The sequence below is a fragment of the Streptopelia decaocto genome, assembly GCF_964273445.1.
Source record: "Streptopelia decaocto genome assembly, chromosome: Z".
NCBI lineage: Eukaryota > Metazoa > Chordata > Aves > Columbiformes > Columbidae > Streptopelia > Streptopelia decaocto.
Window position 1 is genome coordinate 51,672,091 of NC_138657.1, and position 72,089 is coordinate 51,744,179.

Below are 72,089 nucleotides of genomic sequence, written 5' to 3' on the forward strand. Positions count from 1 at the left end.
AAAAAGCAGAAATTCAGTCACATGACCCTGCCATGTTACCGTACCAATCAACTGATGCTAAAAATCCTCTGCAAAAGTAAAAGTTAAACTTGCTGGGATTCTTTTAAAGCCATGGGAGACTTCAGCAGGCTACTACATCACTTGCACACTTCGCAGATGTGTGAGACTTACATCTACCTCCAGGACTACCTACCAGAAATATTGCAAATAGCAGAGACAGAAGGACTAACAAGACTAAAAAAAAAAAGAAAGGGATGGAGAGAGAGGGAGATACTTGACCAGAACTACAATCCAGATACCTTAACACGCTTAACAAACTATTTCTTTCTGAACACATCTGTATGCTCAGAAGACAATGTTGTGTGCTGAGCAGATCCCTCCTGGTTGGACATATGTATTTCAGCAAACCCACACCTCCTTTTATCCAGTTGTCATGGTTTCAGCTGGGATAGGGTAATTTTCTTCCCAGCATCTGGTATAGTGCAGTGTTTTTGATTTAGTATGAGAATAGCATTGAGAACACATTTATATTTTTAGTTGTTGCTAAGCAGTTAAAGACTTTTCAGCTTCCTATGCTCTGCCAACAAGGAAGAGCACAAGAAGCTGGGAGAGGGCATAGGCAGGACAATTGACCCAAAAGGGCCAAAGGGATATTCCATACCATGCTCAGTGTATCAACTGGGGCACTGATCTCAGGTGATGAGCAATTGCATTGTGCATCACTTGCTTTGTGTATTCTTTTTAGCATTGTTATTATTATTATTTTCTTTCCTTTACTATCCTATTAAACTATCTTTATCTCAACCCATGAGTTGGTTGGTTTTCTTATTTTTTTTATGATTCTTTCCCTTGTCACACCAGGGCAGAGGAAGTATGAATGAGTTGCTGTGTGGGCTTTGTTGCTGGCTGGTGTTTAACCACAACACCAGTACAAACACATGTCATGAACTATTGCTATAGTAGACTCTGAGTTCTCAATTTGCAGAGAATTATTCACAACCTTAGGGACGAAAAAGGAAAATAAAAACCAGAGGTATAAGAACAGGCCCCTGAAACATCACTACCTCTGCCAAACTAGAGGCAAAGCAATCTCCTGTGATGGCGGGAGTTATACTTGCCCCACCTGCAGTGTCCATTGAGTGCTTTACTCAATATATCAATGTGTACTACAATAGCCTCCTAAAATCCCAAAGAAAATCTCTTCTTTATCAGAAAGGGTTACTTAGCAACACACTTTTTATAAAAGGCAGGCTAAAATACACATGGATATCTTTCATCACACGTATGTGCGTATGTTGGATAAGATTCAACACATGTTCAACAGACACCCACAGATGCCTTCACCCAAACTGTAAAGACTGGGAGTTGTCCCCTGCTCACCAGCCATCACTGAGAGGAGAACATCACAGCCTTCACACCAAATCTGTGCCTTGTGCAAGTACTGTTTAGAGGAGAAGTCTTCCAAGTTTGTCAAGGCCATAACACCAGCTATGTAAAACTCAGCGTGTTTTCAAGAATTTTATCTTGTAGAGGTATGAGAGTCACTGTACAGCAATAAACAGTCATTCAAATTTATCATTGTAGACCAACACTAGGCAAGCATGAACATCTAATTTTAAAGCAATTGCTGTTTCCCTTTGTTAGGCAGTTTCAAGTGCTTTTCTTTTTTCCATAGTCTCTTGAGACGAGACTTTATCACAGGCATTTTTTAAATTTCTTTTTCCTTCACAGATAGAATCATGCCAAAGGAGTGCAACATTACTTCTGCCACAATAGAGAGGATTTATTGATGATTTATTTTAGACAGATATTTCTTGGTCATCTACACTAACTTAAAAACCTGAGAATTGTGCAGTTTAACACAGTTATTTGGGTTAGAACAAGACAGTGATACGCAGCATCTATTTAAAGTGTATGATAAAAAAAGTATGAACATCAGAATTTGGTGCATCTCGGCTTCAGCTATTAAAATGTTCATAACATGAACACTGTGTCAGCCACTGCTTTATTTTTTTTAATTTTTTTTTTTTTTTCCAAGCTTGGGGAAAAAGCAAAACAATTCTAGTTGTTTACCATCATTGTGTTTTCTCATACTGATCACACAGTGATACAACATGTTTTTAAAGTACTAGTATATGCTTCAAGGTTAGGCACCATCACTGTCTTGCCCTCATTGCCCACCCACTTCTACATCTGGTAGACATGACCATTCCAATCCACTGAATTGTATGGTTCTTACACTCTTAGTTTCTAATATAACTTACTCACCTGAATAAAAAAACAAAGTTCTTGGGTTCCTGGGTGGGAGCCTAAAATCCTACCTTAAGTTACAACTAGAAAATGTAAGCCTCTGTTTCTTTTCTGCATTCTCCTTATGCCATGACATTTTTTTCCCTGCTGTATTTCAGAGACTGTAAGGATGAGACATCCAAGCACAAGTGGAAAAAAAAATCCCTTCTGTATTTAAACTGATGATACACAAAAAACAGCCTAGGAAATGATGTAATTAACGTACTCAATCCTCTTACACCTTTTAATTATGCTTATTTAAAATGCAATAATACACTTACCCTTTTTTGTTTATAGGTGGACTTAAAAATATGTCAAAATATATTTTTTAATGATTTGTTTTAGAAGAACTTCACTAAACCACAATGATTTTTATTTTCATTTTGTCCCTGAATTTTAACATGCTTGTTGGGGGACCTAGAAAAAAAAATCTAAGTAAAACACTGTGAAAACCCAAGAAGGGTGAATAAATTGATATGTTTGTTCTGAATAACTAATGTGAGAAGAAACATTAGATACCATAGGCAGCAAAAAATACGGTAGACAGAGTTGGTGTGTAAGATAACAATGGTTAAAATGAAGAAGTTAGTGGAGCAGAACCTTGTTACAGGTCGATCAAGTGGCACGGCATTAAGAAGCCATTGATCAAAGGAGCATGAAGGTGTTGCATGTCAATATACTCATTCTAGATATGGACTGATGTGAGAACATCTGGTGCTTCATATTCTCGGTTGAGTTACATTGTGCCTCATTAATGTTGTATCTATTCTGTTTTATTTTCCTCAACAAAACACTAAAAATGCAAAATGAGAGCATGATAAAAATTTACAGAGGGAAAAAAAAAAAAAAAAGAAACAGAACATGCCAAATGATACTCTTGAAAGAAATTTTAATTAGACCATCTGTATGATAAATGTACTGGAAAGGGTATGGCCCTCTGGAAAGAATTGGTGTTTACGACAAATAAAAATCTGATCACTTCTACATTAAGCATCTGAAGAACTTACCACTGTAAACAAATGTCACAGTGATGTCTGTTAACAAATTGAACTGATGGTAAACCAGATATCCCTTGTATACACACATACCAAGATCATGAGGTCTTCTGCAGTAAAGGTGCACTAAATGCCATCTATCTTACATAAAGTTTCACAGAATCTGTTTAAGCAGGAAAGTAACAAAATGTTGTTGAGAGCAGATATTTGCATTTGATGACAATCAGTCAAGATTGTGGTCAGTGGCTTTCATTGCTATTATAAAGAAGAGTCTCAATATCAGAATGAATGAAATTTCTGGAGACTGAAGAATACAGAGAGTTGGCAACATACTGTGGTTTTTTTTCTGCTGTGGAACTTCAGCTAGCAGTGGTGAAGAAACCATGCCATGTTTTGATATTTTTTATTCCTGTATAAATTTGGAAAGATGCTTGGTCTAAGCTTTCGATACCATAGGTGACTCATCAAGGATACAATACATTTAAGCTCAAATTAATTTGCCTAAGATGAACATATAAGAGTGATGAACAGGATGAAACATTTTGATGCTCATAGACTAATTCACTAAATCGTTAAAATTATTCCAGGGCTAAACATGTGTTTTCAAGAACTATTATTATTTCACTTCTAATGAAAACCATGCAAGGTTTTTGGATGCCTTTTCCCTTTGTTTTGCATTACCTTGCAGTACAAGAAAGTGAACTCAATTCAGCCAAAATAGTAATGGGGAAAAAAAAAAACGTTTTCTTTCCTTAAAAAAACCCTAAAAACTCCAAACAAAGGTTTCCTGCAGCTTTCCAGCAAATAGGACCTCACGGTGGGACCCCTTTGGATTTTTGTATGAGTGTGGCCTCCTTCTTTTTCAACAGACAGTAAGATAACGAGTTCACTGTTACAGAAATAAGCTCATTGCTGGTAATATCCTTCAACTCCTGTTCACTTTACAGAATACATCTTAATTTTTGTAAAAGTTTTCAGCTATAGGAAGGAAAAAAATAGATGACAAATTAGTAACTCTTTCATCAGATTTTTGATCTAGTCACCTCATATGAAATTGGAGTTACAAAGCATGCCTAAGATGTGGAAATCAAACAGATTGCTAAAAGTCTTTTGTATTAAGTAAATGGATTCAGACATCTTGTGCCACTGTATGGGATTTGTTAATTCCTGTTTTACACTACCATTTTCAGATCATTTGAGGCAGTTAGTGCCATGATCTAGTAAATGGACTGAAGCTGGACCAAGAGTTGAACTTAATGATCTCTGAGGTCTTTTCCAACCCAGTCGATTCTGTGATTCTGTGATTTCCATACAACTTTTCTTCCTTTATAGGGAGGCCGAGTTGATTTCTGGATTTCATCTACACTAAATTCAAAGGTGTTAACAAGACCCACTCCTTGCAAGCAAGTCCTTTCTCTTTGTTCTGAACAGCCCATGACAAGCTATCCTCACAGAATGTGAAAGTAGCTGGAGAAGTCCTTTCCTGCTGAATCTTTCTGATTAGTTTCACCTGATATGGGAGTGTGATGGACATGAATGTCAGTGCAAGTGCTATGGAATCCCATGCTGACAGATTACAGAGAACATAGAATCACAGAATCACAGAATGTTAGGGATTGGAAGGGACCTCAGAAAATCATCTAATCCAATCCCCCTGCCAGAGCAGGAACGCCTAGATGACGGTACACAGGAATGTGTCCAGGCAGGTTTTGAATGTCTCCAGAGAAGGGGACTCCACAAGGTCCCTGGGCAGCCTGTTCCAGTGTTCTGTCACCCTCACCATGAAGGAGTTTCTTCTCATATTTAAGTGGAACCTCCTGTGTTCCAGTTTGTACCCATTGCCCCTTGTCTTATCATTGGCTCTCACTGAGAAGAGCCTGGCTTTATCCTCGTGCCACTCACCCTTTATATATTTATAAACATTAATGAAGTCACCCCTCAGTCTCCTCTTCTCCAAGCTAAAGAGACCCAGCTCCCTCAGCCTTTCCTCATAAGGGAGATGCTCCACTCCCTTCAGCATCTTTGTGGCTCTGCGCTGGACACTCTCCAGCAGTTCCCTGTCCTTCTTGAACTAAGCGGCCCAGAACCGGACACAATATTCCAGATGCGGTCTCACCAGGGCAGAGTAGAGGGGGAGGAGAACCTCCCTCAACCTACTAACCACCCCGCTTCTAATACACCCAGGATGCCATTGGCCTTCCTGGCCACAGGGACACAGTGCTGGCTCATGGTCATCCTGCTGTCCACCAGTCCCTTTCCCCTACCCTGCTCTCTAACAGGTCATTCCTCAACTTATACTGGTACCTGGGGTTGTTCTTGCCCAGATGCAAGACTCTACACTTGCCCTTGTTACATTTCATTGACTTTTTCCCCACCCAACTCTCCAGCCTGTCCAGGTCTCGCTGGATGGCAAGCACAGCCTTCTGGCGTGTCAGCCGCTCCTCCCAGCTTGGTGTCATCAGCAAACTTGCTGACAGTGCACTCTATTCCCTCATCCAAGTGATTGATTAATATATTGAACTGTACTGGTCCCAGTACTGGCGCTTGAGGCACTCCACTACATACAGGCCTCCAACTAGACTCTGCCCCATTGACCACAACTCTCTGGATTCTTTCCTTCAGCCAGCTCACAGTCCACCTCACTACCCAATCACCCAGACCACACTTGCTCAGTTTAGCTGCGAGGATGCTGTGGGAGACTGTGTCAGATGCTTTACTGAAAACAAGATAGACCACATCCAATGCTTTACCACCATGTATCCACCTGGTTATGCCCTCATAAGAGGCTATGAGGCCAGTTAAGCATGACTTCCCCTTGCTGAAGCCATGTTGACTGCCCCTGATGACCCTCTTCTCCTTGATATTTCTGGAGATGGCACCAAGGATAAGTTGTCCCACCACCTGTCCAGGGATGGAGGTGAGGCTGACCGGTCTATAGTTACCCAGGTCCTCCTTGTTGCTCTTTTTGAAGACTGGAGCGACAGGCACCTCTCCCGTTTCCCACGACTCAGCAAAGATGATGGAGAGTGGCCTAGCAATGACTTCAGCCAGCTCCTTCAGCACCCACGGGTGCATCCCATCAGGACCCATGGATTTATGGGTGTCCAGATTGGTTAATTGCTCCCTAACCCAGTCCTCATCAACTGAGGCAAACTCCTCCGTTGTCCTGACTTCCTCTGGGGCCTCAGGGGTACGGGCCTCCTCACAACAGCCTCGGCAGTGTAAGCAGAGACAAAGAAAGCATTCAGTAGCTCTGACTTCTCTGTATCTTCTGTCACCAGGGCACCCACCTCAGTCATCAGTGGGCCTACGTTGCCTCTAGTGTTAGTTTTATCTGCCATGTGCTTGAAGAAGCTCCTTCTGTTGTCCTCGATTCCTCTCACGAGGTTTATAATTCCAAGGACACCTTAGCTTTCCTAGTTGCCTCCCTACATCCTCTGACAACAGCCTTTTATTTTTCCCAAGTGGCCAGCCCCTCCTTCCATGATCTGTAAACTCTCCTCTTCCACTTGAGTTTGCCCAGCAGTTCCCAGTTTAACCAAGCCGGTCTCCTGGCTCCCTTCCTTGACTTCCTACGTGTCAGGATGCTCTGAGCTTGAGCTTGGAAGAAGCAGTCCCTGAACGCTAACCAACTATCTTGGGCCCCTTTACCTTCAAGTACCCTTGCCCATGGGATTTCCCCTAGCAATTGCTTGAAAATGCCAAAGTTGACCCTACTGATGTCCAGAGTTGCGATTCCGCTTGCTATTCTGTTCCTGCCACATGGTTGCTGCAGCCAAGGCAGCCCTCAACCTTTACCGCTTCAACCAGAGCTCCTTGTTAGTAAGGATGAGATCCAGCAGCACTCCTCTCCTAGTCGGCTCCTCCACCATTGGCATCAGAAAGTTATCATCAAGGCACTGGAGGAGCCTCCTGGACTGTGGCTGACTGGCTGAGTAGTCCTTCCAGCAAAAATCAGGGTAGTTAAAATCCCCCACGACAACCAGGGCCTGTAATTCAGAGGCTGCTCTCAGCTGCCTGTAGGATGCCTCATCAACTTCCTCATCCTGATCTGGTGGCCTGTAATAGAGACCCACAACAGTATCACCCCTGCCAGCCTGCCCCTTAATTCTCACCCACAGACTCTCAGCTTGCTCCTCGTCTGCCCCTGGACACTACTCAATACATTGTAGTTGCTCTCTCACTTAAAGAGAAACTCCACCACCTTGCTTTGCTGGCGTGCCTTTCCTGACAAAGACATAGCCACCCATGACCACATTGCAGTCGTGTGAGCTGTCCCACCCTGTGTCTGTAAATGCCACCGGATCATAATCTCCTGCCTGAGCACAGGTTTCTAACTCCTCCTGTTATTCCCCACACTGCGTGCGTTGGTGCACCCTTGGACGAACCCCATCAGGCCCCATCGACTTGTAGACCTCTAGCTGGAGCAGCGAATCCTGTGCAAGTTCCGGATTGATTGCGAGTCAATCGTTCTCGCAGCCGTGGTTCTCTAACGCAGGGCTATGGGGTCCCCAAGTCCATCTTTGGTGTTGAAGACCGAGGCATAGAAAGCATTAAACATTTTGGCTTTGTTTATGTCCCTGTTAATAAGGTGACCATGCTAACTGAGTAATGGGCAAAGGTTATTTCTAGTTTGCCTTTTGCCGTTAACATGTTTTCAAAAGCCCTTGTTGTTGTCCCGGACACTACTGGCCAGCTGCAATTCCAATTGAGCTGTGGCTGCACGAATTTCCTCCCTGCAGAGGTGAGCAGCACCTCTGTACTCCTCCCACGACGCCTGACCTGTCGTCCACGGACCATACCGTGGGGCACTACAGTGGGTGCGTGGACTCCCTGACGGAGGGCATGGGAACAGAAATTAGCCTTGGAGATATTAAGGCCTACCCGTGAGAAAGATGGGAGTAAAGGAGTGTCCGGAGATATTAAGGTGTATCCGTGAGAGAGAAGGGAGTAGAAGAGTAACATTGACGATAGCAAAATCAGCCAGTGAGATGTTACTGCTGTAACTCATCACCAATAGTGAAGAGACACACGAATCGGTCAAACTGTATAAAAACGCACTTGTGGCAATAAATGGCACCTACTACTTTCATCCTGGAAGAACTTGGTCTATACCGTTTGTCCGTCTCAGCCACGACACCATACCGTTTATTACCATATACCATATACCATTTATTGCCACATTTCAAGAAGGACATCGACACTTGACCAAGCTGGCTTTTTGCCACCCCTGCTAGAATGTTAGCATTTTGGAATTGCCCAGTCCTGTGCTTTCAGTAGGTGGCAATTAAAAAGCATCCCAACGCCTTCAAAAGCTTCTTCCCAGGGAATCTTACTAAGTAGTTCTCTGAGCAACGTGAAGTCTGCTCTGTTCTTATGCAGAGTTGAGGTCTTGATGCCTCTTTTCCTCCCCTTAGCACTGGCTGCCAAGGAGGAAGGCCCTGTTGGCTGGAGGCCGGAGCGACGCGGCCTGTACCTGCCGAATGCAGCGCTGCTGCACGCAGCCGCTGGCAGGGCCGCAGCTGAAGCACGGGGTTCCCTGCCTGCCTGCCGGGTGCCCCCGCCTTCCTCCTGCCGTCCCCCCACGGGCAGCAGCTGCGGCTCTCCAAGCAAGAGAGAAACCCCCAGAGCACAGGCTCCGTGCACGTGGGAGAAGAGGCCCCCACTCTTGATTTTTCCCCTTCCTGAGCCCCCTCCTGGGGCTGGATGCTTGAGCCCTGCGCTGGAGCCCACACGGTGTGCTCTTCCACGCACTTGTGCACGCACGTGTGTGTGAGCGTCTGCAGGTGCCGGCTGGGAGCACATGCGCAGCCTGGCTCCTGCTTGAGCCCCGGCTGGGGAGCTGAGGCGGCCGGCTGGTCAAGGAACAGGCAAAGCCCACACGTGGCGTCCGCACTCGCTCCCGCCGGTGTGCTGAGAGTGGGTGCTGGGAGGGAAGCCCTGCTCCTCCTGCGGCCGCAGCTGGAGCCCAAATCTGCTCCTGGCACCAGCCCCGCAGAGGGGAGGGCCATGTCACAATGGGCAGCGCTGGCCGTGTCACGGCGATGACACTGTGGCTTTGTGACATGGGCACCCTGGCGGCAATAAAAGGGGCTGCTCCCCGAGGTGGGGAAGCATCCGGAGGAGAACTTCGGTGCTGCGGGGCAGGAGATTGGAGAGTAGTCGCCAACGACCTGTCCTGTGTTCGCTGTGCAGTGGAAGGCCCTGGGCTTCCCTGACTGTGCAACGTGTGTGGCCGTGTCCTGTGCACGAGAGAGCGCGGCTGCGGGGCAGGAGTTTGGAGAGTAGTCGCCAACGACCTGTCCTGTGTTGCTGTGCAGTGGAAGGCCCTGGTCTTCCCTGACTGTGCACGTGTGTGGCCGTGTCCTGTGAGCGAGAGAGCGGCGGCTGCGGGTGCTCTTGGGAAGCGTCCCCGACTGCGTCTGTGCCCAACAGTGCCCACAGCCGTGTCCCTCAGACCTTGCAGTCTCAGGACACACAAGTGAGGAAGTGGAGATGAACATGTTGGAGGAAGACCTTTACATGTTCGAGGAGTGCCTGGTTCAGGATTCTCCCATGACTCAAAGGCAAAGGGGGACACTGGTACGTGTGGAGTTGTTCTCTTGTCGCCGCGGGCTGGGGCTGTGAGATTTCAGCCCCTGACCCCTCCCTTCCCCATGCAGGCAAAGCAGGAGGAGCTGAAAGAAAGCACAGGGCTGCTGAGCAAGGAGGTCAGTGTCCCCTCCTCTGCCCATGTTCCCCCAGCTGCAGCAACTCAGGCTGTGTCAGGGGCTCAATGACTCCATGCGGCTCCTCTTTGCAGAACTCTGCTGTGGCGGCATCTTACGAGAACTGCCAGCAGGTGCTCCAGCAGCTGGAGGTTCTGCTGGCCCAGTGTGAGGTGAGTTCGCAGAATCACAGGCTGGTTGAGCTTGGAAGGGAGCTCTGGAGGTGGTGGTGTCTCATCTCGTGCCTCTGCTCAAGCGGGCTCACCTAGAGCCAGTTGCTCAGGACCATGTCCAGACGTGGACTGCGTCCCGAGTTGGGCATGGGGGTCCCTCTGTCTGCCCACAGTGGCTGCAGGGCTGGGAAGGAGAGGGGACACGAGGGGGACAAAGGTGGTGCCCGAAGGGAGCTGGGAGGGGGGATAATGGCGAGGGGAGTGCACTCGTGGGGGTGTTCCCGTGCCCTGATTGATGGCTGCTCCTCACGCCCTCCTCTCCCGCAGGAGCAGTGTGAGGCAGCGTGTCTGGAGGGAGGCGCGAGAGCAGAAGAGTCGCAGCAGGTAGAGGGGAGAAGGAGGCCTGAGTGGGCACGGCCGTGGGCAGGAGAGGGCCAGGGGTGTCCATGTCCCAGCCCAGCTGCCCGCATGAAGTACCCGTTGTTTAGCAGGAGGAAAGGCGCTATGCAAAGACTGTGGACTTGCTGCACCAGGCTATTAAGGAGACTGAGGTAAAGCCGAAAGGGCTGGGGGAAAACGGGTGGGTGCCCACAGGCCCTGGGGTGGGGGATCTGGCGGGGGGCCACAGCGGGCTCAGGCACTCGCAACTCTTCTGACTCCCAGGTGCTCCGTCGGGAAATACATAATTTTGAAGAGGAGGTGGAGGAGGAAGAGGCCTGGTGAGTTGGGCCCCTCACCCTATACGGGTCTCCAGGGTGTCTCTGCAGCACCCGCAGGGATGGGGCTGCCAATGCTGGTGCCAGGCAATGGAGTGGGGCTGTGACAGGGGAGCCCAATCCCTGCCTGGGGTGGCATATGTTTGGAATGGGAACCCCTGCGTGGCCGTGGAGGTCTCTGTAAGTCATCCAACCAAGCCCCGTTGCCCCCAGCTATCTGCAGAAGACGAAGGAGGCCGAGACGCCAGAGACTGCGCTGCCAGAGGTGGTGGAAGAGCAGATGGTAAGCAGGAGAGCGTGTGCCAGCCCCTGCCCCCCAGCCAGCGTGGGTCTCTCTGGGGAGAGGGGTCCATGGAGGTCACAGCCACCACGGGCTACGCTCCTGCTCAAGGCAGAGGTCGGGGGCACCGTGTAACTCTGTCTGTCCCGACTGTGCGGCAGTGCTTGACAAGTGTCCTTGCTCTGTGTTCCCTGCAGGAGAGGGACTTGCTGGCGAGGAGACGCGGTTTCCTTTACTGGCTGCAGTGAGTGTCCCCACTGGGTCCCCTGTGTCCTGGGGCCCGCTCCTGGGCAGAGGCTGGCATGATGGGCTAGACGCCTGCTCCAACCGGTGGGGCCCGCAAGCCAGGCTGCTGGCAAGCTGCTGGCCGGCTGTTGCCTTTGCAGCTGAGAAGTGCTCAGCGTCACTTTTCCCTGGGCCGGGATGTTTTCCCAGGCTTGCGGAGTCTCGTGTCCCAGCTTGCCCAAGGGCGCAAGGAGAAATGGCCAGGGAGGTGGCCTGTGGAGCTCCTAGAAGGGTTCCCTCTATCCCATATCTAGAAGGGCTTGCGAGATGTCCACCCTGCCTGGTCTCCCATGTCTCTTCTGCCCCACAGGATGCTCTGCGTGCTCTTCGTCATCCCGGAGCTGGTTGTCCTCTTCTTTCTGGCGGCTGCAGTGCTCTACGCCTCCTGCTGCGACACCGAGCTCCTCTACCGCCTCCTGTTGCACATGCTGCGTGAGGAGACCTACTACAACGTGGCATATGCAGTGGGAAGGATCCTCACTGTGGTCAGTGAGGGGCCGCTGCCCTTTTGACCGCTCCCCCCAATAAAGCCTTTTTGATCTACACCTCCATGTGCTCGGGCAGGTTTGTTGAGGTGTAGGGAGAGCGTCTTGCCCTGCGTGCCGGTCCCTGCAGCCCCCTGCGGCCAGGCCCAGTCTCATCTGCTGGGCGCTGGGCACGGCCACCCTGCCTGCTGCAAGCCAGGTCTCTGCCTGCCTGCCTCACCTGCTCAGCTGCTAGCACAGCTAAGGAAACAGAGACACAAGAAAGAGAGGTTAACAGATTGCCTTAATTCAACCATCAGACATATGGCACTGCAAGAAATACAGGCCTTGGTCATGGAAATATTGAGCATTTACTTACGTTTATTTCACTGAAGGGGTAATGCTGTGCACAAAAGCACAGAATTACAGAATCACAGAATCACAGAATGTTAGGGATTGGAAGGGACCTCAAAAGATCATCTAATCCAATCCCCCTGCCAGAACAGGAACACCTAGATGAGGTTACACAGGAATGTGTCCAGGCAGGTCTTGAATGCCTCCAGAGTAGGAGACTCCACAACCTCATGACACTCACCCTTTATATAGTTATAAACATTAATGAGGTCACCCTTCAGTCTCTTCTTCTCCAAACTAAAGAGATCCAGCTCCCTCAGCCTTTCCTCATAAGGGAGATGCTCCACTCCCTTAATCACCTTTGTTGCCCTGTGCTGGACATTCTCAGTTCCCTGTCCTTCTTGAACTGAGGGGCCTAGAACCGGACACAACCGAATCACAGAATGTTAGGAATAACAGGGATAACATAGGGAACGAGTTGAGAATAAAAGATTTAGTACCACGTTGATGTCACGCCTGATCAGTAATCCATGAAAAGACATCCTGACATCATATTTTATCTGGTTACATACTGAATTTTCAACCAACAGTTAGTACTTGGCATTTTTTTATCTAACACTATTCTGGATCTCTTCTGTTGGCTTTTTTCCTAGTAATCTAGCAAATGTATTGGCAATAATATTAATTAAAGATGTAGTCAATGAATTAGATGAATTCATTTTCAGAGGGCCAAGAATAAACCTATTAGACACCCAAATAGGCTTCCAACTAAAGAACCTATGAACTTTGCACAAAATATAACTTCTGTTTCCCAGTCTGGGAAGTAGATCCGCATATCACAACTAGGTCATTTTAGTATGATGACAAAACCAAACCTCACTCTGTGGAGATAACAGAAAAATTTGTGAGAGCTAGAAAACAAAGGCCTGTTTAATTTGTAAATATACATATAACAAGTTCAGAATATCTATTAGAAGTATTTTGAGTTAAAACTATGGAATTCTGCCTGAAGATGTCAGACTACTGGGCCCACTATAATTCCTTGAAAAGGAATTGCACAGAATTGGTTTTACACATTCGTTTTCACTTGAACTGTGAGAGACTTTACTATACACACATTTTTTTCTTTCCTTAAATTAACCCTTTTTTTTTTTCCTTGTCATAGCTACCTTAGTCTTGTTGCAACAGTTGTCTGCAAACAGTCAAGTCTGCAGTAGCAGGGTACATCAGCAAGACATAAAATGCCTTGGCCTTGTTCCACCAGCATTGCAGACTAGGCTGTGACAGCTGCAAAGGAATGGTTGGTGGGGTGCTTCATCCCTCAGAAATACTGGGATTTTCATCCTGATGTGTGTCATCTATTTGGTTGGTTGGTTCTGCTGTTCTCTCAAGTAGTGGTGGATAGTGAACGGGAAAAATGTGAGAAGAGCAGAGGGAAATCCCAGCACTATACTACCAGACTCTGTAAAATGCCCACCTAGGAAAGTACAAGACTTCAGACTCTGTCAAGTGTTTAGGGAATAAAAAGTAATTTGATTACAGGTGCTCAAGTAGCATTCATTTTATTCTTGTTAGCTGAGAAATGTCTCTAGAGATTGCATGCTAATCTTCTCAAAAGCAGATAAATGGCTCTATTAAAACTGGTGTACTTTGTTCACAGCTCTGTAGCATCAGACTATTTTATGAACCCAAGGAAACTAAATAGAAAACAAGAGAGAGGAAACATCTTCCTCAAACCTTGTATAGATGACTATATTTGTCTTTGGTGATTTGTAATCGTGAAAGGAAGAATAGAAAGTATATTGAGGAATTGTGACAATATGTTTCCCTTATTTGTTTTAAAGGGCAGACATACTGAAAAATCTAATATGAAGCATCTTTTCTTTAAGATTAAAGGGAATGAAAAACTGAAACCTATACTTTATTATTTGATTTATGCTCTCTAAAACCAAAAAAAAAAAAAAGAAGCCTACAATGTTAACTTAAAGATCAAAAAGTCTATACAAGAAAAAAGTTCTTTTTTTGTAGCTATGCATGGTGAATTGTATAATTTAGATTTTTCTCTAGTCAACCAAAATAATATTTTTAAAAGAAACTTAGGAAAAATAGATACACAATTTTGTAACAGTGTACAGTATACAAATGACATATGCTGCATAGTGATGGAAAAAGTAAACCCTATTTTGAATACAGAGCACTGACTTCAATATATTCGCACTTACGGATTGTATTGAACTTAGATAACAGGCCATAAGACTCTGGTCAGTGCAATGCCTTTAGACGTGTGCACAACTTCCATGAAAATTAATGAAAACAAAGTATAGGCATCTAAAGTTAAAACTATGTTTTAAAGGCCAGATATAAACCTTGCTGAAGCCAGTGGAAGCCTTGACTTAAATGAGCTTTGGATCAATGCCAAGAGTTTACTTTGTAAACATTTCTCCAAGCAGTATTCAGGGTACAAAATAAGCATTTCCACACTATTTTTTTGTAATAAACAATTACAAAGTTAAACTGAGAAGATATCACTATTATTCAGATGGAAACAGCTTTGTATGGAATTTCCTTTCCTTTAAGGAAAATACAGGTTTGGTTCTGTAGAAAATGTCATTTCATTAGTTTCGAATACCAGTTATACACAAAACACTATCTGATGGCTGAAGAAACTAAGCCAAGAACATAGATCAAGGAGAGATCTGTTGAAGCTGTTATTTCACAGACTCACAAAATGGTAAGTGGAGAAATGCCAAAACCACAAAGCTGCAATCAGGCTATGAACTTCTCTGAAGTTCAAGGTCACTTCAGCTGGAAGGTTCAACTAAGCCCAGCTCTACAAGTAGCTCATTTGTTTCTCACACAACATTTGGAGGCCTCATCCCAGTCATTGGCCATTTTAGGGACCTAACAGTAAGCAGAATGAGCATTGGTCCTTGTGTGCCAGCATGGCTCAAGCACAGTGATCAAAAGTCTGTGGCTGCCCCTCCCCACCCCCATTTCGTGTGTCTGTGGATGGTTGTGATTACATGTCAGCACAGCTGCATATTATTTTTTTTTAAATACTTCCCTATCTGCTGCCAGTGACTGTAAATTTAATGAGAGCACCTGCTGCCCTCTTGCCTAGTTAATTCATAGCGATCTGCCTGAACTAAAGGAAATTTTTTAAAAGTCTCTGTTCTTCAGTAATAAATTACCAGTCTATATCATGGCCTAAAGGGCCTTTGATTCATGTAATATTACACTTACACTAAGCTCTGCTGGCAGCAGGGACATTTAGTTTCCCTAAGTAGACTGGGGGAAGGGGAAAGAGGCAGGGAGGGAAGGGAGAGGAAAGGAAGGGAAGTGGCTGGTGAGATTAAATAAAACTAAAAGATCAATTGCCTGAATATTGACAGCTGAGGGAGGTCTTTGTCCTTGAGGCATTTATTCACTACTGGTAAAAGCCCTGGATACTAAAAATCCAGTCTCCACTGACAAGCTACAGTGTGGACTTAAAAAAATCTTTTCCTCAAACAAAAATGTAATGACTTCTTTATTCTGAATTTTAGATTTAGCTCAAATTTATCAGTGAAGTCTTTCTAGTTAGATAGCACAATTGTAAACGGAAAGCAGTAATGCCTGAACCAATTATCATTTTATGCATTTCCCTAAAACAGAAACAATAAATCAGGAAGCTTCTGAGAAAATAATTCTGTAATAAAGAATTTATTGGGGTGGAGGAACAAAGGCAGGCAGCTGAAATGAATACAAAATAAAGAACATTACAAAAGGGAATAGATCAATTATATTCCCCTGGAAAACCATGTGCTGCAAATGAAAAATTACAACCACATTAAAAAAACCTGAAAACTAAAACATAAGCAATATCCAAAGAAGATTTATGTGAAAGTAGAAACTGTGGAAGTGCAAAGCATTTCAAATAGAATAATGTGTATGGTACAGTTTCTGACTCCCTCAAAAATTGTCTTTGAGGGATTGTGGGGTTCCATATTCCACAATTTGCATGACTAGTTTATTTCACATGCATAAGGTATTTTGTTACATAACTGGTAGGTAAAATACAGCTCCTGCGCTCTTTACTCACACCAAGCGGTATCTACACACCTAGTAACCTAGTAACATGTGCATATGCCTTAACTTTAAACATATGCAGAAGGATTTTCAGGACTGACTGGAGCCCAGCTGGGTGATCTCAAACAAACGCTGAGTATGGAACTAAGCCAGGTACAGAAAGCTGGTAGAAACAGAGACAAGTTAAAGCAAAAATGTGTAAAATGAAACAATGGGAATTTCATTCAATAACTTGCTTTTAATTGCTTCAGGCTCATATTTTATGCATTACAAGTATCCATAATAAAGAATAAATCCAAAGGAGAATTTTATCCTTTGAATAAATTGTTAATGTTAAATTAATCATATAGTTAGATGATGTTGGATTGTGTGCAGCCTGAAAGAGATCTGAATATAAACTTCATGCCTGTTTCTAGTACCTGCTTTCAAGCATGTTTCTATAATAATAGGTTTTTTAAAGTTTTCCTGAATAAAAGCCAAGTTTTTCACTTCATTATAAGAACCAAAAAATAGTGTGAACACTACAACATTTTACTTTCTGATGTTCAGTGAGTACATTGTTACAATGCAGGAATAAAATATTACCAGTCCGGACTGATAACACACTAAATCTACTTCATACTCAGAACACAGAGGTGCAAGTGGCCACAGCAGAACTTAGTCTCATTTTTCATAGCACGCAAATATCTCATGCTCTTGACATAGAATGGCATGTGTTGTGTGCATACGCAGAATAAAATGCAAATAAATACTGCAAAATTTTCAAGCTGCTCTAAACCATGCCCTGCACTACTCCCAGACTTGTTTTTTGAGGTCTGGGATTTTTCTTTTTAATGAGGCTTGCTAGAATATTAGGTCTCTTTTCAAACAAGAATGAAGAGGTCATTTGCAAATAGCCATGTGAGGGCGAGAGGGTTCAGACAATTCCTGCAGTAACTGCAGTAACTGTAATCCAGTGCACACAGTTACTGTCATGTACGTCATCATCAGTAGATTAGGGTCTAGATGTTAAAACCCTTCGTTTTAATTAAAGTAAAAGACTGAAAACCCCCTCTTACTTGTTTTAGGTAGCAGTAGCAGCCTTGAGTGCCCTTGGCCCCTTTTTCTTGTTGGACACACTTCTCAACTGATAAGACACCAGCTTCCTTTCCCTGTATGGCATTAGTATGCTCACTGATTTTAATGGGGTCATTTCTGAAGTAAACTGGGAACTCAAGTATTGATACTGACCTCACAGACCACACAATGTGGCTATGAATGCAAATAAAGAAGTTACCCACCTTGAACTTATACTCATTCATCCATCTATAACTACCTTTTGTGGAGAACAAACACCTGGACATGCAGAGATGAAATGTTATGTAGATCAGATCTTGGTGTAGACACCAACCTCCACAGAACATGTGGCACAGCTTGATAAAACATGCTCCACTCCCTTCTTTTTACACTGACTTCTACTATCATATCTGTTCAGCATCTTGTTTTATAATCATTCTTATACTATGGATGCAGCATAACAGTGGCTGTGGTTTTTTATTTGTTTCAGTGATACTACCTGGGTGAAGCTTACCTGTGCAGGAAATGATTATTTTATTGAAGCCATCTCAAGACTTTCTCAATTTTTTGTCCAAACTGCCATGTTGCCCTCTACGCAACTGACTCCCTGGCTGGAAGGTAGCCCATGTGCACCACAGTGACAAACACCTCTCTAGAGCGAATGTCCTACTGCAAGACTCCAGCAAAGTTTGTAAGGATGATATAACACAGGGACTGTTATGGAAAGAGTCAATATTTAAAGAAATTTAGATCTCTGAGGTGACTGCTGTTCCCCTATTGTGTTCATCATACAGCATAGGCTTTATATAGCAGTATTTTCCAAGTGCTAAACCTCTGGCATTTTTCCTTTTGAAATAAAATATATCCAAATAGCTGTCATAAAGCCACCAACTCCAGCCTAATCTGCTTTCTGTACACAAGCAGTCCTCTCTCATTGTTACTAGGTGACTAGGTTTTATGTATACAGTTTTTCTTCTTAAATGAATAAATCCCCAAAGGACTAGGTTGCTACATACTCTGTAATTCCACCAAGATGATATATTGTAGAATTCATGGCTTGGTTCCTGCATTGTGCAAAGTCATATGGTGCATATAGAATTGGGCTGAAAATTGGAGAGATTCTCAAGAGACCTCCAGTCTTGTTGACTCTATTAGAGTAACTCCCTTTAAATATGTAATAAATTCATTCAGATCACATAAAAGGTACCTGAACTCATTAAAATCTTGCCTTGACTGCTGGATGATGTCTAACTTCTGTGCTTCCCAGGTGTAGGTTTCCATGATTGTATCCCCACTCTCTAAAAATGTTTCACTAGGAGCTTGACTAGCTCCTTTCCTTTCCTTTCATGCTAAAAACCAGTGGCGATTGTGCTGTATTTACAGAACTACCATCATTCTCTCAGACTCTGGAAACCATTAATTAAATAATCAGATTAGAAACTAGAAACCAAGAATTAGTCACAGTACCTAAACAGAAAGCCAATAAATAGGAACTTAATACAAAGAAACAAAAGAATACTAAGACAAATGATAGACAAAAGCAAAACACTCATTAGGAAAACAGGTTATATCAACATCAGCATGTACTTACTGAGTATGAAAACACACAAAGGACATCCTTGTTGCAATACATTGGAAAGGTTACTTTCCTTTCAGAGGAAAATGAAAAGATCAGCTGCCCTTCCACAATATTCCTCTTCTATTATGCTAAGACATTAAACACAAACCTCACTTCCCAGTGGTTTCAAGAAACAGAAGCCATTCCTCTCTAAATGAGTGAGAAGAGCCAGCTCTTCAGGTCATTCAATTATAGTGAAAAAATATCTCAAAACAGAGAAATTATGTGAAAGAGTTCAACCTCAAACTTTCAGCATGAGAACTCAGTCTTTAGGGGACTGAAACTGACTTAATATTTTTTGCCACACTGGGTTTCACCTGAAGCTAGCAATCACGTGCACATGCATATGCACACACAGATATAAACAAATTCCATTTCTCTTTCTGATGGAAGCTGGTGTGTTAGGATACAAGTTCTGTTTACATCACAAGGACTGATGTCAGTTGTGCTCTGTAGTACTAACAGGCTCCAACTTAATTTTTCAAGGTACTTCACAGACACACAGGGATGTAACCCCCAGTCTGAAAAAAACCCTATAGTTAAAACAAAACTGGTCATACCTCATTCCTCCTTGAACCACTACTGACATCTTTGCAAAGCATACAAACCCTTGAAAATTTAAGCTGTAAATTGCTACATAAACCAATCCTGTCATGTAAATTGTTGCAGTGTGTACTTCCTGTGTTTGTGAATTGTTTGTTCTTAGAGATGTAAGCATCTACTCAGCATGCTGAAGAAGTTAATAGCTGAAGGGCTCCTCAGCAGACCAAAGAAAAGACATATGGCATAGCTCTCTCCAAAGAAAATATTGCATCTGCTGAAGAACAAAGAATCTGCACTGACCTTTCTGGTTCATAGTACAAGTCTTTATTCCAAGTCTTTCCATCTTTTCCTAATTTTTTCTGACACGATCAGAATATGCATATACTGCATTTTATTTAATTTAAAAGACAATTTATAAATCTAAACTTAAAAAAATAAATATTTATAAGTTGTCTTTGAAATTTTTCACCTTTTAATTTTTTAAGCAATTTCCACAGACCAGAGTTTAGACCTAAAGTAAAGGTTGCCTATTTAATGGGTCAAAATAGTTAACTAATGTGGGTGGACTTTTTGCTGTTACTTTTTCATCCCTTGTATTAATCACCAAATAATTTGGAACAGAATCTGCCAGCTACATGATCTCATCTAACACAATTGCTTGGGAAAAAATGATAGATGGCTGCTTGCAGCAGCAATCAAAGAGCTTTGACTTTTTCTAGTTGCCAAAGAATACCATTCCAGAAGGTGTCTAATTTTTTTTGTGGACTTTGATTAATGGTTTGAGGTGAAATAGAGACACTTTTGTGGGACTTAGCTTACAAAGAGTATTGAGCACTGCAGCTTTAAAAATAAAACCCCTTTTCAGATGATTAAAATTGCTTCCTCAAAAGCCTGTGTTAGCATCTGAAAAATGTATCTGCTGCTGCTAAGATATTTTGACATCAAACAAAGAATTGCTACAAATTTTTCCTCCTGCAGTGTATGAGAGAACATTAGTATTGCTAACGTTGGACTGTAATTACAGCTCCCACTCATGTCTCTTTGGCATTCCAAAAATGTACATCTACAACAGAAAATCCCACACCACCACTCTTCCAAGAGCATACCATCCTGACTAAAAGCTTTTTAAATAGACCCAGTGATAGCGCATAGAACAAATGGAATCCAAAGCATGTTTTCACAATGCTATAGAAAACATTTAGCTCGTGTAATGAACAACAATTGAAGCAGCAATCAAAGAAAACCATGATTGTCAACAATGAGAAATAATGTCTCTTAGCAACCAAGTTTCAATTACTCTTTGTTTGCTAACATGCACCAAGATATTTAAGGCTGGTAGCTGTATTACAGTAAGTAATGTATTATCAAAGACTATGACAAAGAGCTCCTATTTTAACCAGCTCTAGTTTCCAATCAAACATCTTGCAATTAATTTTATTAGTGTTTTAGAACTAATTTACTTTGAATAAGCCATAACTATGATTTGTTATTGTCATACAGTAAATGGAATTGTAATGTGTAATAATTATTTGTTTAAATAATAGAATCATTGGCATACAGATAATAATTCAAGTAAGAAAAAATTATTACCATTAATAATAAGATTAAACAAAATTGTATCCAAGAATAGATCTCAGGAGAACCCTTCAGCTATTTTAGGTGAAGTAGAAATAATACTACTAATTAAGACAGAACACCGGCTGTCATAAAGACAGTTGCAAACACGGCTTCCTAGCGAAACAATGAGACTTCATCTGATTGATAAAAATGACCTGACTTCAATCCCCTGTGCCAGTGGGTGTTATCAAGTCTCTGGAAACAGTTACCGTAATCAGATGGCCTGATCACTTTCTTACACCCCCCATCGTGACAACCAAAACATCGAAATGGTGTCATTTTTGAATTAAATATATAATTTTGTGTTTCTTTCTTCCTTCTCCCAAATGACCTTTTAACCAAACATTCACCAGGCTGGAGTGAGACACAGGTATCTCAGAGCTGGAGCCAGCTGGTCTTTTTACTCCATCTGCTATGCCTGTGCCTGTCATGGCAAGGAAGGGGTTGTCACTCTCCCATTTTTTCCTGAGCAGCACAATTTTTTTATTCAGAAGTCAAATATTTGAGCAGTACTGTGTAAAGAATTTTAAGAACATCAGAAGCCAGAGTAGAAAGAAGTACCGGTATTGGATGGAGTGTGCAGGTTAAACATTCACCATCCTCAGCTTGTGGCATAGGGGTGCAGCTCCCACTTTGGAGGAGGCTCAGGCTCTAAACAGCTCAATGCTTCCCAAACACAGCCATGTCAGCAGCGGAACTGCATGGCACATGTGTGAGTGTGTGAGTGATGTTGAGGGAAGAGTACAGGACCCAACATTCCATGTGACAGAGGCCATTTTACCATGGACACCTCAAGGCAGCCATTCCCAGTGGGTGCTGTAATGCCCCTGTCCCTGCTGCGGGCCAACTATTCTTTCTTCCCTGTCCCCAGACCCTAAAATGGACTATTCCTTTTTTCAGTTCTTCAAATATATTCATTTTTAAAGCTTCTCTTCTGTAACCTGAAGACATAATAATTTGTTTTGCTAGTGTTTTCACACAGCATTAAGGCCCAGGACTTCACTGGAATCACAAGGCATTATAAAGACCATCCTAACAAGCTGCAAGAATTGGCAACATTTAAATTCAACTTCTGCAGCTCACATTTTCATACTATAGGAGTGGATTAGACCTTATTCTACCCTGAGAAAAACATAACTTTAGATAGTCTGAGGAAAAAATTATTTTAATTGCAAACTCTGCCCCTAAGAGGTGGCTGTTTCAGGCTCTTTTCTTCAATAAGAACAAAATAAGCAAAGCAGTTATACTTTGTGTATTGATTGATTTTTTCTGAAACTTTATCAAGCATCCCCTTCAAAATTAAAGTACATTCAATGAATTTACATACCTGTATGCCTGCCAAGTATACAGCACAAGATGCCTTTATGCTTCTTCCAACATAAGACAGAGGAAGTCCATTATACAATCAGTGATAGTATATATCTATTTTAATTACTCTGTTTACATGTTTCAGTCAATCTAGAGTTAATAATTCTAACATGTTCAATTAATTCTTTGTTTGAGAGGAAGAAGGTTCTTTAATAGCACCAATAAAAGAGGTGGTTTGACCCTCAGGACTGCAGAGGGGCTGAAATGCTGTCAGTACGGGACATCTAACAGCAGACAGCTCGAAAATAGTGTTTTATGAATAATGATGACTCAGACAATCCATATTGAATAGTGTTAGTACCATGGACCTATTGTTCTTGTAAGCTCTTTGCCATAGCAAGCCAAAGTTTTGAGAGAGTGCTTTAATGAGCTTTTCCTGGGGAAACAGTAAGACCTATGACCATGTAATGAACCAAACCAAGGACCATGCATTTCCAGTCCACTCTCTGAGCTACCCTCAGGTATAATCAAATTCATGATGTAAATTTAGACACTTGCTGTTTTTCATGTAGAGAAGGTACCACATACTTATTTCCAGATTTGTGAGGGAAGACTACTTCCCCCACCCCCCTCAGAAATTACACTGATCTAAGGTTTAGCTCACAGAGTAGCCATTTCTCTATTAGTGCGATCTCATACCTCAGATCTGCAGCTTGTGGTGAGACTAATACCCTTCAGAAAGCAGAGAGGCACCTTTTCAATTTAATGGGATTTTGAATCAGATGCCGAGGAGCTAAGGATCCCTGCTATCCAAATCACACGGATCATTCTCTGCTGTCCCTGCCAATTCCTGTTGTATTATTTTTGCTTTAACCCACCTTCAATGTCTTCCAGCTGTTCTCTCAGTGCTTTAGAGGTCTTGAACTTTTGACAGTGAGTGAGATGTGCCAAGCTAGGAGCAATTACTTTATTGATGTCACTTCAGCTTTCAATCTACTTTTAACCAAGCTTCTACTGCTTGAAACAGTAGGTCATTTGTAGCACATTATGCAAATGTTAAAACTAACCTTTTGCATAATACATAAGAGCTCAGTTTGTGCATTAACTAATTTATCTGACTACACAGGAGCTATGAATGCTGATTTTTATTAAGCTCTTCATTAAGTCAAAGTATAGCTGAAGTATGTGCACATATATATATGTATTTATATAGTCACAAAATGAAAATTACTACAAAGGTAGAAACAATCACTTGATACATGGTCTTTGTAAATTCCACCAGTAAATGAGGACTCCTTTCACAGGAGATAAGCATAATCTGGAGGCACATGGATTCTACCTTCACAATACATAGATAAATGAATGAAGGCATGCATATCCTTTCAAGAAGTTCTGAAATTATATTTGTATAAGATGCAAACAATGTATATAGGTTGTCAGCTGTGGTACAGCCAATCCCTCAATTAAGTCACTGCAAACTGGATTAAATCTCATCCCTCTCATCCATTGGGTATTTTTCAGCATGGGAGAAGTAGAGGAAATTATGAGGGAATTATTTTTATTTTACACTTATTTCCTTAGACTTCCAGAAAAAAAAAAAAAAAAAAAAGAACATAAACGAATAGCAAATTAAATTATTATTTATAGGTGCTATATTATCAACAAATGCAGATATCACACTACACACAACTCTGTACTCATAGTTATTTCACTGATGGATAGCAATGTCATTGATCCTGATGGGAGAGTGTTGCATGTTTAGGAACTGGTGATGCACGTAATGGCCAACATAGGCAGGTGCAGGACTGCTCTGCACTGTGCTATACTGTGCTACACATGCTCTGTGGCCTTCAGGTTTGTGTTGTGCAGCACAAACTCCTTGGCTGCAGTATATATTCAGCCAGACCACCACAGGAGAGAATCCCATAGACAACTCCCACTGGGTACTGATGATTGCTCCACCTTCACGGCCTTCTCTTTATCTAAAAGTGCAGCAAGAAGTTTTCATGAGAACATCCTTTAGGATTAGAGTTGTTTTCTTGTAAAGAAGTTATATGACCAAAAGGGAGAGCTTCTTTCTGCAGACAGCATCTGCTCTCCAGAGCGTGTTGTGAAAAACTCTACCGGAGCTCCAGCTGACACTGCACAAAACCAGTGTGTTCTGCAACTGAAGGGATGCTAGATTTTCTGAGTATCTATATTCTTATTAAAACAGTTATATTTTTAAACAATTTCTTACTGGGTCTTACTGAGATCCAGAAAGAGTCCTGCACTGACTCTGTCTCACTGCAATGCTCACACCATTCAGTGAAGGACAGATACTGTTGGAGACCTTTTAGATCTTCCATTACATTACACTCTACTGGCAGGATACAGTTTACGAAGTCCATGTGCAAAAGAAAACCCCAGATAATTGATGACACTGATTTCAGATATGATCAAAGTCAGCTAGCATTCTAAATTGTAATTCTGCCAAAAAACAAACCAAGCCAAACAACCAAAAAACCACATACACACACAAAAACATTCCCAAAACAAATGCAGCAGCAGCTTTCCCAATCTATTCAGTCTCCTACGCCTTCATGTGAAATAAATTCACATTTTGCCTATCTTGTCCTTCTGGGCAAGCACTGAGAGATGAATAACCACCTTCTGCCCCCCATTAAGATGTATATTGACATTGTAGTCACTTTGCCAAGTGCCTAAAAGGTCAACATGCTTCAAGAGAGGTAATAAGTGATGCTCCCTCCTTATATTCAACAGCAGTACCTAACAGCCTGCAACAGATGGGGAAAGAGGAGGGGGATGTCAGCTATCCTGCTGACTCCTGCAAGTTCTCAGATGTGGTTCATTAAAATTAATGACCAATCACTATGTGTTATGCATAAGAACAGGTCACTTTTCCATTAGCCAGGTAAACAAAAAACATTACATTACTATTATGATACTCTGTACACAAACAGCTCTGGGATTTGGCCACATGCCTCACTTTATGGCAGAATATTTATTAAATTATTGAAATTTATAGGTTGATAGTGCTCAAGGAATTTATGGTAGCTGTAAAACATTTTTAAGTTTTGAAAATATAGTAAAGTGGATTTAATAATCTCCTAATCTTATACACAACTTCCTCTAGACTTTTCCTCAATTGTCCATCATAAATTATAATTTATTGTATGTTATAGAAACACTAAAAAATAAACACTTCATGAGAATTTAATCAGATTCATTTATTTTGTTGAGTTAACCAGGAAGCATAACAAAATTCACACATGACCTCTGAACACAGGGCCTCAAATTCAGTTCACTGTCAAGAAAATCCATCTGCCAAAGATAAGAACTGAATGTTTCATTTAACTTGAGCCAAGAAGTCTGCCCTAGTGACTGTAGTACAGAAAACAAAAACAAAAAACCCCTGCACAATTATTTCAGTTCTTTAAAAACACCATTGAATTTCAAAGAGTAACAAAAAAACCAAAACCAACACTGCGTCAATTTCTATGAGGTTTGTTTAGTGAGGATGTTTCTCTGGAACTAGAAGTAAACAGCTGTAGTAAAATCTAAATGCAAATTGTTTGTACTCTATGAGTGAGAGATATTCCAGCGTCAGCAACAACTACATCACTCCAGTTGAATAACTTGTTAAAAACACTGCCCTGATTTCTGGTGGTGGTGTTTTTTTGTGGAATTTGTTTGGGATTTGTTTTACTCTGCACATACCACAGCATTTAATGTGCTCCAGTAGAAGTCATGGTGAGTTTTGCAAGTTTTCGGAACACACAGAATGTAACATTCCAGCAGAGCTAAACTAGTCAGGAAATGGTCATAAATTAGTCATTACCCAAAGGACGTTGTCAGGCCAAATGATTCTGAACAGTGATGACCACTGCCTAATAGTCAAGTGTTCCTGATGAGCCTGGATGATTTCTCCATATTTAAGCCACCATGCATTTATTTGCATTCACACTGGATCTGTCTTCTTCTTTAGTAATTCTTCCCCCCATCTTATGTATGACAATATATAAGAGCATATGATATATGCTCCTTGATATATGCTCCTTGCAGTTAACTTGGTCCTTGTAGTAGTTGCAGCCATTTGTACAGGACATAAAAACACTAGTTTAATCCTCAGTGCTCCTGTTTCATGTGCTCATTAAATTAAGCTGGCTGGTTTTATTGAGAATCTTTTTAACATCCCACTCCAGCAGAAATTATGGGATAATCTTGTGGTAACTATACCTGTTCACAACAAGATTAGACAGCACAGTAATTTTGCCAGGGGGCAGAAAGAAATGATTAATAATCATAAAATAGTGATCTTAGTTGAACTATTTCAAGTCCGTGGTATGATGCTTCAGCATCATACATGGGCAGGCCACCTCATAAAATAGTATGATAGACCCATGTTCTTCCCTTGACTAGTACCTACAATTTATGAGCTTGACTCCAATGAGGCAGGAAAAAACAAAACAAAATCAAAAACTTGAAAGTCTGTTAGAGTCTCAAGTACCTTTTAAAAATCTGAAAAAGAAAAATGAGCACAGTACAAGATGTTCCTGAAGTGGCGCAGTATTTTTTCTACCAGATCAGCTAATTTAATTTCTCTATTACCTAACCAGTATGTATCAGAAGACATTTTGCTTCAAACCCTATTCCTGCTGAAGTCAACAAGAACTGGCATCAACAGGGCCAGCAGGATTTTACTCAGACAAATGGCGTGTGTTTTTTTCTCACAATGCAAACCTTGTTGCCACACAATAAGACAAGGTAATGAAGTCTCTGAGCATAAAGGCTCTGGTTTTCTGTGGTATACTTGCTATTACAAATATTCAAAGGTTTCTATTGTCAGTATCGAAGACAGATGTCCTTTGTCAAAGTTTACAGCAACCATTTTTCTAATTTATGTGTGATGTTTTCCCCACCATACTCTTAGCTTTCTCAGAGGACTAGAATAAAGAGCCTGCCTCCTTTAAGAGCATCACAAGAACTGAATACAGCCCAAGGTTTCACCACGAATTCTGCAGCATAGAATCATAGGATCATTTCAGCTGGATACAGGTAGTCTTATTACAAAAGCCTGATTTTTCCTTATAATTGAAGTTATTCTGTTTCTTGCTGTTTTGCTTCATGCCCAGTGGGGCATAATCCAGAATCTGACAAAGCTGATTTGTATTTACTTCTATTTTTTTTTCAATAAAGTCCTTTGAGATATTTGGTTTTCTCTAGAAAGTCCTTCTTTAAGGGAGAGGGGGGGGAAATGCACATCTCTTTTCTACCTTTAAAAGATCATATGCTTTTCTGTATCACATAGACACATACAGTTTAATTTTAATAACTACAGAATATATCATGGCCAATAATTTGTTTTCATTCATTTTATAATAAAGAAAATATTAACTCTTGCTTTCACAAACAGAAACTTAAAAAATATAAGAAAAATGTGTACATGTATACAGATTCAGAAGCCATTAATATGCAAACCCAAAATTATACAGGTCTTTGAGATAGTAGAAACCTTATTACCACTGTGAACAAGGAGCGCTATGCAGTTTGTGCAGTAATCTCACTACAAGGTCTGTTGGTTGCTCCCTATAGCTTTAATATTGTCTGAAAAAGTGTCATCATCTTTGTTTTTTTCCACCTTGAATCCAAACATCATCAGTGTAAATTTAAATATTCCATAGGATTTAATCTTTTGAGGGATACACTTTTGCTGTCAGATAGATCCGCAACTGCAATCTGCAGAAACTACAGCTATGTCTACATGAGCAAACAGAGCAGCCAAACAGCTCTGTAGGGCTGCAGTTGGTCGCAAGAACCTGACTGAGACCTATACAACATGCATTTGGGGGTTTGTTTGTATGCTTGTTTCTACTTTTTTCTTTTCTTTTGGGTCTGTTTCTCATGGGCTGTGGTTGGGGTGCATGAGGTACCCTTTCCAAGTATATTCCATTTTAGATCCATCTAAAAAAAATCCTCTATGAGAATGTTCAGACTGCTGTGTGCTGAGAGCTGATCTCCTCCTGTGTCCTCAGTATCCAGTGCAGGCTGTGGAGCACAACACTGCACACACCACAAGGGACCTGGACTCTTCTGAGGACTTTGCATCTTAACCTGCACAAGCCCTGGAGTGTTTCTGATGGTGTTTGGGCTAGTTTTGGTTGATGTGCAAGATAAAGAGGCAAGGGAGTTTGGAGGCAATGAGCCTTCACTCTTCTTTCTCTGATTGGAAATAGAGTACGAGTGTTGTTCCTTTTCAAAACCCAATAGATTACTTCAGTACAGTGAGCCTCCACATTGTCCTCAAGTGCCAGCATGGGCCTCATCCATCAAGTCTTGTGATTTTCACTGGTTGAAGACTCTAATGAGACTCATAAAAATGTAATACTTTATCTGACATATTAATGTTTTCAACTTTTAAAAAACAAGTATGACAATAAAAATAGTTGGACATATTGTGAAATTATGATTGCAGAGAGAAATTAGTTTCTATTGAGTATAACTCTTTTCCAGTTCAAATATTTGTTATGGATATTAGAAGTTTATTTCATGTGAAAAAACAAGGTAATGTGTAAAACATTTAGTAAAGCTAAAATTAAATGTAGTCCAATAGAAGAAATAGACACTGTACGCTTAATAATTGTTTAATAATATTTTAAAATACCACAAATCAATCACTTTTCAAATAGGACTCCTGCTTTGGAATGATTTTTCGTAGTTATCAAATTCTGAATCATACTGTGTATTACAGGGACAGAAATATCCACTGTATTTCTAGTGAATACAGTGAAGCACTCCACCAGGAAAAAAAATGAAGATATTTTTCTCCTAAGAAACTATTAGTAACAGCCATTCTCTCATAAGAAAGCAGTCAAGGTACTTATAAAAATCATGCTATAAACCTCTATGACCTAGAAGAGACCTTCTGGACTCCAAATCCTGTTAATTTTCCTGAATACATCAGTAGTCCTAAAAAAAAAAAGGACTCTCCCCCCAAACTTGGCTTATACAAACCACATTTTTAAGAAACTTAGTAATCCAATATTAGTTTCTTGCCAAATGCTTCTCTCCTGTCAGTCAGCAAGATATTTTAAAATCCTGAGTATATTAATATACCCAAAATTTCTTTTTTTTTTTTTTTCCATTGCAAATGGAAAAATGAAAATATTTTTAAATGTCCCATTTGGATTACTTTGGCATGAATAACAGCTGTTAAGAATATGCCATTAGAGCAAAACACTTAGGCACCGTGATATGATTTTTTAAAAAAGGAAGAAAAACAAAGGGAAAAAATATCTCTAGTCTTTTCTTCAGAAAATCTAAAGCACTTACCCACCTGTGTAGCTCAGAAGACCACATTAAAATATGAGTAGCCACCTCCGCAGCACGTATAACACATGACAAATACGAATATGCAAATAATAGCTCCTAGTCAAAAATCCACATAAGATTCAGTGAATTAAGTTCTTCACATAAAACACTGCCAAAAATTCCAAATGGCAAATAAGAAAAAAACTCATTTGCAAATTATTTGTGAATAAAGAGTCTAAACATGTCAAATAAAATGTTGTGAAAATTTCTTGCTTGGAAATGTAATTTAAGCCTTTACTACAGTAGCAGTATTCAAACCATGGAAGATTTATACAAAGAGATTTAAAAAAAAAAAAAAAACAAAACAATTCTACTTTCACACTCACTAAAACAGAATAAGAAATTCACCTTCCCTTCAGATTGGTGGTCATTTCCTCTATTTACGCCTTATTTTTCCCATCTACCAGTGAATTCAAAGGTGGCTGTGGTTGGATGTTCACAGTCAATATATACACCTTTCTAGCTTGAATTCCAAGCTCCCTCCAAAAGAATTTTTTTTATCGAGTTAATGGAAAGAATTCTGTTGAAGCTACCTTAGTGTTCATAAAATCTTAAAAAAGGGATTAAGTTTCAGGATTGTCTTCAGAAAAGCTGCAGGTATGCTTGGATGAGATTTTTTCAATATTTAAAATTGTCGCAGACTCTACATTTTCATTTTTTAAATTATTATTAAATGTTTTGCTGCTTTTTTTCTTCTTTCTTTTTTTTTTTCTTTCTTTCTTTTTTTTTTTTTTTTTTTTTTTTTTTTTTTCCTTAGGAATACTAGGCTCTGCAACCATTTTCTCTCAGGGACCTTGTGTTTGCACCTGATAATCACTGTGGCCCTGCAGTTGCATCTTTCCCTGGCAATTTTTTTTCCTAATGAAGTGTATTTTCCATGCTTCTGTAGGACAGGATTTGGTGGAGAGCAGCCTCCAGTGGATCACAGGGTCACCGGTCCAGGGGGTTCACACGGCAGAGGGGCCAGGCTCTTCTCTGTAACCACCTGCTTCACACATCTCCCTGGTAATCTCCCCACATACCCACAACTTGTTCCTGCAGGTGCTGCCATAACGCACGTCCACACCTATATTTAGAATCATAGAATCACAGAATCATTTCTTGTTGTCTTTCACAGCAGTTGCCACGCTCAGCTCTAGTTGGGCTTTGGCCCTTCTGATTTTCTCCCTGCATATCCTCACGGAGTTCTTGTATTCCTCTCGAGTGGCCTGCCCCTCCTTCCAAAGTTATAAATTCTCTTTTTATTCTTAAGTTCGAACTGCAGCTGTCTATTCTGCCAGGCCAGCCTTCTTCCCTGACGGCTCGCCTTCCAGCACACAGGGACAGCCTGCTCCTCTGCCTCTAAGATTACCTTCTTGAAGAGAAACCAGCCTTCCTGGACCCCCTTGTCCTTCAGCACTGCCTCCAAGGGACTCTGCCAACCAGCCTTCTGAGCAGGTCAGTGTCTGCCCTTTGAAAGTCAAAAGTGGCAGTTCTGCTGAGCACCTTTCTAACTTCTCCAATGAATTCAATCATTTCCTGATCACTATACCCAAGGCGTCCTCCAACTGACACGTTGCCTGTGAGGCCTTCTCTATTTACAAACAACAGTGCCATATGTTACTGTTTCTAGCTTTACATACATGCCTGTCAGACTAGAAGGCCTATACCTGTAATCAGCACATCAAAAACTTCTTTCCTGCTGTGAAAATACCTCCAATGAACAGGAAAAGCACAACAAAATAAAGCCCGTATTTATGAAATATTGTCTAGAAGCAGCAGAGTGACCAGCCAGCACCACAGTAGCACAATACTGAACATGCAGAACACAGGAAGGAATCTGGCACTTCAGGGCAAATCAAGCAGTAACAATAAAGGTGTCTATACCTAAGAATTAATTTCCTGCAGACATTTTCCTATCGCAAATTTTAGATCTCATATGGGTTTTCAGTGTCCCTCCATCAGTCAAATAAGGCTGGAAAAAAGACACTGAGAAGTTGCACCAGAGTACAGGGCTTTGACAGCAATATTATGTGTGGCATTCACCTGATTGCTGCTCATAAAAGGTGTATCTTGCTAATTCCGTACATCCTTACACTTCCAACAGTGCTGTTTCTGCTACTCAGTATTTTTCTGTTCCTCTCTCTATTCCTGCCCTTCTTTCATTTTGTTTCTGAGCAAGCAATCGATTCTCACTACTTGGCAACCCTGCTCTCATGCTGGTTTTTGCTGTCCTATTTCCAAACCTTACTGTGCACAAACTATGGTAGATCACTTTCACCAGCTTGTGATTAGAGTCAACATAACTCAAACAAGTCTTTAAACTTGAGCACAGCCTTCAGCCTTGTAATGGGTTAAAAACATCAGAAATTGGTTTCAAGACAAAGTAATAATCCTGGCCATGAAGACCAAGGAGGAGCGAGCATATCCTCATGTTTCAGCTGTGTAATTTATTGCTGTTAAGATGGACCTTCAGTCTTGGACAAGAGGAAAAAATCAATATTAATCCACTCACACTTGTAATGGAAGGATGTGGTCACATAAAGTATCACTGGGTAGTGCAGGACTGCAGCTTGAGCTTGAAGACAGATGCTATAGGTTTGCTATGGAAACTGGACCATAACATCGTATCTGATGTGGAAAAATCAATCACACTGCCACTAGCTTGAAGCTGCCACAGTTTGAGGACAGATTATAAAGTACTGGAAGCAGTTGTTAAAGAGAAGAGGTTTCATAATTATTTAATCACTTTAGAGGTCAAACTAATTAAAATATCATTTGTCAGTATTTTCTTGAGGTTTGTATTCAGGAACAGGGGAAGAGGATGATATTTTCTCAGTGTTCATTGTCTTGACTTATATGGTGCCATCAGAGATGCAATATGTTTTTGTTTTTTTTTTCAGCTAGAAACCATCTAGGGTTTTTATTTGGAAATTAGAAAGGACTTTAAAAAAAAAAAAAGGAGGAAAAACTTCATGCTGTTTCCTACAACACATTAACAGCTCTCTGTTCTCTGGGCAGAGACGGATTATCTCTGAGAATATGTGCTGCCAAATAACAAACAGTAGCTATGAATTCTTATGGGTTCAAATGTACAATGGATGCTGATATGTGCAGCTTATTTGTTACCAAAGCTCCTATTGTTTTACATTAATTGCCAATTCTTCTAAAAATAAAAAATAAACAAACAGCCCTTGTTACATGGCTGTGTAATGTAGCCGTTGTAGTCTCAGCAAGCCAAGTGTCACTGACAATATTTACTTTGGATGACCTCTTCCAAGGGGGAGAAAATTCCTTCAAAAGAGCAAGCAAATTACACTGCATTTAAAAACACAATTAATCAACTGTGTGATATAAACACAGATCTTAGCCCATTTCCCAACCATGCTTTCTGGACCACAGTAAAATAATAGTGATACTAATAGTTTGGCATTAGAATCCACTTGATTAAAGTCAGAAGTTACACTATTTAAGTAGGTTGATTTGCAGAGAGCTCTTCTATAATAGTACTGAGGTTGAATTAGAAATTATGTAAAGTTAATGATAGCTGTCTGTCTTATACTGGTCCTGGGAATGGGCTGAAGACATCTGAGGATGGCCCAGCTCCTGTTTTCATTACCACAAAAAATTATAATTCTTAAAATCCACAGCTGCTTTTGAATATGTTTTGATACGGAATGTTGTTTTCACACAGCATGAAAACTTCTGCTGTGAAAGCTTTTGTATATGCAAACGTGGTGAACAGCAAATGCATGAATGTACAAAGTTGCCATTCTTTCTGACCCCTGAAAATAGAGTATTATTCATCATACTATTAAGGATTATATTCCCAAAAGCAATCTGAGCAATTAATTATCCACGTTGTGTTCTTTCCCTTTTTCTTCAGTTAAACAACCAGAGAGGATAATATTGCCAGCTACCATAATGTAACCAACCAAACAAAAACCATGAGTAGCAAGTAGTCAAAGCAAACAGGTCACAGATCTTCCTCACTATCCAGTGCACATCTGCAGTTTGCCAAGGGAACTTACGGCTTGAATTATTTGTGAGCGGTGTGATATTTTAGAAAGGAGCATGAAAGATAAAATGCTTACAGACAAACCCCTTAATGTCTTCATTACAATTCTGATCAGTTGCAAGGAAAAAAAAAATATTCTGCTTCATTACATGAAACTTTCAAACATGTTACATAATTGTGCTTGTGTCTCGTTGCATGTATGTATATATGTGCTCCTGTGAACACTGGGGTTTTGACCAGCAATCTCATTGACATTTTTCCCATTCTCACTTATCTGAAATCTTTTCACTGGCTCTCCGAGTGAGTGTTTAAGCTCAGACTGGATTATTTTTTTTTTTTTTTGGCATTAGTGTGCACCCCTGGTGAAGTGCACTGTGCTAACATTGGAAACAATTACTGTAAATAAAAAACAATCAGTATCCAGTCCTCAAAAGCATGTATTGCATTATTTTTGTGAAGCGGGCTGAAAGAAAAAGAGAATGCAGTATAGAGGCCAACTTTTTACTCTGAAGGTGTCATTGCCACTGAAGTCAATGGGAGCTGTGTATGCTTTTCCAAGGACAGAGGCTGTATATTCAAGTAGCTAACGCATCTGAAGGCCTGAGGCTGACGGTCTTTCAAGTGGAATGGGATAACCACACTTTCTTCTAATAAATCAGTTAGCCAAATGAACAACATCATTTAGGCCCCAGCTCTGAAGAGGAAAATAGGAACAGTACTTCCCTTTGAAGTCATAACAATCTTTTTCCATGAGTCTAAGAAGCAAGAAGGCAGATGCTGGGCACTTCTCTATGAAGCTGGTCAAATATTATTGAATCATTCTCTTTATTATTTGGAGCCAACTGTGCAGCAGAAGTATTTAAAAATAATCACGGATTTTCCGGAGCTGTTGCTAAGGATGGTATTTCACCTTTTTGCAGTAGCTGAATTTGGATCAGGCACAGAAATGCATAAAGGTGTTGGCTTTTTATTTATTTATTACATTTATTTTTTAACTTATTTATATTTGCTTACTAGGCATGTTTTTCCTCAAGCTCTTACAAGCTTTATTTATTATTAATTTTCATCCCAGAAAGAGAAACTTGAAATTTTTATCCACAGGATATTATTTTTTAAAAATACTTTCCACAAGTGCCAGATATGCTAAATGGCTAAATCCTTTCCAAAACAGCCAACATGATTATCATCTCTGAAATCTAAGTTTAAAAAAGGATAATTTAAATAGTTTACTCTAAGCCAGGCCAACAGTTGAAATGGTTACTTGGAGAGAAACTGTGGCCAAACCTTCTTTCATTTCAGCAGGCTTCTGCTTTAATTTTGTTGAGTTTTATTCTTGGTCTAACAAAAATAATAATTTCTGGGAAATGCTAACCACAGTGACAGACCTTGCTGTGTTGAATGTTTTACGAGGAAGCTGTTTTGAGCCATAAGCTGCCACCACGAGCAAACAACTGATGGCTAGCACTGTTTTTGTTAGACTCTGACAAGGGAATCAATAAAAAGACACAGCAAAGGTTCAATCAGAACAGACACCACTAATAAGAATGGCCTTTTGGGACCCATGGAAGCATGGAACTGCTTTTCCATGTTAATTTCTTCTCACTACCCTCGGGGTTATCACCTTCTTTGGCCCCTGTTAATTAAAAACTGCCTCCTGTTGAAGTTCTTTGGCAGGCATTTGCCTTGTGTCAACCCATTTTGTTGGCTGCCGAGAAAGCAAATGAAGTGAAGGAGAATTCAGAAACTGCCATGTGAAACACTGCCAAAAACCTTCCTCACAACTGTCACTTGACAAAAACATAGAGACTTCAGTCACCACCCCCTCAGATACCGAGGCTAACTTACACATGACATGCAAAAGGCAGATTTTAAATATTTATTATGCAACTGTATCTTTATATGAGGATACAGATATAGAAGTAGCCCTGAGTATGGTTGTGCAAATAACTGATTTTTCATATGGGGGGTCAAAACTTGGGAAAGAAAAGAAAAAAAGAATATGCATTTAATACATTCAAGTAAAGCCCATGTACTATATTTTCTTTGTTTTCTGTCTTACAAAAGTGAAAACTACTCCTCTGCTTCCACTACTCCCAAACTGCGTCATGCTCATGTTTCATTTTACCCATAGGGAAACATTTCATTTCTGGCCAGTTCATAAGAAAAACAAGAGCAATGGAATCACAGAGTTTCCAAGAATGGGAAGGAGAAGTAGCAGGTCTGTTTTACTTAATAGTTCAATGATTTGAGTATTTGCCCTGGATGGGTTCAATCCCACCTCTGTCTGAAGGCATTTAGATCCCTCTGTCCCAAGAGACCACAAAGGCAGTCAAACAGGATAAGGCTTTTGGGCCATACTGAAGCTGTTCTCTCCTTGTGTATATATGGCTAAATACTCACTAGCCTGAGGGTCTAGACACCACCACTGAGGTTTATTTTCTCTTTCCAGCTCAGCAACTATTTATTTATGTTATACAAAGGTGGAAGGTTTCCAACCAAAGGGACTCTGGGACCCTATTCAGAATATCCTGTAACAGGAACACATAAAAGCAAAGGGACTTGCAAACTCAGACTGAGCTTCAAGGAAGAGAGGGGGTGAAAACTCTGCTCCTGAGGTTTCCATGCCTCCATGAGACAAGGCTACAGCTGACTGGGATATTGTGTCCAGTTCTGGGCTCCTCAGTTCCAGAAGGACAGGGAACTGCTGGAGAGAGTCCAGCGCAGCCACCAAGATGCTGAAGGGAGTGGAGCATCTCCCTTATGAGGAAAGGCTGAGGGAGCTGGGTCTGTTTAGTTTGGAGAAGAGGAGACTTAGGGGTGACATCATTAATGTTTATAAATATGTAAAGGGTGAGTGTCACGAGAATGGAGCCAGGTTCTTCTCGGTGACAATCAATGGTAAGACAAGGGGTAATGGATGCAAACTGGAACACAAGAGGTTCCACTTACATTTGAGAAGAAATTTCTTCTCAGTGAGGGTAACAGAACACTGGAACAGGCTGCCCAGGGACCTTGTGGAGTCCCCTTCTCTGGAGACATTCAAAGCCCACCTGGACACTTTCCTGTGTAACCTCATCTGGGTGTTCCTGCTCTGGCAGGGGGATTGGACTAGATGATGTTTTGAGGTCCCTTCCAATCCCAAACATTCTGTGATGTCTGTGATTCTGTGATTCTGTGATTCTGTGACTTGACCTAGTCTGGGCCACAGCCCAGCTCTGAGCAGAAGGCTGGGAGAGATGACCTCCAGAGGCCTCTAGGATCCCTAGATGCCTACAGGTCTCCTGTATCCCTGAACCTAACTGGAAGTTCCAGGTTAATCAAGAGTTTTGAAAGAATGCTCTGCTGTTATTACCTACGAATTTTTCTTAAATATTTTCTCTATAACTTGCCTGGGCTATTTTGCCACCTTTCTGGGTTAAGAATTCAGTGGGTCTAAACCCTCCTTTTCCAAGACAGAGCAGCTCTCACGATTTTTAGTGAATTAATACTTAGCTCTCCTTTAATGGTTTAACAAGTTATATTCTTCATATCCATAAGACTATAACAGATTTGATCCTTATTTGAGATATACATGGAAACTCCATCAGTGTCAGATTTACACAATCTGAGAAACTTATCTATTGTAATAAAATTTTGTATTTGACATCAGTCATCCATACCACCTATATCATGTTGCTGACAGTGTCAAGAAGATAATGCTGGTAAATAATTATTTGCTTCAAAACTCACTCTTGCATAAAAAAGAAAGCTCTTTAGACAAGATTTATCATCTGATTTCAAAGCCAGACATGAAGCGATGTATTGTTAGAAGACGGAATTGTAGTATCAGAGGTGAGTCTGTTGACCGTAGCTCAGTGGCTCTTATGCTTTCTTTATTATTATCATCTAGATGACACTTTTTACTCACCATGCATTAATCAGATCAGTCAAAATAAGTACTCTCTTAAACTGTGGTTAACTTTTAAAAATAAAGACATAATCTAAACCACTTCCTGCCCGATATTTAACATAGGCTACTAAAGCGGAATTTTCAAAGATGTCTGTACACATTTGCTCTATAAAGACTGTATAGATATGGGGAGGATCACCTGAGTGTCCAAGTAAGCAAAGTCCTATTGTCAATACAAACATTTTCATTTGAAACCAAAGAGGTTTGCATATCCAAGTACTTAAGCTTCCTGGTTCCTCTTTTGTGTATATATTGTATACCCATTTTGAAATGTTGTGTTAGGGGAAATCAAGTAGGGTGAGGAAAAATAATGAACTGGTTTGTAATTTAATATGAAAAAGCTGGTCTGAAGTTTGCATTTCCTCTCTTTTGGCTTCACCACAGGGGAGAATAAGGGATTTCACATGATTTTTTTTCTTCTTTTCCTCTTTTCTTTTGTTTTGTGTGGTGCAGAATGAGGAATAATTGCTTTCCAGTACCATTGTACACTGTACTTTCAAAGACTGTCACTTCTTGATTAACAACACATTCAGCCATGTAGTAGTGGTGAAATCTCATCTGGTTGAGTGAACAGGCTGAATTTCAGCAAGAGACTCATTAGCTTTTTTAAAAAAGTTACTATAGCAAGCATACAAACCTCAGTCACTCACTATATATTCCTGTAAGGAAAGGTCCAGTAGTCCAGCATTTTCAATATAAGACTGGGAGTCACTTTTGCATTGAAGTCAGACATAAATGAAGAAAGCACTGTGAGAGACACAGGAGAAAGGAAACAGCTTTGAGGAGAGAATCCTTTTCATCAGCCAGTAAAAGACAAATGATGGCCTCTAGCAAAGTTGTTGAAGACTTGTCAAAACAGCTGAACTAACTGTTACAGTTCTGTCATGGTGTGTTTACAAAAAGGTTGAGAAGACGATAAGGAGAAGGATGTGCATTTTCTGAAACACGCACCCCTACAGGCAACTACAGCTGCAAGGCAGCAGGGCAAAACTCCGCAGCTTTTCTGATTGCAAGCTTGGGGCTATAGAAGCATTTCCACATTGTCTAAAAACAGTCCTGATACAAATAGCAGAACACAATACAATCCCAACACTTAAAGTGTGATCTTCTCCTCTGTCCCTTTTTATCCTAAGGCTGGAGAAAAAAGTTCAAACATGTTAAAAAATGCTGGCTCTAAATACCACCAGATTTGACTCTGTAAAACCCTCTAACTCCTCACCATGAATGCTGGAACAAAACAGTAGTAACAGAAGTGAACCGTATATTTGTTGATATAAGCTTTGGATATAGTTTGAGCAAGAGGTAAAAACTAATGCAGTATTTATTTAAACTGAACTAAATCTCGGACAATTTACCCTGGTTATGAGGTATACCTGAGACAGATGTGATGGCAGGGACAAACACACTGTGTGTCAGTGTGCTTCTTTGAGGACAAGTATATGTTGGTCTGTTCAGCCTATATGTTTGTACCATAGAGACCATCACGTTTTTCTATTCTAACACAACTGCATGTTATTAAAGTTCACCACAAAAGGATACACATTGGAGAGATATATAGGTCTAAAAATTACCTTTACCAATCCAGGAAAATGCCTGAAGGAGTAGCTGGTAAGATTTGAACACCGTGATATTTTGCATTTTAAAAATTCTAATATCACAATTTCTGCAGTGTGAAACCAACAACACTGCATCAAGAACTGTTTATCATTTTAAATATGTATCTGCAGGCTCCTGTACATTTTAAATTAATATTCCCAACCACAGCTCACAAAAGCAAGTAATATGTATCATCAGCAATCACACATCAAACCAAGTTAAATGTTTGACATTGCATTCACTACAATGTAAGTAAATCATTTTGATGTTAACAAAAGCACACAAAACCTTCCCTTACTCAAAAAGCTAAATCAGGTTATACTGTCTCTAAATATATGGCAATAATGCATAGGATTAATCCTGTTTTATTTTTTTACTTTAGAAATGTAATATTTTATTATAGTAGAAGGGGGAAGAACAGCTAACTCATCCCTTTCTTACAACCAGTTTCTTTGTCTAATTCCCATTCTTTTCTTTGGCAGCAAAAACACCTTGAAATTACCTTCTCCAACATGGAAGAATGATTTTTTTTTTTTTTTTTTTTCCTAGCTCTGGCTGTCAAAGTGATTAGAATTTTAATTAGTAAAGCAGTGAGGAGGGAGGAAAATCACAGAGAAAAGCACATGAAAGATTCACCAGAGCAGGGAAGACAAAGAGACATTGGAGGCATCCTCGCAGCTTGCTTGTTATAGCAGCAATTGCTGGGCTGCGGTCGAATCTATAGCACTAACACAGTACTGTCCTTTAGACCTTTGACAAAGCCAGGCTTCTGGCACATTAGAAAACATTTTTATCAGTTGTCACTCAGAGCAAGACAAGGTTTTTAAAACACTCCAACTAGGAGCCGGTCCACTGTCAGGCTCATTTTAGCCCTTTTATCTGCTCTGCAGGACTCTGAGCTCAAAACTCAAGCCGTGAGGACAAGATTGTCAATGATACAGACTGCTACCATCCAAATATTATGCCAATTAATATTGCAATTATGTATCAGCATCTGGGCTTTTTATAAAACAAAGGAAGCCTCTAAATGCCGAAGGATGATGGTAAAGAGAAACAACAGAAATCTTTCAGTGAACAATGCTGTATATTTTAATTTGGAACAACAACAAAAAAAAACCTTTTTAACATCAGAAATGTTGCGACTGGTCATTCAGCTGTCTGTGAACTGCATGGACATTTTGCCTTGACATTGTGGCTTTGATACCACAGCTCAGCACAGGAGGTAGTATGGACCAGGAGGGGAAGCCTCTTAAAGGTCAATGAGCCAAGTGCAGGGCTTGCACGTAGCTGCATCACTCTGGTGAGCCACAGATGCTGCTTACTCACCCTGGAACCTTCCCAGGCTGTCCTCACCCACCTCCCATGTTTCTGCCCATCTCTCGCTGGTGCAGAGCAAAGGGGCCAGATGAAGAAGGGGATCTCCAGCTCCCAGGACTCTGCTCCTTGCTAGGCCTGTCAGTCCTGTTCCCCGCTATTATTGCTATCACTGTTGTCACTTGTATTATATGAATGCACTCAGTTGACAAGATCATCAGTACACTATGCATGGCAAGGTACATGTACATACTAAATACAGGGATGAATATATGCTATTATCTATTGAACAGCAGGAGAGTGCAGGAACTGAGGTGCTGAGTGGCAGAATGGGAAATTGAATCCCATTCCAGTGCCTGAACAAGAGATTTATTCTTTCTGAAGTCATATCCTCTCAACCCATTTCTTGTACTCAAAGATATTTTAATCAGCTGAGACCAAAATAATTTTCTGTCTCTACAGGGTCTGATCATGAATTCCTCACTCATATGACTTGTTTCTTTCCAGTGAATCCAGGCTTTCAGCAGATAACAACAGAATAGTATCCAGAGCAGATTTAAAACATTTTAAATGAGGTTTATCAATCTGTGTTAGTGATCTCTCAAAATAATTGTGTGCATTCTACTACTTTACCAGTTATTGCAAAAGCTAGTCATTCACAGAATATTCACTAGGAACTGCAAGGAATTTTTAGAACACTTTGTTTGAGAAGTATTTTAATTCTGTTCCACAATCAGCCTTGGCTATTATTCTACCTAGAATAAAAGACAAGAATTACAATAGCTAGCTTCTTGCAGAGAATCGTTGTCCAATCTCCAGCAAATACTCTACTAAGGGAACAAATTGGCTTGCTGACCTTTCGTCTAGTAACATAGCACATGACATATTGTAATTTATAGAAATCCATAGAGAATTTTTCATTTCAAATAATTATATGTCCATGCAAGATCTAAATAAAAGTGATGAAAGGTAATTACGAAAGTAGTAGAACAATACAGATAAACCCCAAAAATGAGAGTTGAACCACTGAGCATAACTGTACAGCTGTAAATACTGGTAAGAAGCCAATAATTACAGCTAAAGTCAATTGCCAGCTCATTGAAAGCACAGAATTGAATCCAACATTGCAATTGCTACATTCCAGTCCTGGCTGCTAAAATAGCAGACAAGATACAAAAAACTAAAATCCAGACCTTTAAAAATAGCTCACCATTTTTTTCCTTTAATTACTTGCTTGTTCTGAAATCATCTAAGTGTTACGGTATGTTTAGTGACAAGGAAGATTTTGTGCACTGCTTTTACTGCTATGATGATCTCATTCTAAAATACCACTATGAAAGCCATATGTGATTACAGAAAGTCTAAGGGAGCTAATATTTGAGACTTGCCTCCAGCTGAGAGCACCTAGTGAACAAAAGAAGAAATAAATAATGGAAGGCATGAGAAATAGCATTTTTTTCCTCACCAACGAACAGATCTGCAAATACATCAAGTGATCAGGTGTTCTTGTGGATGCAACACATGTAGAAGAATAAGAGATAGATTTACTCTTTTCAGTCTTGAACTGAAGCTGCCATCTCTGAGGTGTCATCATACCCCTATTTTCCCACTAGACCTAAATGCTCCTTTGGGGATTTAGCAGGAGCAGGAGTCTTATTAACAAAACTAAGTGCAGTTTACTTCTGCAGAGGTGGACCTTGTCTGTATTTTTACAATGGTAAAGGTATTTAGAGTTCCAAAAAGAAAAAGGAAGTTTATTTGTGTACTTTCAGGTTATTTGTTACTGCAGTAATTTTAACTGTGTATTGCCTTAAAAGTTCATCTCATACTGTCTTGGAGAAAGCTTTAAATTGGAAAGGTCATCCAAAAATTCCCTATTTAACCCCTAAAATTCACCACTGAACTGCAACATAAAGTACTTTAGTGACCCAACAGCTGCTGGTAAGTGGTCATATTCATGCCTCTGTATACAGCCTGCATATTCAGGGACTTAATACTCACACTGACTTAGATTCCAGCCCTCCTCTTGTTCCTCAGTCACCCAGTTGTGTCATAGAAACACACTCATAAAATCACTCCAAGAAACAAAGAATACAATGAAAATTGTGGGTCATGTGCCAGGAAATCAGATTTAAGGAAATGGGGATGATAAGTTTGCTGAAGGTTTCACAAATGTGGTATGAGAGCAGGATAAACCCAATCTGTTCTTTAGCCACAAAGGAAGATTTCATATAGATTTTAAAAGTTGCCTTAGGAGTTTTGTTCTAAAAATAATTTGGCTATCCTGCAGAGGGAAATCCCTGGTATGTATGTTTGCCTTCTTCAGTGTTAGCCAGTGCATTCCCAAGCTTAATACTTCTGCACATCAGACATGTGATGAAGTTATTCAGAAATCGTTAAAGTTCAGCAAATGGAAACAGAAGATGCAACCCCCAAAGTCAAGTATTGATTGAGTATATAAGAATAAGAAGTTCAATTAGAGTTTCTGCATGCATTTATACCAATAAACTGTACAAAAACATACGGTGCTGTGTTGGTTCTGAGACTACACATAGATCCTTCATAAAGATTAAAGACACAGTGCACAAAAGAAGAAACACCTAAACAGCACCAGCATTTCCGATTTTACTGACAGTCACAGTGTTCCATGTATTCCAAACACAAGGAACCAAGCAATTTCAGAAGAGTCCTTATAAGAGGCTTATTTTTGTCTTTTTTTTTTTTTTTTTCCTAATAAATGTTTACTTCTGGACCTCATGGCTGTGAAAAATATTCTAAAACAGAAAAGTATTGTTCTTCTGAAAGCCCAGACTTGTGGGAGAAAGAAAAAGGCAGGAAGGCAGGTGGAAAGGGAAAGGGAAAGGGAGAGGGAGAGGGAGTGGGAGAGGGAGAGGGAGAGGGAAAGGGCAGGGCAGGGCAGGGCAGGGCAGGGCAGGGCAGGGCAGGGCAGGGCAGGGCAGGGCAGGGAAGGGAAGGGAAGGGAAGGGAAGGGAAGGGAAGGGAAGGGAAGGGAAGGGAAGGGAAGGGAAGGGAAGGGAAGGGAAGGGAAGGGAAGGGAAGGGAAGGGAAGGGAAGGGAAGGGAAGGGAAGGGAAGGGAAGGGAAGGGGAAGGGGAAGGGGAAAGGGAAGGGGAAAGAGAAGAAAGAAAAAAAGGAAAAAGAAAAAGAAAAAGAAAAAGAAAAAGAAAAAGAAAAAGAAAAAGAAAAAGAAAAAGAAAAAGAAAAAGAAAAAGAAAAAGAAAAAGAAAAAGAAAAAGAAAAAGAAAAAGAAAAAGAAAAAGAAAAAGAAAAAGAAAAAGAAAAAGAAAAAGAAAAAGAGAAAGAGAAAAAAAAAAAAAGAAAAAAAAAGAAAAAGCACAAACTAAGCCAAAAAGAAATGACACTGCCATGGCTGAATCTTTTTCTTTCTTACATGATTTGAAGCTGGCAAGCCTGAACTCATTATTTCAAAAATACAGAGTAACCTAATGACAGAAAAGTGAAAACATTTGGAAGAAAAGGTTAATGACCTACAAAAATATCTTCTACTGGTATTCCAGACTCAGGATATCTAGTCAAAGTGAGAAACCTTCCTCATTTTGCAATGAGTCCTCCATGGAGATGTCCTCCCTAACCCTGCTTTATAGTGGAGATTTTCGAGCTCACAAATCCCCTTAACTTGTATTCCTAAGTTTTCTTTTCAATGCAGTGATTCATTTTGACATGTTAGGAAAAGGTACTGATGTCAATACATACAGGAGGTTTCCCAAATGCTAATTGAAAACAAGATAGTTTCAAAAGAAAATTACTCATCTCTCAGACTTATGCCTCCCTGCACAGATATAGCCAGCATAAAATGGTTCAAGTTGAGATCATGAGTTTTGCAATCCACTTTGTTGAAATACGTCTTTACACAGCCTGTCAGAAGATAGCAGACAGATGTTAAATGTTTTCCACACTAATCTTCAAATAAACCACATGAGTTTTAGAAGTGTTTCTCAGTGGGAAAGAAAATAGCCTAGCCAAACAGCCTGAAAACTACAGAGCAATTGGATTTTCATTTGGAAACTATAACTAGAGTCTCCTTTTCTCCTGTCCATTGAAAAAAACTTGTCTGAAGAGTCTTTGTCAAAGAGCAGTTTTGCTTTATTTTCCCCCATGCTGCTTATGTCACACATGGGATCGCCTGCAAAAACAGTGCCTGAGGGATCTATGTCTAGTTTTCTAAAGCAAACATAACACAAGGGCTGTTCCTGGGTTACACATTTGACTCCTGTAATACAAAATGTGAGCAAACATCCCCTAATGGCATTCAAATTATGTTCTTATAATTTTCAAGTGTTTTCCATTTTGTTTCTTGGAAAAGAGATGTTCTCACTTGCTGATGTTGTGTGTTGAACAGCTATGCAAATTCTGTATCATGCCAGCAGACAGTGTTTCCCATGGCAGCCAAATATCTTTTATAGAGAGCAATAAGAAATTATAAGTTCTTACTTTTTGATTGGTTAGTGAGGTCCTTACTCAGGAAAAATGGTCACTTAACTAGCACTTAGAGTTGACAGAGACTTGAGGCCAGAAGGGACCATTAGATCTTAAATTCCATCTATTTAGTTTTGTATTGAGCTCATTAACTTACATTTGGTTAGAGTATAATCTGTGTGTTGTGGTTTAACCCAAGCTAGCAATACAACCACGATAACCAGTCACTCACCCACTCCCACTTCCCCCCAAGAGGGGAGAGAATCAGAAGGGAAGGGAGAAACTTGGACTGAGATGAAAACATTTTAATAAAATATCAAAGTACTAATACACAACTAGTAAATATATATAAAAATAGAAATAAAAGATACTTGAGGCAATTCTTCATTAACTCTGTCCACACTAAGCAGCCAGTCCCAGGAAGTGGAACCTGGTCCCGATCCCAAAGAAAGGAAAAAAAAGCAAAAAGTCAGAAAGGCTCAGAGGCCTCTGCAAAATGGCAGAAAGCCGAACTGAATGTCCTACACCAAACTCCCCTGGTTCAAGAGAGAAAGCACCCCAGAGCGAGAGCAAGAACATGTCAGAGAGAGAGCGAGACAGAAACTGGAAGGTCCCCACTCTTCTTAAATATGAAGCATGACACTAATGGGATGGAATACTCTTACTGATCAGTCTAGACGTCAATCAAAATCTGCCCCATCTCTGCCTCCCTTTCTTGATGCCTCACCCCTGTGGGCAGAACACTCAGAATGTCCTTGGCTCTCAGACCAGAGCAATTAAAAACATTAACTCTGTGCTGGGGTGTTATTGCTTGCTCTCAAACTAAGTCCAAATAATGACCATGCTAGCTATGAAAAGGAAGTTTTCTAACTGCATGAAGAAAATTACCTCATTTTCAGTCAAACCAGCACACTGTGTTTGCCTAAACTTTATTCTCTAATAAGTTTTCACTGTGCATGCACTAATACTCGGGCAATTCACCAATGGTCCCAGGAGTTTAATGGCCACACTGTTAAAAAGAAAACAAAATGTTCCTTATTTTCAAGTTTAACTGATCTGGCTTTGACTTCCAGCCACTGGTTCCTCTCCTTTCTCCTCTCCTCTCCTCTCCTCTCCTCTCCTCTCCTCTCCTCTCCTCTCCTCTCCTCTCCTCTCCTCTCCTCTCCTCTCCTCTCCTCTCCTCTCCTCTCCTCTCCTCTCCTCTCCTCTCCTCTCCTCTCCTCTCCTCTCCTCCTCTCTCCTCTTCCCTCTTCCTCTCCTCCTCTCTCCTCTTCCCTCTTCCTCTCTTCTTCTCAGTGAAAGAACCCTTCATTACTCAGTTTTTCCCCTTAATGGGTGTACTTAAGCTGTATCATCAAGTCACCTCTCATCATTATCCAATTTTTAAAGAACCTTTGTAAAATATGCATACTAGAATTGGGCACAGTATTCTGGAAGCAGTTTCACTAGTGTTAATTGCAAATAAAATGACATTTCTTCTCTCACTTGCTTATTCTCCCAAGGAGAGTACCAGCCGTTTTGACATTAGTATTACAGTGGGATGTCCATCAGAGATCCTTACAAAGAATGGTAGAGCTTCTTTCTAGAAAAGTGTCCAACAATCTTTGCTTCTCTATATAAAGCTTTGCTGTTGTCTGTTTGGCTAGCATTTGATCCCATAAAATAACACACTACTTTCATGAGAGGCAATTTTTTTTTTTTCTCCATAGCTGGCAATACACTTTTGAACCAGCTTTACTACATGGGAACTGTAAAACAAAGCATGTAGTGGTTGGTGCAGAGGACCACTATGATCTATGATGAGAATACTTCTGAGAGTGGTAGAAATGATTAATGCCAGACTATTTGTTAAAAACAGTGCTTTCAAAGTGTGACCCTCTTTGAAGATAAGGAAAGTGAATGAAAGGGAACAATGTAAATTCCTTCAAATCTCCTCTGAAGTCTCCAAAGAAACAGACATCATATTTAGACATATCTACCTTTTGCATTTTTTACAATACGCAATATGATCATCTCTTGACATCCTGGCTTGTACCTTGAAATAGGCTGAGTGGAGTCAATCCAGCTGCACATTAAATAGCATTAAATGCTATTTTGAAGTGTCTTTGGATGTGACATCAACAAGGGTTCATCATATTGGACCTGGGTCATATGGGAGATTTGTTCCTTTCTGGAGTGGTTGCAACAATCACACTATGAACATACAGAACATTCAAAATGTGCCATGGACTTCATCTCCTCATAGGTGATGCTAAATTTTCTGCAAAAACAGCAGAATTTCCAGTGCACCTGTGTGAATTACGAAACACCGAATCACAGTTAATACTATGTACCTGTGGTGAAAATGACAGCTGACAATGATACGGACTGGCCAGAGGGTAAAAGCAAAGGGCTAAACAAATGAGAAGAACCATCTAGGACAGAAAAAAAGCACAAAATGCAAGAAGTCACACGCTCAGTCCCCAATGACATGGTGGTGTGACACATTAGAGGATGTACAAGTCCAGACGTTATAGGTTTGACAGCTGCTTTTCTACATTCTTAATATCACAATATTTCTAAAAAAGATGAAGGATGTGAATGGTTCCTGAAACATTCAGGTTTTCCTATCAAATAACAAAATTCTGGTGAGTTTTCTGAGATCAAGTCTTCCAGGCTACATTGCCAGCAGACTAGGGGTCAGAAGGATAGTGTCTTGTTCACTTTATGCTGGTATGGAATAAATGAGGATTGCAGATTTATGTTTTCTGCTTGAGGCCTTTTTTTGTAACACAGTGGGATACAACCTTCTTAGGATTTGCAGAGCAATGTGAAGCAGCAGGCAGAAGCACTGCATAAATCCTGCAAGCAAGCAGAAACTACTCTGGGTCCCTAGTAAGTGAAGGAGCAGAAACTAAATATTTACACTATCCTTTATCATTTATTTATCTTGAAGTTCTGGCAGCAGCTCAGTTCTTTCTAAATGGAGACTGAAGTGAGTAATTGAATATCAGTCTCATACCGGGGTCCTAGAAGTACCAACCTCCTGCTGGTCCAATGTGAAGACAAATAAACCAAAAATGCAATGTATTTTTAGAGCATTTCAGAAACACAGCTCTCAACTGTGAGAGAAAAGCCATCAACCTTTCATTTGAAAATGTGCTGGAAGAGTCTGTGGTGCACAACACATGAGCAATAACCGGGTCCCTTGATCTGTTCTGATGTATCATCTCTGACCTTTCTATAATGAAAAACATATGAAAAGAAAATAAGAGAGGGAGAGGAGTTGTGCTATTCAAATCATTCCTGACTGACAGCATAAGATACAGCTATTTCACTAAAAATTAAACCTCGTTTATTCAGAGATATCTGCAAGGACCAGATTGGAAAATATTCATCAAGATGGCAGATACACAAAAAATAAAACTGGATTTTTATGAAGTAACCACACAAGACTCAGTCTCTGGTACAGTTTGGGTGACAGCAAATTACTGTTTTTTAAAACTGTTTTAAAAAATGGGACAAATCCTGACAAAGAGGATTCAGAACTCATAAGTCACTTGCCATATTATGTTTTCTACTTGATTATACCAACATATTAAGAGATGGCAAAAGTAAATTTGTTGGGCACCAACACACAGAACATTCCCTGTAGAAGAACAGTAGAATATGCAGATTTTATTCACTGAACCCAGTTGTTAACTGTCACAAAGGCACCCCAAAAGTAAATTTTAGGCGGACAACAAGTTCCAAACCAGACATTTTTCTAGACAGAAAACCATATCCAGTAAACCAACTAGAAACAGGGTTTAAACAATTAGTTAGAACTCCAACAACAGAAAATGCAGGTTCGAATATCAGTTGAGGAGATTCTTGGTGTATGACAACAGAAGAATAATGAGGATCCACCACGTGCACTCACAAGAAACAAAACTGGAGGCCACTCACTCCAGGGTATCCACAAGAAATAATCACCCACCTGGGTTAGGTGAGGGCTCATTCAAGGATATATCCAGTAAATAACCACTCACCCAAACTAGGAGGTGAGGTGCTCTCAATCCCAGGCAGTCTCCTTAGACTGCGTCCCAGTCTAAGGTGAGGGCTCTAGTTCACAGACCAGCTGCTCGAAGAAGACCACTCAAAGGGGGCCTTCGGTAGGGACACCATTTTATAGCCAGGTCAGATCTGGCTGTGGGCATTACAACATGGTCCAGAAGTTTCACAGCTACTCTGGGCACCTCCTTTGCTAACGACCCTGTCAAATAACCAAACGTCCCACCCCTTCTGTGCCATCAGCTGATGGAAGTGAAGTCACTCTGCCCCAGGGTAGAGGAGTATGTGACTTGTCAACACCTTGGTACCACTCTGGTTGTGTACGTGGGGACAGGCACAGTGGGGCACAAAAATTGCTAAAGAGCCATCAACTGCCCCATTGAAGGTTCCAGATTGCAGGGGGATGTGCAAACGCCACATTAACACTATCTATTTTTAATTTATTAAGAAACAGGACATGACAAAATGCAGAAATACTGTAGCACTTGTAGAGTACTGTGTATTCAAAAGTATACATTGAAAGGCAAAAGTGAACTAAATAAAGCTATATTTTTACACTAGCAGAACACCACAAGAAATGTATAGAGGATACTTTGCTTTTTTTTTTATACACCAAGAGATAAAAAATAGTAAGAAACACTTCCACTAATGTACCAGATTGGAGACTTGTTTCCTCCTGAATTTCCACACCTGGCTAACTTGTGCTTATTCTGAGAAAAGCAACATGCATGCAGTTGCCTCTTCAGTTGCAGTCATCAGTAAATGAAAAGGGTGAGTTGGACAGGCAGAACCACTTGGCTGAGTAGGTGGGCCATGAGGAACTGTAATTCATCAAGACTGGCTTCCTCTCCTCCTCCTTCTTTTCTTCAAAGCACTCCTCCACCTGTCTTAGCAGTGAAATCAGCCTTCCCCCACACCTTCTCGTTCACTTCTTCCCACCTTTTCCAGATGCCCAGCTGCAATCCACTCCTCACATTTTCCCCTGTTACCATCCATGTGCTTCTGTGACCTCAGCTCATGGAATGTGCATTTTTCTCTTGGTTCTTTAGGGATGAAAAAGAACTTTGCTTCACCACTCTGCAGATAAGTCTTGGGGACAGGTAAGTCTTGGCCATTAATTTTGGCTAACCAGACACCTCAACAGTAGTGACACATAGCATTTTGGATACTAGTGGGCCACAAGCCCAGTCTGAAGGCAATAGCCTTCCCCCAGGATGTGTAGCCCAGGGCTGAAGCTGGCACAGGGGCTGGGCAACCATTGCATCACATACAAGGATCTGACAAGCTGAAAGAATGACTTGTGCAGAACCTGATGGTACCCTACTCTGGGTCTTCAAGGTGCCTTTTATAGCAAGAAAGAAGATTATGTATCAATCTGAGCATTGGCAAACTAGTCAATTTTATAGACTATGAGGATAGACAATGCAGTTTCCAAAAGGACAGCAAGTAGCAGGAAAAGCTATGAAACGGTCACTGATGCTGGTTATTATTCAAATTATAACCCTGGTCTTTATCACCCCTCAGAGCTGAATCCACAGCACATCATATTTTAAAGCATAAACTGCACTTATCTCACACATTTGAATCTGGCACAGAATAGACAACTCTCAGCAAGGAATAAAAAAAATAAAGCCAACAGAAAGCTGCCTGAGTTCTTGGGACAATGAAGCGTGAACAGGTGTGATGATGTGTTAAACAGCATGTGGGAAAAATGCCTGTGCTTGCTAATGAGATGACAGTTCCTTGTTATGCAAACTGTCCTAGTAAAATCATCTTTGCCTGGTACCTATGCCCTTGGGCTCACATCCAATCAACCTGAGAGCTGCAACATGCCATTCAAAATGACATTTATCAGTATAGACAACTGTATGAGATCTATATGCATAGAAATCCCCAATACTCACTACCATTAAGGTAAATTCAAGTTTTCTTCAGAGTAAGTTTGGAATGTGCAAGCTTCCCTAGCCAAAAGAGCAGGGACTGATGAGAACTGCAAGCTCCACTAGTGGGAAATATAGACTAATTAAAATGAAATATCTACTCAGTGTATTTCTGTAGCTTGAAATAACACTGATCTTTTCCAATGAAGTGAGTGCTAATAAATTTACATATTAAATTGTGATGAGCCAGAATAGAAGTAGAACAATATGGGCTTGTCTGTGATTTTTATCCCAGAACACAACCTTCTTATTTATTTTATTTATTGAAGGGAGAAATAAAAGGAGACAGGGAAGGTAGAATAATAATCCTATAATTATTCCTCCTGGTTTTTTTTGTTTGTTTATTTGTTTGGGGTTTTGTTTATTTGTTTATGTTTTTTCCAAAGAATATTGTGCCTTTTGCATCTTAAAGAAAAGAGAAAGAAATTAAAATCTACTGCCAATACATATATTAACATATCAACAACTGAAACCATTGAAATCAACAAAGGAGGATGATACATTAACTGGAGTTCAAGATGAAGACTGATGGAGTGCTTCTGTTTTTTATCAGCTTATTTAAGCCAGTATGCAATGTAAGTTAATTGGCTGTTTTAAAGTGGTGCACAGAGATTTCAATGGTTTAAAAAAAAAAAAAAATACTTCATTTTGATTTCTATTACTGCAGCAAACTAAAAATCTCCTTACCTTTTTTCCACATCCTCTTACTATGAATAACCATACAGAAGGTATATTGTACCGCAACGTGTGCTTTAAATGACAATGATTTTAGGCTAACTTTCCATCTTTTTTTTTGTTTGTTTCCTGCCATGATATTTATTTCTTCTTGGAGAGACAAAAGGAATGAGAAGAAATCATACAATAAATAGATCGCCGTATACAACCACATAAACACAGCATACGTGAACTCTTGATATTTCAAGAAAAATAAATTTCTGACAAATTTATCTTCCACAACATGGAAGGAAGGCAATTTATATTCAGTGTTAATGACAGTAATATGCAAAAATATGATAACTGCTGAATTCCCAGTTGACTTGAATTTGGCTAATGTAACGCTCATTGACAAGAAGGGCCAGAAGGAGGATCCAAGGAATTACAGTCATGTCAGCCTAAACTCAGTACTGGGGAAGGTCATGTAGCAGATCATCCTGAATGACATCACACAGCACAAGACAGCCGTGTGATCAGGCCCAATCAATGTGGGCTTGTGAAAGGCAGGTCCTGTTTGACCAACTTGATCTCCTTCTATGACAAGATGACCCAAGTAGTAGCTGAGGGAAAGGCTGTGGATGTTGTGTACTTAGACTTCAGGAAGGCCTTTGACGCCATAACGCACAGCATTCTCCTGGAGAAGCTGCAGCTCACGGGCTGGGTGGGTAGACTCTGCGATGGATAAAGAATTGGCTGGAGGGCTGGGCTCTTTGGGAGTTGTGGTGAATGGAGCCAAATCCAGTTGGTGGCCAGTCAGGAGGGCTGTTCCCCAGGGCTCAGCACTGGGGCCAGTTCTGTTTAATCTCTTTATCAATGATCTGGATGAGGGGATTGAGTGCACCCTCAGTAAGTCTGCAGATGACACCAAGTTGGGTGGGAGTGTTGATCTGCGGGAGGGTTGGATGGCTATACAGAGGGATCTGGACCAGCTGGATGGTTGGGCTGAGTCCATTTGTATGAGGTTTAAAAAGGCCAAGTGCCGGGCCCTGCACTTGGGTCACAACAACCCCATGAACGCTCCAGGCTCAGGAGAGAGTGGCTGGAAAGGAAATGGACCTGAACGTGTTGGTGACAGTGGTTGAAGATGAACCAGCGTGTGCCCAGGTGGCCAAAAAGGCCACCAGCATCCTGGCTTGTATCAGGAATAGTGTGGCCAGCAGGACTAGAGAAGTGATTGTGCCACTGTACCAGGCACTGGTGAGGCCCCACCTTGAATCCTGTGTTCAGTTTTGGGCCCCTCATCATCAGAAGGACATTGAGGGAGCAGAGAGTGCAGAGGAGGCAACGAAGCTGGTAAGGGGCTGGAGCACAAGTTGCGATGGGAGCAGTTGAGGGAGCTGGGGCTGTTCAGCATGGAGAACAGGAGGCTCAGAGGAGACCTTATTGCTGTTTGCATCTGCCTGAAAGGAGGTTGTAGCAGGAAGGGTGTTGGTTTCTTCTCCCAAGTAGCAAGTTATAGGACAAGACGAAATGGCCTCTAAGTTGCGCCAGGGGAGGTTTAGATTGGATATTAGGAAAAAATTCTTCCTGGAAAGGGTTGTCAGGCATTGAGCAGGCTGCCTAGGGCAGTGGTGGATTCACCATCCCTGGAGTGCTTTAAAAGGCATTTAGATGAGGTTCTTGGGACATGGGTTAGTGCTAGAGTTGAGTTATGGTTGAACTCAATGATCCTGAGGGTCTCTTCCAAAAAAAATGATTCTCTGGTTCTATTTTTGTTTTGCATTGCCCCAGAGATACTGAAAATGCCCAAGGGATCAGGTCATGGGAAGGAGGAAGCAATGAGAATGTTTCTTCGGCTGACATCTCTCTATGTTCTTAGAATCACAGAATGTCCAGAGTTGGAAGGCACCCACAAAGATCATCGAGTCCAACTCCTGTCCCTGCACAGGACAACCCTGAAATTCACACCAGCTCTCAAAGGAAGCAATGTGGAAAAAAAAAAACCCACAATGCTTCCTAAAAAGGGAATCTTGCCTACTCTGAAAAATAAGTACAATTATTTCAATCAAATAATGTCTATGAGGAGACCTTTTTGAAAAACATTTGCCAGCTACTCAGATACAGACACATATATAAAAGGTGAGTGTCACGAGGATGGAGCCAGGCTCTTCTCAGTGACAACCAATGATAGGACAAGGGGCAATGGGTACAAACTGGAACACAGAAGGTTCCACTTAAATTTGAGAAGAAACTTCTTCTCAGTGAGGGTCACAGAACACTGGAACAGGCTGCCCAGGGAGGTTGTGGAGTCTCCTACTCTGGAGGCATTTCAAGACCTGCCTGGACGCCTTCCTGTGTACCCTCATCTAGGTGTTCCTGCTCCAGCAGGGGGATCGGACTAGATGATGTTTTGAGGTCCCTTCCAATCCCAAACATTCTGTGATGTCTGTGATAAAATATTTTTGCATCTACAAAAAACAAAACAAAACAAAACAAAACAAACAGAACCCCCACAGATGCACGAAAACAAACAAACAAACCAAAACCAAAACCAAAAACCAAACCCACCAATAAACTAACAAAAACCCTGCTCCCCTCTCCCCATCCAGAAGAAGATATCTAAGTGGTTCAGATGAAGGGTGGTCTGGAAAAAGACACCCTTTTCCTGCCCAGGCGCATGGACACTCTCATGTGCCTCTCAGGGCAGAAGCTGGATCCCCTTCTCGGGACAGACACCTTCCAGGAAGGACACAGCCACAGAGGCAACTCATCAGGTCTTTACAGCATTTTGCTCGGCATCAGGTTTTATGTACTTGGTGTTTTCCTGTGACTACTCTTGCTGCACAGATGGTCATAAAAAGACAAGAATTCAGTAAGACACAGTCATAAAGGTGCTGTTATGGACAAGAAAGCTCACCATGCACTCTGGAGAGAGCGAGGAAGCTTACAGTAGGCACCAGGAAGAACCAAGAAGCTCAAGGCCTCTTCTGAAGAGTGGGAGGCCCTGAGCAGCAGTGACTGGCCATGTGTAGGGTTGAGGGAGAGTGTTGAGGTGTGTCAGGGAGAAGCAGGGACCCCGTGAAGGTCCCCGTGTCCATTCCTCATGACGTGGGAATGAGGTGCCTCCCATCCTTTGGGAGTGGCAAGAGCAGGTGAGAGAGACACTGTGACTCCTGCCTCTGTGTGTAAAAAGGGCAGACTCAGTCTCTGAGCATCCCTGGGTGCATAAGGAGTGCATGAGGCCAGCTCAGATGTGGACACCTGAGAGAAGCCTGCTATTTCCACGTGTGACTCGAGCCACAAACCCCATGGGCCCAGTGAGCTTCATCTCCGCTGCCTCGGACAGGCTCATTGCCAGTGCTCCTGTCTGCTCCATCACCCTTGCCTGTGATTCTGGGTTGTGCTCTCAAAAGTGCCACTGCACTCAGAGACGTTCTGGGGTCCTTGGAAAAGGCAGATGTCAAACCCAGCTTCAAGAAGGGCTCTTTATTAAAATCCCGCTGCTCTCCTGAGAAGAGTTGCTCCTCTACAGGGCTCAGCATCAGTGGCAGCACAGGGCTCGCAGGGTCCATCGTGGCCTTGGCTGCTCCCTCGGAGAGTCCCGGATGATGATGACAGTCTGAGCTACCAGGGAGCGGATGGAGGGCTCGCGGTCTCCTGCCAAGGTCTGAAGGGCTGCAAGGGAAAGAAGCAGAGTTGAGATGACCTCCCACGTCTGCAGAGACCCCCAGGCATTCTCTCTCGACCATGCTCCCTCCCTACTCACCTCTGCAGATCTCAGCCAGCTGCTTCTCGCTTGGATTCCTCAGGTGGCGTGCAGCGAGCCCTGGGCACAGAGTTGCGTCAGCCCCTGCTCCCTCCCCTCATCAGGGCTGGCCCCAGGGAAGAGCAGGGGCCAAGATGGTGGGACTGAGCAAGGCGGGAGCCATGGCCACCTGCGTGGGCAGGACTGGGAGAGGGAAGCCAACGCCCTGCACGGGGCAGCCGGGGCTCTGGCAGCCACAGGGCTGCTCCTTGCTGCCAGGGCAGCGGCGAGGACTGGGGCCAGGCTGCCAAGAGAGGGACCCTGGGGACTGTGACCCACCGATGAACCTCACGGCCGCCTCTCGCAAGCTGGCCTGAGCATCCTTCAGGTACGACAGGCTCTGAGTCAAGAATTCTTGAGCTCTGCTCCTGTCCTGCTTCAGCTGGAGAGAGCACAAGGGGATGGGCACGTCACTGTCCATTCCCAGTTGGCTGGACCAGTCCCTGCTCCCAGACCCAGCCATTCCCCTTCCCCCCCGGCCATTCCCATGCCCCAGCCAGGAGCCTTGTGGGGTGAGACTGAAAAAGAGACACAGGTCGAGGTGTCCCAGAGTTGCCGAGAGCCCTCCCTCCCGCTGGGTACGGGGAGGGCAGCGGGGCAGAGAGAAGAGCCCTTGGGGGCTCTGTTCTTGAGGACAGGCCACAAGGATGCAGGTGCAGGCTGCAGCAGGGCAGGCGAGGCACATGTGCAGAGCCTACAGCCCAGACGTGTGGGGCAGCCCTCGTCCCGCCTGGGCCCTGGGCCTCGGGGGTTGTCCTCACCAAGCTCTCTCCAATCTGCCATGTCTGCTGTGTCCGCACTAGGTGCTTGAGCGGTTTCCACTTGAGGAGCTCTGCGGCAGCAAGAAGGGCTTCCCCGGCAGCCTGCGGGACAGCAGAAGCTGGGAGATGGCACCACGGTCTGGAGCAGGAGACCTTGTGTCTCCCTCCTCTGGGACTTTGGTCCTGGGCTAATTCTGCCCTTAGGGAGTTGGGACATGCCCTGGCCCAAACGTCCAGGGGTCTCTTCCCCGCAGCAGTGCTGAGCTTTGAAACCTGTACCTGGGCCACGCTCTGCGTTTGGTCACTCAGCCGAAAGAAGAGAGGGAGCAGGCCAAGCCGCACCATGTTCTTCATCTCCCTCTTGTCGTTCCCCACCGCCATCTTCATCAGGTCTCTGAAGAGGCTGATGGAGCTCTCTCTCAGCTGGCTCAGCTCCTGCGAGGGAGAAGCACAGTAGGACTGGAGCACCAGCAGCTCTCTGCTCATGGTGAGCAGAAGCTCCAGCATGGCTGATGTGAGGGGAGATGCTCCAGGGCGGCATTCTGCATGCTGGAGTTGTGGGCCAGATCTGCTGTCCCGGCTCTGTGAAAGGCCACTCAAGAGGCTTGTTCTGGGAGTGCCTGTCCCCCCAAGGGCCCCCCCAGCCAGCCAGCCAGCCAGCCAGCATCCCCCACCAGCTTCAGCAGCCACGGTGGGAAGAGCTCCGGGAGCAGCTGTCAGGGAGAAGCTGTGCTGGGCTGCGGAACACAGAAGCCATCCCACAAGAGCCCAGGGCCCACCCGTGGGGCTCAGGCTTCCACATGAGCCTTACGTCATCCAAGAGGGGCAGGAGGAATTCCGCCATCTGCACAGCGATGTGGCTGGCCTCCCTGCTCTCCAGCTGAGCCATGACGGTTCTGAAGACCAGCAGAGCCTTGGTGGTGGCAGCCTTATAGCCAAACAGCAGAACCCTCATGAGGTCTGGCAGGATGACCTTCATTTTTCTTGCCTGTGTGAAGAAAAGAGTTGTTTCCCTTTTGGGACCAGGTCCGTGCCTGGAAAGCTCCCCAGGCAGCCAGCAGGCCCCACCACGAAAGGGAGGGCCTTTGGAGCAGTCACCCCGCCGCCCAACTGCCGGCCAAGGCCAAGCCCTCACCCCCTGCCCCAGCCCTTGGCTGCCAACATGGTTCCCCTTGGTGACGCCCTACTCACCATCTCGTCTCTCTCTGACAGTGTCATGATGGCCCTGAGCACCAGGGAGAGCATGGCTGGCCTTTCTTGCTTCAGGAACCTGAAGTCTAGGTAGGTTGCAGCAAACGCCCTGTCTCCCAGATCTCTGCTGGCCAGCATCTGAAAGCAGGGCAGCAGTGAGCGAGCGGCAGAGCTGGTGGGGCTGCTGGTTCCTAGCGCAGCCCAGGCACAGGGCAGCGGGGGCTTTTTCCGCTAACTCACGGCCAAGCGAACGAGGCAGTAGTCCTCCAGGTGTGTGCAGAAGAGCCTGCTCTTCAGGTCCCAGAGCTGGCTGAGCAGCTCCTTCAAAATGTTCCGCACAGTCTGGGGCACGGAGAACATGGCCTCCCACAGTGCCAGGGCAGTGCTGCAAGCCAGAGCGCTCTGTCAGCAGGGCAGCCTTGGCCACAGCAGCGTGGCCGCGCTCAGCCCTGCAGGATGGTTGGGATGCCCTGGGCAGCAGCAGAGGGCTGAGCTGGTGCTCCCTGTGGGGTGGGCAGGAGTGTGGGGTGGGCTCAGGCTTGCTTGTTGAGCTTTGCCTGCTGTGGGCCTGGCTGACCCCCTGGGCTGGAAAGCATGGTGGGATGGAGGGTCCTGCTCCTCGGGTGTGTCCTGCAGGATTCCTGGGCTCTGGCAGCCAGAGCGTCTCCAGGCCCCTCTCCCCACAGGGAACAAGCCCTGGTGGCTTTTGGGGACAGTACCTGTCTCCTCCGGGAGCGACCTGCAGCAGTGTTGTCACCACCTCCTGAGGGCATTTGTCAGCCATGGGGACCATTAGGGACTCCACGCTCTGCCGGGCTGGCACTGACTTGATGCATCCCAGGGTTTTGTGGATGCAGCTGGTGATCTTTGGCACCTGGAGGGGACACAGGTGAGGATGGCGCAGCCACTGGAGTGCGGCCATTTCCTCAGCTGCCCTTGCCATCCCTCTGTGCCGCCTTGAGGTGGCTTCAGGTGCCCGAGACAGCGGGCTTTGGGAGGAAGAGAGGGATGGAGGGAGGAACAAGATCCTGACAGGCCTGAAGGGCAGGGCAATCCAGCAACAGGCCGTAGGCCACTTACATCCGCCAGCCACAAGTCAGGGTTTCCCCTGACCATGTCCAGCACACTTCTGGCCGCCTCCTTGTCAAAGGTGCTGGAGTCGCTCGTTGCCTCGATGAACACCCGGACAACGTCTGACCTCTCAGAAGGCTGGAGGTACTCCGCAAAGGACTAAGGGAGGAAGGGAGGCAGCGCAGCCATGTCACACTGAGGGCCCTGAAGCTGCTGCTTAGCTGGGCAGTGCCAGCAGCCCTGCAGAGGCGCCCGGCAGTGCTGGCGGCAGTGCCCGCAGCAACGCTGGCAGCAGGGGCGGCAGTGACTGTCGGGGTCACGGGCACAAGGTGCGCACCCTGCTGCCAGCCAGGGCTTGCTGGTGGCCAGGAGGACGGGGGCTGCTGCTGGGACACTGGAGCGCAGCCCTCGCATCGTCCCCGCTCGGGGACAGCAGGAAGCCTCTCAGCAGGGACAGGGAGGCCACGCCAGCCCGCTGATCGTGGACGCCTTCGCTCTCACCATTCCCCTGCTGATGCCACGGCCAAGAGTGCCAGCAGGGGGGGAGGGAGCTCGTTACCTCCATAATGTGAGTGGCGCTGGGCGAAGTGCGCAAGGAGGTGGTCTTGGCTTCCCAGTCCCCTTGGAGCTGCGTGTTCTCCTCTGTCAGTGTCGCACCTGAAGAGCGGGGCAAACGCAGAAGAGTCGACAAGACGCAGCAGCTTCCCCCATACTGGAAACAGCTTTGAACTTGGAATGCCCGAGGAGGGAGGTTGTGACCGCCATCAGGGGAGGAGGCAGTGGAGAACGGTGCCACGGAAAGGCTGACCCGCCTCCAGCGTACGTGTGCGAATGGTTCTGGCCCTGGAAACTCCAAGGTCCTAGAGGTCTGCATGCAGTCCCACAGTTGAGTCCCCCATGCCTGGAATAACGGTGACGTGGGGGATGGCTCGCACGGCCGGAGTGCTGCGGGGCAGGGATACAGGCTAGCTGGGAGAGATGGGAAGATGCGGCCTGGGGCTGCCTCCCACGCTCCTGAGGAGCAGCTGAGCTACATGGGACCATCAAGAGCCCGGGAGAGAGCGTGGGGGTCAGGAGCAGAGGAAGGGCAGTGCTGGTGACAAGGTGGTGCCTCCAGCAAGCAGCAGAACTGTCTGTTGCAAACTCGTCAGGAAGACGAGCAGAGCTACTGGGTGATGTTGGTGTGCAGGGGGATCCATCCCACCACAGCTTCTCTTACAGTGTTGCTGGTACTTGAATTGGAAGAGGAGACAAAGAGCGTCCAAAGCCAAGCGGCTGGTCTCTTCTTCCTTGAATGAGAGGAGTAGCAGGAGATGTCCCAGCAGCTGTCCAATGATTGGCATTTGTATCTCTGCACAGGAGGCGTGTCTCTCCTCATTGGGATCGGCCTGGGCAAGGGATGAGGAAGAGCAGAGGGCTTGAGGGCACCTGGGGCCGAGGCCCTGAACCCACGTGTGTGCCCAGGGTTGCATGCAGGTGGGTCAGAGATTTGCGTGGCCCTGCGGAACCCGGCTTGCCCAACAGCCCCATGCGGGGAAAGCTGCCAGACCTGTGCTCCGCCCGGGCTCCTTGGGCAGCCCCGGCCGACACAGGACTGGGGCAGAGCTGGCTGCTGGCAGAGCGGGGTCTGCCTGGTCGTTACCTTCAGTGACGAATAGTTGGCCAGCAAGAAGCTGAGCACCCTCATCCTGCCCACGGCCCTCTCGCGCACAGATGCCCTCTCAGAGGTGGTGAAGGTCAAGAGCATCTGGGGAGAGAGAAGCTGCTGGTGAGCCCTGGGAGCAGCCACCGCTCCAGCAGAAGCAGCAGTGCTCAAGTCCTGGGCGGGACTCGCCCAGTCCATGAAGGCTTCCTCTGATCTGGAGCAAAGCCTATAGTGGTTTCGTGCCCTCGGGTCCCTGGCAGGCTTGGGACAGATGCCCCAGGCCAGCCCTCTAGCCAGGCAGGAAGGCAGATGCCACCCTGTGTGGCTGGCCACTGTGCTGCGGAAGAGCCTGGTGGGCAGCCCCTGGTTCGCTCTCTGCATGGCACGGGGTGGGACTGTCCACTCAGCAGTGGACACCCCGTCCCCCAGGGAGAAGAAGAGCCCTTGTCAAGCCCACTCTTTGCACATGCCAGACCTGGAAGATACGCTGCATCTTCTCGTTGACTCCGGAGGTCGGGGAGTTGAGCACCAGTGCAACCAGCATGGTGTCCATGCCTTTCATGGTCTGCAAGGAAGACAATGAGTTGTGGCCATGTTTCCTGCTGTTCCCCTCACCCCTGGGACACTGAGCTGAAGTCCCAGCACCAAGGTAGGACTCGGGGGCTGCTTTGCTGTGCCTGGGAGAGGCCCGGGGCAAACAGTGTGCTGTGGGCAGGGCAGCCTGCGGCACTGGACGTGGCCAGGCCCACAGGAATGGGACGACGGGACGAGAGTGGGAAAGCAAAGCCAAGACCGTGCCCTGCCTTGCATCTCTGGTCACAGCACAGGACAGGGAGACCAGGGAGCAGCCCCGAGGGACCGGAGCTCCTGTAGGTCACCCAGCACTTACCGTGAAGTACAGGAAAGGTTTCAGGTCCTGCATTTCCTCTTTTGGAGGAAGCAGGAAGATGCCGGAGAAGCACGCTTGGAGGAGGCCTATCTCTTTGCCCTCCAGCACCGCCTCCACGAAGCTGCAAAGAGAGAGGGGCCGGTCGGACACTGGTGCGGGGAGCAGTGCCTGGAGGCCTCGTGCAGGTGGACACGGGGCTCTGGGGCAGGAGTCCCCGGGAGGCTTGGGCAGGTACCTCATTTCGGTCACGGCAAACATGGCGCTCCGCCACACCGCTGTGTGCAGTTGGTCCCTGGGCTCTTCGTCCAGCAGCACCTGCAGAGCACAGCCAGGATGGGACCTGGCAGCTTGCCAGCACCCAGTGCCAGCAGCCCCTTGCCCTGCCCAACGCTGTCCTCACAGGGCGCCGCTGCTGGGGGCCTTGTCCCCTTCCCCGGAGCCACCGGCTATCCCCTCACCTTGATATGCTCTGCCAGTTTGTATCTCTGGCAGAACAGATCTAGGCCCTGGCACGAGCCGTTGTACGTTGCGGCTCTGAAGAGCATAGCGATGCTTTTAAGGAACTTCAGCTTCCGTTCCTCGTCCTGGCAGCCGGGGGACAGAGAGACAAACAGGGAGCATGAGACGGGGACACACAGTCAGTGGCACCGCAGCACCGGGGGTGCAGTGCCGGATGGAGAGCTGGCAGAAGCAGCTCTGCCCAGCCAGCGCCCTCCAGCAGCCCCGCAGCAGAGCCCCTGTCGGCAGACGCCAGCTCAGCCGCCTTCCAAATGGCCGCACTTACCTTTTCTGGGCTGCTGACAAAGGCCCTGATGACGTCCACATGTTCTGGTTCCAGGTGGTACGCTGGTAACCAGCTGGCATCTAAGAAAGGAGGAGAGCAGGGAGGGCTACAGAGAGGGTGCGCAGGCAGGAGAGAGCAGAGGAAGGAGCTCTGCCCCCCACCCAGCCCTGTGCCCCCTGCCCTGGCACAGTCTTCCCCTGCGTGCCAGTGCTGGAGGGTGCCCGGCAGACGGGCTGCGATGCTGGAGCCAGGCAGGATGCGGGAAGCCCCAGCGCAGCGGCTGAGGAACTCGCTTCAGCCCGCAGAGGCTGAGCTGGGGCCGGCTCCCAGCTCGGAGCAGCCGAGGTGGGAGGCATTCAGGTGGCATCATGGCCAGCACCCGTGGGACGCCCCTGCCAGCGTGCGGGGAAACGTGATCGTGGCGTTGAACAGGGAGCGCTCGCTGGCCCCCGCTCTTTGCAGAAAATCAGGGCCCCTCACTCACCCATCTCCAGTTGCTGGGCCAGGCATAGCTCATGGGACTCCACTGGAGAGCTGCTCTCCTGAGGAGCCCTGTCCTCCTTCAGGGCCACCCTGAGAAGTTTCTCCGCCATCTTTCACGTTTGAGGAAAGAGGCTGGGCTGGTGAAGGGGGAAGCTTTGGCGCGACGCCGCGAGCCTGCCTGGGGCAGAGGGCAAGGACGTGGGTTGTCCTCGAGGAGTCCTCGCCACGAGTCTGCCAGGGGCAGCGGGCAAAGACGTGGGTTGTCCTCGAGGAGTCCTTGCCACGAGTCTGCCAGGGGCAGCGGGCAAAGACGTGGGTTGTGCTCGAGGAGTCCTTGCCACGAGTCTGCCGGGGGCAGAAGGAGTCTGCCGGGGGCAGCTAGGATTAGGATATGGTTGGATGCGATGATCTTAGGGGTCGCTTCCAACCAAAAGAAGTCTCTGATTCTCCAATTCTCTGAAAGAGGTGGGCTGCGCTCGGGGGCTACTCGCCGTCTCCGTGCTCGCACACCCTCTCCTGTCACCGTCCTGCCGGACAGTGTGGGCTGGGGCTCGCAGCTGCGCTGAGCACACGCGGTGCAGCGGGTGTCACCAAGTGAGGTCACAACGGGCCCCACTGTGACCCTGCACCTGGGCAGGGAGGGGCAGGGTGTCCCGTTGGGAGGCACAGGCCGGCTCAGCCCTGGGCACCTGGGTGTTCTTGGGGTGCCTCCAGGCCCCCCTTTGCCCTCATGTCCCCTCGGGACCTCCCTGTTGCCCTCTGCGGTGTCCCAGAGCCTCGTGTTCAGCTGGCTGGCTGCTCAGAACAGCAGCGAAGCTTTGGTGGCTCTGTAGAGATTTCTAGGGATTTCCAAGGATGGGTAGCACAGAGGGTGGACTTTGTTTCAGGTGTCTGCTGTCTCACCGCTTACAGAAGCTCTCAGTGGCTTGAGGATAAACTAACCATGTAACCACGTGACAAAGTGTTGGAGCTGGCCGAGCACGAAAGGACAAATCCAGGTGGTGAGGGGGTGAAAAAGGTGGAAAGGCTGAAGTACTAAATGCCTTCTTGTGGGAAACTGCAGCGGGTCTGTGGAATCCTTGACAGAAAAAATGGGAGTAGAGATCAGCCTTGAGATATTAAGATTTACCCTTGAGAAGGATGGGAGTAAAGGAGTATCTGGAGAGAGGAGAGATGTACCCGTGAGAGAGAAGGGGATAGAAGAATAACATGGATGATAGAAAAATTAACCAATGAGATGTTAGTGCTGTAACTTGTAACCAATAGTGAAAAGACACATGAACTGGTAGAATTGTATAAAAATGCACTTGTAGCAATAAATGGCACCTATTACTTTCATCTTGAAAGAATTTGGTCCATGTCGTTTGTCCGTCTCAACCACGACACCTTCTTCGCCTCAGTCTTTAATACTCAGAACAGTTGTGCTCCAGGTACCCAGATCTTGAGTAACATCACTCGTCACTTACAAGAGAACTCTATGATCAGGCCTAGTCAACATGGGTTTATGAAAGGTTTGACCAACCTGATGTCATTCTACAAGAAGACGACCCAAGTAGTAGCTGAGGGAAAGGCTGTGGATGTTGTGTACTTAGACTTCAGGAAGGCCTTGGACACCGTAACGCACAGCATTCTCCTGGAGAAGCTGCAGCTCATGGCCTGGATTGGGTGTACCCTTTGCTGGATAAAGAACTGTCTCAATGGCCAGGCCCAAAGAGTGTGGTGAACAGAGACAAATCCAGTTGGCAGCTGGTCACGAGTGGTGCTTCCCAGGGCTCAGTATCTAGGTCAGTTCTGTTTAATCTCTGTATCAATGATGTGGATGAGGGGATTGAGTGCACCCTCAGTAAGTCTGCAGATGACACCAAATTGTGTGGGAGTGTTGATCTTCTGGAGGGCAGGAAGGCCATACAGAGGGATCTGGACCAGCTGGATCATTGGGCTGGGGCATGCCAGGTCATGCACTTGGATCATAACAACCCCAGGCAGTGCTACAGGCTTGAAGAAGAGTGGCTGGAAAGCTGGAAAGGGATCTGGGGTTGTTGATTGTCATTCAGTTGAATATGAGCCAGCAGTGTGCCCAGGTGGCCAAAGAGGTCACCAGCATCCTGGCTTGTATCAGGAATAGTGTGGCCAGCAGGACTAGAGAAGTGATTGTGTCACTGTACTTGGTGCTGGTGAGGCCCCACCTTGAATCCTGTGTTCAGTTTTGGGCTCCTCCATCATAAGAAGAATGTTGAGGTACTAGAGAGAGTGTAGAGGAGGATGGTGAAGCTGGTGAGGGGCCTGGAAAACAAGTCTTATGAGGAAAGGTTGAGGGAACTGGGTTTGTTTAGCCTGGAAAAAAGGAGGCTGAGAAAATACATACAAATACCAAAGTAGTAAGGCAGACCATATTTCCCACTAATTTGTAAGATTAAATACTCTTACTGAAACACTGTAGTTTGCTTAACATTATACTCATTTTCTTCTGTGACAGCTCGTTTCTAAATTATAATGGTGAAAAACCTCAAAGAATAGGAATTATTTACAGTATAATTGTAACTACAGTAATTTTTAAGGTGAGGGAAGCCTTTAAACACAGGCATGCATTTATAACAAAATATAATCCTATCTTTTTGAACTCAAATTGACCTATATGGGTGTGCTGACACAATGTAATTATGATGAACAACCTTGTTACAGAACAAGGAAAGCTTCCCGTGGCTGTGCTGTTTTAGAAAATACCTGCACAATATCAATTGAATAAATGTCCTCCACAACTAAAAAAAATTAATGTTATAATAATCTCTCATTAGAATCAATAACTGTTTTATTATTCATAATGCATGAAGTGCACAGATGAACCTGTTGTGCATAAATTCAGTGGTCTATCACTTAATACAATGTGATTTTAAAATATTGTTAATATGCACAAAACATTCACATATAGAATATTGGCACATATGAGATTTATTATGAGTTTAAGGTAGAGAGGAATCTAGGCTAAGTCTTCATGTGGCTCAGCTGAGGTCAGGAAAATCAATATTGTTCATAATGTGTCTGAACAAAAGCTTAAATGAGAAGTCTTCCCAATTATAAGATGCACTTCTCTATGTACCCTTAGATTTAAAAAACAAAAACAACAAACAAACAAACAAACAAACAAAAAACTCTGACATATTCTGTTAAATCTAACGCATCTAAGAAAAACATCTAAGACGTGATCTTAATCACAGGCATACTAAATACAGTATGCCTGTGATTAAGATCAACAAAATGGTATGCAGTAACTACTTGAAAACTATTTCATTTTCAATTTACTTCAAATTCCCCACCTGCCTTTCAGATTTAACCATAAAATAACCAAAGAAATACAGATCTGAAACAAATATAGATTTATACCCCCAAACCACAGCAAGTATAAAGCAAACATATGAACAGAATTTGAGCACTCAGTTTTCCTTCACATTTTCTTCTGTGGAACATTCCTAGCTTACCATCTGACTTCAAACAGAGAAAAAATTGAAAGAATGTAGCTAGTGAGATTAGCTGCAAGGCTATCTAGCACTAACAAAACCTCTGTCCTATATGTCAAGTTTTCAAATGTATTTCTTTTCTAACACTCCATATTTTGTACCTCCATTAGGATCTCATGTCTGTTGTAGTTAATACAATCAACCTGGAGTTTTCCTAATGTTCTGTAAGAGGACACTAAAGTTCTAAAAAACTGTAATATTCCATGAGAAAAATTCTGATTTAATGTTTTACAGTGGTCTACAAAAGAGGTACAAGAAGATGAAACATTAGGAAAAACCCTGAAATTCTGGGTTTCATTCAACTCCACAACCTATAGAAAATCTGGAAGTTAAATAATATCAGAAGTACTTTTGGCATCCACTTAAACATCAAAAAGAATAAACATTAGTCCCACATCTGTAAGAAATATCAGGAAAAGTAACAATTTAACTGGGAATAACCAGTTTAAAGAGCCTTTCAACATTCTCATGGGTTTATAGGCTGCACATTCAATTCAAACCACATATTTTGTGACAGTCTCCACAAGTTCATGACTGCTAAACTGTTTCTTTTCAAAATTATCCTAAAAATCAAGTGCACGTGAAATCCTTCAGCTTAATTAGGAGGGGGAAAAAAAAAAAAAAAAAAAGACCACATAAGTATTTCCTTCATTCATTCTAGAAGGCCTGTGGTGATTACTCTTAGTTTCCTTTTATTACATTTTTGTGTTGTTTTTGTTTGGTATGTTTGTTTGTTTGTTTTGTGTGTGTGTTTTGTTTGTTTGTTTGTTTAATGTCTGTGACTAGTTTCTATTTAGAATACAGTGTCCTTAGGACACAGATTGAATTGCTTTATTTTTCTGCAGCAGAGTCGTATTGGTTACCATATAAATTTTTTTTAATGTAACAACTGAGGTCATTTTATTTAAGTAAAATATTCATAAAATGGGAAGGAACTTTCCAGGCAAAGATAGCACTTTTTCTGTTTCTTTGTCCATTCTGGTAAATGCATTAATATCATATGTCATGATTAAACTCAGAGGCAAGGGGAACTTTTAACTCCACGTATTGAAAACCTATTTTTCATGTATGAAGTATATTCCCCTGACTCATAATTATAATTTAGGAAGTTCAAGTAGAACCGCGTATATCACTCCTTCTGCCAAAAGCACTCTGGTAAATTTTCATTCTTTTGACCTGAAACCCTTGACTCAGTCCTGGAAAGTCCATAGTATACTATTAGGTTGGAAGCTTATTGTAAACTCTCATCTGCTTTCATTAACAATGTTGTATGTCTTGCTTGAACTTTCTTACAAATATCTTTAAACATACTAGACCATATAGTATCAAATTTACAATACAAGGGCTTGAAGTAAAATAATAATAAAGTAGATCTTAATTATTTTTGGCATTTATTTCTCTAAAAAGAAGCTCCTAACGTGACTTGGGTAACCATGTTTTGATTTTATACTGGCCTGACAATGATACTCTTAATTTTTTCAACACAGTTTTCAGGTCATTTCAAAATTGGTATGAACTAGGTCCTCTTTCATAACTCCTTTTTTTTTTCATATACTTTCTTTTAGTTCTACATTGAAGGGCTGGGTGGCTCAGACTTGCCATATGGGATTTTTCCTTTTCATTTGTACAAGATTACATCCGGGGAGAATGGGAGGGGGGCAGGGAGGGAAGAAAATTAATTAAGTAGGACAATGCCATTTTTGTGCACATGCACAAAGAGGTATAGAGCATGATGTGTCTTTGGAAAAAACATATGTGTAACATACATATTGCTACTCTTCTCTCATGGCTCAGTTGTCAATTCACAGAAAGACAGTGCTACGTTCACACAGTGCACATAAAAAAAGCGTGACAAAAAAATGTTGGATCCTCCCACAGATAGAAGCCATGACAAAAAATGGCCATAGATCAATATTCATTGACAAGGTTCCATGGAATTCCCTGATACATCTACATCCAAAACCGCATCTTCAATTTTGCAGGAATGGTTCCAGCTGAACTTGATTTATGTAGAAAAATGACAACTTGTAAGACAATTAACACCTGAAATTTTGTTGCCTGTGAGCTTTTAATTTAGTCTTCTGGTGTATGATTATGACTAGTAACAGATGAAAACTTGCAGATGAATAAATTCCTGACAATGCATTGTAGGCCATTTGAAAGTATGACCAATTTTCATCCCCATCTCCTCTGACAAAAAACATGATGACAGAGTGGATAAAAAGTGTGAACATTGCATTTTATTTTGAAAGAAAAACAATGTTTCCTCAATTTTTCCTCATCTCAGTTTGAGGCAGAGGAAGTATTTCATATTAGTTAAACAAAGCACTCAAACCAAGAATTAATATTTCTGCCATAGTAATAAGTTACTTTTGCCAGCATATTTTTCACTACTATTACAGGTTGGATTACAGCTAGATGAAGCTGAAAGATGAAGTTGAGACTGCAATCTTTTTTTTTTTTTTTTCTGTTTCTATATAAAAATATCATAGAGTTAACTGAAATGTGAAAAGCATTGACCCCAAACACTATTGTGATACAACGCTGGAGGAAGGATTTATTTATTCCAAGACAGAGTGATCCACCATCATGAAGAAACTGAATTATGCAAGTACACTACAGGGTGAAAAGACTAAGTAGAGTGTGGAAACTGTATTTTGAAGATGTTTTTGGTAATAAAGCAGTCTGGGCTGAAATACTGAGCAAAACACACTTTTTATTCTTTTTTCAAGAAACATGATTATTTACATTGTGGGGGTTTTCTTTTTGTTTTTGTTTTGTTCTGTTTTTTCCTAAGTAAACTTGGCTGTATATGCAGAGTTACTGTCCCTCTCGTTGCTTTTTCTTCTGACAAACCACATTGGAACTCTGATTCAAAAATAGTAACAAGTGCTTCCTTACCTCTAAATGTAAACTTTAGTAACACAGAATCTATATTTTTAAAACTAATAGTTAGTAGGCATTCCCATTCATACTGTGCATATAACCTGATGGTCACATACTTTCTAAACCTATACTGTGGAAGGGAGTAGCAGCCAGCAGTGAGCAGACAGGTCAATCTTAGTCTTTAGCCAGCAAAGGCTTCTACAGTAGAGAACAATCAACATGTCTTATCAAACTATGATATTGCCAGTTACCTTTTTCATGATTTCTCACTTTAAAACTTGTCTTCAAATTTTTGCCTCCTGCTTTTAAAATTAAAACTTAGTCCTGTTTCTCAGGAAAGATGTTTGATCTATTGGTCGTATTATTCATGAATTTTCAGCCCCCTATCTTTATAGTCCTGTCACAAAAGTCAGTGAAGCACAACAAGAGTATAATGTGCCTGTTAGTATCCCTCCAGTTTTATATTCTCATATAAACTGGACTGTGAACCTTGGTTCCTAATCCTAGACAATCTATTTTCCTTTACAAAATCAATGTGATAGTTTCAGCTGAATCCATCTTTGGTGAAATGCACTGGTCAAGTTCAAAGAATTGCTATCATAACTCAGTTCATTTGTCAATTTTTAACCTAAGAAATAGCTCAAACAGAGCTAGTGTGATAACTGAACTACCTCTCATCCTAACCTTTGCAAAGCACTGCTATTTTAAGTCAGCATTGACCAAAGTCACTGGTAAACCAGTACAGAAAATCCTTGTATAACAAACAGGTTTCTGATCACCCTATTTAAAGAGTGAATAAAACACAAAAGACTGTTTTTAATCTGTTTGTTATTGAATTTGAGTAGACATTAAGCTTGGTAAACACTAGTTTCTGTTTGAGGAAAGAAAGTGCAAAATATCTGTCAGAGTGGAAGTCTACAGGGTCAAATGTCACTAAGGTGCAAGTATTGAACCAGACATGCCATGGTACTAAGGAGTAAACAGTACAAATCACATCCTAAAAAAAAAAAAAAGAAGGTTATGTGTGAGCTCTGAAAAAAAAAAAAAAAAAATGAAGTTCATCTGGAAAGGTGGACTATGTGTTCTTTTTTCCTCCCAGTTTGTTCATTAAATTCCAGTGAGTTTAATAACAAATGTATTGATATTTTAAATATAACAGCTGTCAAATATCGTAGTTGCTTGGAAAATGTCAGAAAAATAATGTTTTTTCACAGAAAGCTTCCAAACAAACATGTTCTTTTAATAATACTGTTGATATAACTACTAAAAATGTATGGTGAGAAATTTCTCTAAATTAGCCACTTGCTCTGGCTGTAAACAAGTTACTGACTGACATGGCTAAATAGGAACTCAGTCTATTCTGAAGTATAAAATACAGTAACTAAAACCTCTTCAATTCTGAACTCTCCCAAATGTATCTCCAAATGTCACAACTTGCCCAACACCATGCTATGCTCTCTAACTGCACCTCATGAATTTCCATGTTTTCACAATTCAGTGTTGCAGTAGAGAAGACAAAGAACATAACATACAGAGCTTTGGAAAAAAAAATTGTCTGTGTTTGTTTTCTGACAAAATTGGTATTCACTTATGCTTATTTAATTGGTGCCATTGACACAAAGCCTTCCAACAGCTCTCCTTTATTTTGTCCCCCTATCAGCCTTAGATGTGTAGTGAGGAAGATTGTTTAACCTACAGACAGAGGCAGAGTTTCACTGAAGCCAGAGACAATTCTCTGACTACTGCATTTCACAGCTTCATGTCTTCCTTTGTCAAGGTTTGATTGCAGGGTGACAATAAAACCATGGCAGATGTATTTTTAAGCCCCTCTCCCGTCACCGCTTCCCCCAACAGCCCCTCCCTCTCCCCACTTCCCACTCAGGACAGGCGATCAGGAGGGAAAGAAGGACAGATTGAAGAGAGTTGGAAAAATTAAAAATGTTTTACTAATGCTACCAATAAAAATAGAGAAAATAATACAAAATATACAAAACCAATCTTCAAAGTCCCAGCAACTGCAGAGCCGGCACCTGAAGTCCTGGATTGGACTCTACAGCCAACCGGAGCTGGATTCAGTCTGTCACTAGGTCTCAGTTTGCAGGGACGACTAGCAAGGTTCTCGGCCATAAGGAAAAGGAATGAGATCCTCGTGATCTCCCACTTTTATATGAAGTATGTGAATGGGATGGAATACTTCAGTTGATCAGTTTTTGGTCACCTGTTTCTTGTTGACCCTCTCGCGAGATGTACATCCATCCTTATCAATGACCTCACATTCCATTGCTGTGTCTACTAAAACATGTATCTGGCTTTTCAGAAAAATGCAGCTAATATGAAGGCTTTAGCTGACAGGCAAATTCACTAAAAGAGAAACTTGTTTTTAACAAAACCAGGACACCCTTCTATATATTTCAACTTCTTTTCTCCTTGTGTGTTTTGGGCCTACAGCAGAAAATGCTGAGTGAACTAAGCCTTTGGGTATGTCACACAGCATCAAAAAGTTTTCTAAGAAGTACTGCAGAAAAAGTCTGGCTGTACCATTCTCTCATCTTACCATCGCTTAGCAGTGAAAATCCCTACTGAACACCACTTTCCCGGTATTTTCCACAATAAAGGTGAAAAATGCAAAGCTGGTTTTCTGTGTTGGTCTGTACAAAAGAACAGGATATGCCTTACCTTAGCTGTCTCCATTTTCTGACTGTTAATTTCTATCCTCTCATGCCCTTGAGCTCCTAGCATCCATTTAATTAATTCAGCAAATAACTCTTTACTATTATGATTGTGTATTCCATATATATAATAAAATTAATTTAAATTTCTAACAACCTTATCTAGATAGTACTTCAGTTATTTAGTAAATATACAAAGGGTTAAAATAATCAGATTAACCATTTAAATGAATGAGGAAGGCACATTTTGCACAAAGAAAACATTGTAGTCAATGGATCCATTAATACATTAAACTCTCCATCACTATTTATGTATAAAAGCTTCCTCATGAGCACACCAAAAATAATGGAATTTAATGAGGAAGTTAGAGTCAACACAATGATTTTGCATTAATAAGCTATTTGCTAGAGCCATAAACTGATATGAGATTTACATATGCGAGCCTCCCCATTCTAACATGGAACAACAATTTGATATAGTTGTTGAGAGCTAGAAAGACAACATACTGCTACTGCTAGAAGCAAAGTTTAACTAGCTGAACACAGTAGCCCCAAAGCCACATTTGTGCTTAACAATTTTAAACTATTTGCCACTATCAGAGAATTA